Source organism: Castanea sativa, chromosome 10, assembly GCF_040712315.1.
Source record: "Castanea sativa cultivar Marrone di Chiusa Pesio chromosome 10, ASM4071231v1".
Classification (NCBI taxonomy): Eukaryota; Viridiplantae; Streptophyta; class Magnoliopsida; order Fagales; family Fagaceae; genus Castanea; species Castanea sativa.
In genome coordinates, this window is record NC_134022.1 from 32,378,292 (window position 1) to 32,439,957 (window position 61,666).

General features: G+C 33.5%; 4 protein-coding genes across 6 annotated transcripts; 3 read left to right on the plus strand and 1 right to left on the minus strand.

The window, feature by feature from the left end:
- The first annotated feature begins 8,929 nt into the window (after positions 1–8,929).
- On the plus strand, positions 8,930–9,883 carry LOC142612404 (uncharacterized). Its single transcript, XM_075784501.1, has one exon. The coding sequence runs from the start codon at positions 8,930–8,932 to the stop codon at positions 9,881–9,883; it is 954 nt and encodes a 317-aa protein (XP_075640616.1).
- A 2,379-nt stretch (positions 9,884–12,262) lies between these two features.
- Positions 12,263–19,947, minus strand: LOC142613372 (ABC transporter B family member 21-like). Of its 3 annotated transcripts, none has more exons than XM_075785699.1 (13): positions 19,646–19,947; positions 18,412–18,745; positions 18,127–18,181; positions 17,844–18,019; positions 17,526–17,747; positions 17,153–17,397; positions 16,406–16,931; positions 16,043–16,316; positions 14,414–15,312; positions 13,965–14,231; positions 13,570–13,833; positions 13,130–13,432; positions 12,263–13,040 (listed from the first exon to the last, which is right to left on the minus strand). In XM_075785699.1, exons 2-13 carry the CDS (start codon positions 18,670–18,672, stop codon positions 12,684–12,686), a joined length of 3,849 nt encoding a protein of 1,282 aa, XP_075641814.1. In that variant the 5' UTR covers positions 18,673–18,745; positions 19,646–19,947; the 3' UTR covers positions 12,263–12,683. The 3 variants fall into 3 exon arrangements, with proteins under 3 accessions (XP_075641814.1, XP_075641816.1, XP_075641815.1); XM_075785701.1 differs by lacking the exon at positions 19,646–19,947 and adding an exon at positions 18,996–19,285; XM_075785700.1 differs by lacking the exon at positions 19,646–19,947 and adding an exon at positions 18,903–19,036.
- A 25,713-nt stretch (positions 19,948–45,660) lies between these two features.
- Positions 45,661–48,016, plus strand: LOC142612910 (pentatricopeptide repeat-containing protein At4g18520, chloroplastic-like). Its single transcript, XM_075785084.1, has one exon. The coding sequence runs from the start codon at positions 45,763–45,765 to the stop codon at positions 47,647–47,649; it is 1,887 nt and encodes a 628-aa protein (XP_075641199.1). The 5' UTR covers positions 45,661–45,762; the 3' UTR covers positions 47,650–48,016.
- Positions 48,017–51,683: 3,667 nt separating this feature from the next.
- Positions 51,684–59,922, plus strand: LOC142614168 (uncharacterized). The gene is made up of 7 exons (XM_075786712.1): positions 51,684–51,919; positions 53,347–54,777; positions 56,792–56,847; positions 56,993–57,226; positions 57,316–57,607; positions 58,543–58,739; positions 59,484–59,922. Exons 2-7 carry the CDS (start codon positions 53,557–53,559, stop codon positions 59,635–59,637), a joined length of 2,154 nt encoding a protein of 717 aa, XP_075642827.1. The 5' UTR covers positions 51,684–51,919; positions 53,347–53,556; the 3' UTR covers positions 59,638–59,922.
- Positions 59,923–61,666: the final 1,744 nt, after the last annotated feature.

A 61,666-nucleotide genomic window follows, 5' to 3' on the forward strand; every position in this document is an offset into this window, starting at 1 on the left:
TGAGGATGGGGATCTAACCTTCATAACTGATAAGATTATCAAGTTTTTTTCAATTTAGGAAAAAGGATAAAGGTAAACCTCCTAGGAAATCTAAATTTTCTAGAAAGGGTAAGAATGAGAAGCCCCTCATCTAATGCCATAGGTGCAAAGGTTTTGGTCATATGAGGATAGAGTGCCCAAACTACTTTATGAAGGAAAAAACCAAGAAGTCAAAAGATAAAGGGTTGGTTGCTACTTGGAGTGACATTGAGAATGACTCTTCTGATGAGTATGTGGATGAATGTGATCATGTTATGGCCTTTGTTGCCTCAACTGATAAGGTGATTGTGGAGAGTGCTAGTGACAGTGAGGATTCTTCTGATGAGGAAGTACCTAAGAAGTTAACCCTTCAGGAAGCCTATAATAAGTTATGCACTGAATTCATAAAATCTGAAAAGGCTTCTCATCTTTATAGAAAAGAGCTTAATGAGGTAAAAACTGAAAAAAATGATCTATTAGTTAAACTAGATGAGACTACAAGGTTAGTTGAAACTCTTGTTGTGAAGAACACCTCATTAGAAAAGAAGGTCAAGAATCTTGAGGTTAAGCTTAGTCAAACTAGAACTCAGATAGAGAGGATGTCTAGTGCAAAACTTGATGAGGTATTGAGTACTCAAAAGCCTAGTTCTGAAAAGACTAGCTTAGGATATGCTGTTTTCCCCAGCCCCTCATCTTTTACGACTTCTAGATCAAGGACTGTCTTTGTTCCCCAATATGAGAAAGGTGATAAAGGTATGAAATCCAAAACTGATTTGGCTATTCTAAATCCTTTATTAGACCTCATATTTGTCACAATTTTGGTGTTTTTAGACACATTCGTCCTAATTGCTTTAAGTTGTATCTTCAAAATCAAGTGTTCAAACGGTCACAGGTTTTCTTTCAAGGACCTACACATTTGTTTAGAGAGTCATTAAAAACTTTAAGATTTTTAACTCAATTTCAAGAGAATTTTAATTCTTCTATGTCCTTTAGTAGACATACTAAGACACGTACCTTTTCATCTTCACGACTAAAGATTCATGCTGTGTGAGTGAGAAATGAGCCTAAGACTTAATTGTCTTTTCTGTTTGTCCTCTACTTTAATTCTTTATATCTAAAGTATGACTTTTTTACTTGATTTCTTATCTGCTTTTGGAATCATGCACCTGCATTCTTCTTTCATGCTTTCATGTTGTTTGTCTGTTTTTGTTTGGTTGTTTAGTTTTTATTTTATTTTGTTTTCAAAATAAATAAATAAAACCAAAAAAATACAAAAACAGAGTGTTTGTATACATTGGTGCTTGTGTACCTTGAATGGCCAATGAAACAAACTTTTCTAAACATTGTATCTTTTATAACTTAGATGAGCATTTTTATGCACAACTAAGTAAGTGAGTTTTGTGGCTCGTGTTTGTGATGAGTAAGGTTAAGTGATCTCTTGTACTTAACACTCATATCACTCTTTTTGACAGGAAGGACTAAAAAATCCTAAGAGAAAGGCATAAATAACCATCATACCATTGTTGCCTACCAATCATGAAATGACATCAGTATGCTTCAGCATAGCAAAAGTGCAATGTCAAAAAACTTAACATAATTGAGTATTTCTTTTCTCTTTCTTATATTTTCATGTATGATATGCTTAATAAAAGAAAAATACGCAAAGAAAAATAAAATCAAAAAGATTAAAATGTTTCAAAACATGATTGCAAGCTTGTATTCTAGAAGATGTGGGAGTTATAATAAGATGTACCTTGAAGGTGATAGTCTCTATCAAGCAGTTTTAATCGTGTGTGAGTTAAATATATTTACTCATATCTCAAATCGTCATAACATAGAGACACTTATGCCATCTTGTGATGTTTTTACACACAACACTCAATATTCTTTGCTACTTTTGATACATGTGCAGGTACAATATGATTTGGCCATCACAAGGTTTACATGTGTTAATGTATGCTCACTAAACTGTTTTAACTTATTTTTAATATATAAAATTGGTTAGACTGTTTAGTATGTGTGTGTGTGCGTGTGCGTGTGTGTGTGCGTGCGTGTTTTGGATCTAAATGCATGACACTTTTCTTGATTGAGAGATGTTTTTGAGAGATTAAAATGTTGGTTGGATCTTTGGTTGAGTTTCATGTTTGATTGCATTCTTGTTTGTTTTTTTCTCTTCTTGAAAAACTGTTTTCAAAGCAATCTCGACAGCTCCTCTACACCTCTTGACAGCTAGGCTATCTATCGAGCTCTTTAGCTTTTTCTTATCGCAATCTCAATGGCTTCTCGATCCATTAAGAAAGTTTCTGTCTCCTCGATAGCTTCTCGATCCATCGAGGTTGGCTTCTGCTTGACACCTCTAGATCCATCGAGATCCTCTTGCTTGCATTGTTTTTCACATGTTTTGCATCTTTCTATTATCTTGTCATCATAGCATCTTATTTCATTACATTCATGTTTTTTTATGGATTCTTTGTATCCCCTTGATTATCTTTGATCATCTTTATGTTTCTCGGGTGAAGTTTTATAACTTCCTATACCTTTTGTCAATCATGACAAAAAGGGGGAGAAATTGTGGAGAAATTGTGGTTTCCTTAAGATTCTACAAGTTAGGGGGAGAAATACATGCCCTTTTAAGGGGGAGATGCGTTTCATCTTGTTAAGGGGAGTGTTTACTTCCTTGTTATTATAGGAGCTTCTTTTAGCTTCTTCTTCTTATACACCGGTCTTGTGACCATGTTTACATATATATATACCTCTACATGTATTGTTTCTTTTCTATCTTTATACACATGTTTTTTTTTGTATGCAATCTTTTATTTCTGTCTCACACTAAGATGCCTTGATGAGTTTTGTTTAAAGTGTTTCAGAAATACAGGTTGTCAAAGTCTTACTTACCATGAACTCTCTTCTTGCAAAGTTTTTCAAGAGTTTGTGTTAGGATAGATTTTATTGTATTTAAAAAGTGAGTATGAGTTGAGTGATTTATGACTTCTCTCATATGTTCATTTGTTTGTTGTGGTTTTGTCACGGATTGCCAAAATGGGAGATTGTTAAGGACATATTTTATGTAATTGGCTAATCTTTTGATAAAACGCACTTTACTTGTAATTGGGTAAATCTAGTATGTGTTTAATACTTCAAGAAACATGTTGCTCAAGCCAAGTATTAAAGCCATCTTAAAACTGAACAGATAGCTCGATAGCTACCGATAGATAGCTATCTATCGAGGTTTAATGAGTCTCGACAGATAGCTATCTATCGAGAATTACGAAATTAGAATTTTTAAATCTGATTTTAGGCCTATGTTGACATGTATGTGTAGAGTTTCTTTTCTCACAACCCTAGACATATATAAGGCTTATTTTAAAGGCCGTCACATAAAAAAATAAAAAGGAGAACACATGCAAAAGGTGACCGATTCCTTATTCTCTCTAAAAGACGCTACTGCGTCTTTGCGCCTTAGGGGTTTGTAACCAAGTGATTCTTGATCTTTATTGTTGATGAAGTGAAGAATTTTGCAGCCAACATTTTTCTTCCTCAAGTTGGTGAGTGAGTCACGTACTGAAATTCGTGCAAAAAAGTTAGTCACATACTGGGATCCGTGCATCAAAAGGGTGGTATTCATATATTGAAGAGTTTAGAGATTCCGAAGCAGTAGAAGATTCCTACTGTAAGTTCATCTACGGGGATTGTAGAGTTTAGGGACAAAATTTTTGTACTAGATCTGAAACTTCTCTCTACTATAGTGAATTGTTTTACTATGAAACTAGTTTGTTTCATTAGTTTTCTTGGGTCATCATATCTTGTCTTATTTATTTTTTTCTGCTGCATGATATTGACATGATATTGATGTTTGTTTGTTTTAATAAGTTTTATACATAATAAATGTAATTAACAACTTGAGTTTAAAGCTTGTTAATTCTATAACCAGGGTCTAAATTTCCTAACAATTACTGAAGTGGAAAATTCTTCTAAAGATGTGAATGATATAGACCTTTCTGCAGTGATTTCTGAAGTGAACTTGGTAGGAGGAAATACCAATGAATGGTGGATGGACACTGGGTCTACTCGCCATGTATGTTTAGATCAGAATTTGTTTTCTTCATACCATCACGTGGACAATGGAGAAGAAATATTCATGGAGAATTCCTCAACCTCTAAGGTTGTAGAAAAAAGAAAGGTAATATTGAAGATGACTTCAGACAATAAACTTACTTTGAATGATGTACTGCATGTGCCAGATATTCGTAAGAATCTTGTTTCTTGCTCACTGTTGAGTAAGAATGGTTTCAAATTGGTCATTGAATCTCACAAGTTTGTACTCACAAAGAATGACATGTACGTGGAAAAGGGTTATATGAGTAATGGGTTATTCAAAATTAATATAGAGTGAATCTGGAATATTGCAAGTGTGGATTTGGTTTGTAATAATGTAAGTGTGATATTGTAGTGGTGTGAGACTGTAACCGTGTGATATAGAAATGACACACACACACACACACATATATATATAGATAACTTGTAGTTTACGTACTTTTGTACCGTAAAAGTATATATATAATCTTCAAGAGACTTATATGTGTGTTTGATGTTATATATCTAGAATTATTTATTACTTTTCGGCTTCTCTTTAACTGTGTATATGATTCTTTACAATTTTCCTCTTGACTAATTTTTGGAAAAATTTGTTTGGCATATTACCGAAGGAAAAGGAATTCACACGGCCTAGATATATAAAGTGACAGGCTAAACTAGTCAAATCTTTTAATATGATTAAGTTAACCAGTTGAACTTGTAATATAAATCTAAGCTAGTACATTACTTCAACCTTTTATGGACGTGATGAATTGGATTGGCCATCATTTGTATTTACTATTTTGTGAAATCGTTTCTTTACAATAACTATTTGTTGACCCAATGTTATATTATGCGTTTAATGAACATATGTGATTATGATTATTGATAACATTGAATGGAAATGAAATGGTTCTGCAAAACAGTGATGTGTGGATCGAATGGTGCAATCCATTTGAACAAAACATAGGCAGAATGAAAGAAAATTTGTAAGACACTATGAATTATGGAAATGTCACATAACTTTTTTATAATTATTTAAATGTGGGGGTGTCTTCTTAAAAAGAAGGTGGCTTATTTAAAGAGGTTTTGATTGAGATACAAAACAATGACATGAGAAATATGCTACCTATTTCTAAATGTGTAATTACCAATTAAGTGTCTTGGTAGTACAAATAGTTATGGTAGGTCTTGACATATTTGTTAGAGACATATTACCATGAGGCAGTTGCTCTCAAATAGAAGTTGTTTCAAATTATAAAACGGATCCGTAATTAGTTGTTTGAGTGGAGAGCAAGTAAACTGCTCATCGAGGGGAATGAGGTTAAAGCCTATGACATAAAAGACTTCAGGATGGCAACCCGACCTAGCTGACTGGAGATCCCAAGATCTAGGTTCACTATGGAGATAACATCTCCCTCCCATTCCTATGATGAAATAGTGATGCCTGTAAGCGATGTTCATGGTAAACTTTACTTTTAATGATTCTTATATCTTGAAAAACCAAGTGGGGTATAGTAGGATACTCTTAATAAGAGTCTCCTATATGAGTATGAAGTGGGCCGCTTCCATGAGAGTTTTAAGGCTAAATTCTCTAAAACACTTCATGAATTTACCAGGATATGTTCAGGGCCGAAATGAACACAACTATAAGAATGAAATATGTTAGAAAATGAGCTCTGTGAATTCTATTGTCTTGGTGTATACAAACGGCTAAACAGTTCAAGACATCATGTTCACTGGTTAGCTAGTATATCCGATAGTTTTTCACAAAAGAAAGTTCAAAGCCACAAGCTACTTCACCCGATACAGTAACTTTTTTTCTACTCTTTCTGTGTCTACATCATCATTTGCATTGTGTTTATCAATTTCTATTCATGTAGGGGATTGTTGGAAAAATACCATAGAGTGCATAAGAAATTGATGTTTTCTATGTTCACTTGAAGATATTATTAAAAGTGATAAAAATCATGAGTCCCACATAAGAAAGGAAAGTGATAATATATGAGTTTATATGCTCATGAGTTGAACATTGGGTTGGGCTTTTGCCATATGTGGACTGGGCCTACTTGTCCAAATAATAATATTTTATTATTTTTATTTTTGAGTCAATTAGTCTGTGCACAGTAGTTATTACTGAAACAGAGTGTCTATTCAGTAACGTATAATTTTTCACAGTCCCTCATTCATAAAAACTACTTTTGAGAAAACTCTCGCAGTGAAAATATTTTTATGTATTTCATTTTGTGTCAAAAAGAGAGAAAGAGACATTGAGTAGTTCAAAGAGACATTGAGTAGTTCCCCAAAGCAGCTATAACTTACTCGGGGGCCTTTAAATCAGATCATACTCCCATCATCTTGGACAATAATCCGGAAGATAGCTTCACCCATAGACCCTTCAGGTTTGAAGCTGCTTGGGTGCGAGATAACAGATGTAATGATGTTGTGGAAAAGGCTTGGAATGAAGAGGTTGGTGGTTCAGCCCTTGTAAAACTGTGCAAAAAGCAAGCAGCAACCAGATCAGCACTCTGGAAATGGAACAAGGAAGTGTTTGGGCACTGTCAAGATAAGATTAATAAGCTGATGGTTAAAATAACCAATTTTCAGAAAAATCCTCCTTCCGAACATAATGGAAGAGCAAAAAAAGCACTCCATGTAGAATTATCAGAATGGCTTGATAGATGCGAAATCCTTTGGAAGCAAAAGTCGAGGGAATTATGGCTGAAGGAAGGGGATAGAAATACAAAGTTCTTCCATCTTTCTACTATTATCCGAAGAAGGTATAATAACATTGATGCCATTAGGGCTGATGATGGTTCTTGGGTCACCAACTCAAAGGATATTAGAATCCAATTGTTCAATTCCTTTAAGAGACAATACACAGAAGAAGAAGTATATTTCCCGGATAATCTAGACAATGTTATCTCTCCCTGCATCACTGAGGAAGATAATGCTTTACTTAAGAAAATCCCAACCCCTAATGAGATTAAGGCAACTCTGTTCCAAATGCAGGAATTAAAATCCCCCGGACCGGATGGTTTTCCTGCCCTGTTTTACAAAGAATTTGGCACATTGTGGGAGATGCAGTGACACAAGCAATCATTTCCTTCTTCATGGTTGGTAGCATGCCCAAAGAGGTAAATAGTGCTCTTATTGTTCTCATCACCAAGACCTCAAATCCCTTTTCAGTCAATAACTTTTGACCTATAAGTCTGTGCAACGTCGTATATAAGATCATTTCCAAACTCCTGGTTGCAAATATTCGTCCCATCCTCCACAAGCTCATCTCGCCTTGCCAATTTGTGTTCATCCTTGGCAGATGGATTGCTGAAAACCAAGTAGTCGTCCACGAACTTCTTCACAGCTTCAAAGTTAGAAAAGTTAAATCTGGTTTCATGGTAGTAAAGCTGGACCTCCAAAAGGCTTATGACAGAGTTAATTGGAGCTTCATCCAAACTGTTCTAACCAACTTCGGCTTGATAGTGGGTTCATCAGATGGATTTCAGCTTGCTTATCTTTAGTGTCATTTGAAGTTCTTGTGAATGGAGGCAAGTTGGATCAATTTAAACCTAGTAGAGGATTGAGGCAAGGTGACCCCTTTTCGCCATATCTATTCATATTGGGGCAAGAGGTGCTATCAAGATTGCTAGACAAAGAACTCTGTTCAGGCAATCTTAGTGGCGTAAAAGCAAGCGCTAGAGGACCTGCCTTAACACATGTGATGTACGAAGATGATATTGTCCTTTTTTCAAAGGCTATAAGACACGATGCAGAAATCCTAGCAAGATTCCTGGACAAATACTGTGATTGGTCGGGTCAAAGCATAAACAAAAATAAATCTAGTATTTGTTTTTCCAAACACCCAAGTCCTCCCATTAGAATGAGCCATCAAACAGTTGCTCCAAATGAAAAAACTCAAAAAAGAAGCTGTTTATTTAGGAGCACCCCTGTTCCTAACTAGATCCCCTTCTAGGCACTTCAATTTTCTCCAAGAGAAATTAGAAGCCAAGCTGTCAGGATGGAGAAGTAGATGCCTTTCATGGGCCGGAAGGTGCACCCTCATTAACTCTGTCGCCCAAGCCATACCAAATTACACCCTATCCTCTTTTAACATCCCAGCCAAGACTTGTGACAAATTGGACTCCTTAACTAGGAGGTTTTGGTGGAAGCCAAAAGAAAAGGAAGGAAGATTCTTAGCTTGGAAGGCTTGGGATAAACTGTGCTGCCCCAAGAGTTCAGGTGGTCTGAGTTTTAAGAAATCCAAAGAGGTAAACTCAGCTTTGCTAGCAAAACTAGCTTGGATGGTTATTGCGGGGAAAGAGAGTATTTGCATGGATTTGCTTCGGGCGAAGTATAAAGTTAGTAGTGATTGGCTAAGGGCTAAACCACCCAAAATTGCCTCCACCACTTGGAGAGCAATTGAGGGTGCTAAGAAGCTTATAGAAAAAGGAGCTTGCTATCTCCTGGGTGATGGAAGGTCTATAGATATTTGGGCAGACCCTTGGGTCCCATGGCTAGAAGGCTTCAAACCTCAACCTAGAATGAGCACAGACACTCAACAACAACTCAAGGCATTTGAGTTGATTGACCTTTCAACTAAAACTTGGAAATTTGCTATGGTGGCTGAATTATTCTCGGTTGAATCAGCTAAAGCAATCTTAGCTATTCCTATCCCTTACAGTCCCAGGCAAGATAAGCTCATTTGGGTGCCTGGCCCTAAGGGAATCTTGCAGTCAAATCTGTCCACAATGTCTCATTCAGAGCCCCTATCAGTGCTAATCTCCAAAGTAGCCACTGGAAGAAACTTTGGAAGGCAAAGCTATCTGAAAGATTAAGAATGCTGCTGTGGAGAATAGGAGCTAGTGCACTCCCTACAAAGGTGAATCTGAGTAGAAGATTTGACCACATTGACTCTACATGCATTCTCTGTAATAATGCGGAAGAATCTCCTATCCACCTCTTTTTTGGTTGTCCTTTCACCAGGGCTTTTTGGGCTTCTGCTTGCTGGGGTCTACGCATAGAAACCTCCTCCCTTGTTACTGATGAGGACATTATCAAGCTGATCTTAATTCCTCCAAATTCCCCCTTCCCATCACATGATCAGTGGACCATCTCCCTTAATATGGCGCTGATCATTGATGAAATTTGGGGGACAAGAAACCTAATTCAGTTTCAAGAAGGTATAGCTGATATTCATCTTTCTAAGAAGAATGTTCAAACAAGGTTCTTGGAGTATTCCAGAGTTTTCTCTGTCTCAAGTGCACTACCTGCTGTTCAGCCAACACCTGTGTGGACCCCTCCCCCTCATGGTTGGATCAAACTTAATGTGGATGCTGTGCTGAATAGCTCCAAATCTGCCCTGGCAGTGGTCGCTAGAGATCATCAAGGTGAAGTCCTATATATTTGGGGTTGTCAACACCATCTGTGCTCACCATCCCAAGCAGAAGCTTCTTCTATTCTTTGGGCTGTTAAGCTTGCGTTGCAGGAACATTGGAAGTCTATCATTGATGAGGGTAACGCACAGGTCTGCTTCGATGCTTTGTCTTCACAGGACCATATACTAGATTGGAACATTTGCACTATTATTAACAACATACGTAGCTTAAGTTCTAGTTTTGTTTCTTGTAAGTTTCGTTGGATCAAGAGAAACAGCAACTCAGCTGTGCATTCAGCTGCTAGAATTGCGTTGAACTCCTGCCAGCAGTATTGTTTCAATAAGAGTAATATTCCTCCCCCGCTTAAGTCGGTCTGTATGGAAGATTCCTCATTGTGCTCTTTTGTTTGTGTTTAATGAAATTGAAGTTTAGCAACAAAAAAAAAAAAGGTCCTAACCAACCAATCAATCAATATCTATACGCTAAAAATGTGACATTTATTATTCCTATGTTTTTGTTGAACTATATTAGTTGTCATGTCATTATTTTCCTTTGGTTCTTTGTTTTTAAAAAACATGTATATAAATATTAATGTATGAAATAATGCATTTTGCCATTATTTATTTTCGAAAGTAATTATAACTTATCAATTATGATATGACCATCACTTTTTACTAAAATGAATTTACACATTTTTGAACTTTTATTTTTGAGAAGAATTTTTTAGAAAATATAATATTTTGTACTAAATGTAACTTATAATAGAAAATATATGTAATACGAATACTTTGAGTAGAGACACCATTTATTTATTTTTAGTTTATACTCGCTTGAAAAAAAACTTATTCCACCACTGAATTCATATTTGTACACTCATGTAGTATTGAAGGCGAGGTTAAAGGGCTTAATTCTACTCCTACTTAGAGAACTGTATGTCATTTATATAAGCTTCAAGAGACAGAGTTAATAAAGCACTTAAAAAATGGGTTTTTTTTTTCCCCTTTCATTTTCTTTTCATGTAAACTATTACATGCAACTAGTTTTCTTGATTTTTTTTTTTTTTTTTTTTTGTGGTGTACCAACTTTCTTTACATGGTACCAAATTTTTAACTTGAGTAAAATCTTTAACAGACACATAAAATCACATACACATACATAATAATTTAGTTAAAAATATTAACGTGATAATAAATATGATATGTTACTTTAACAACAAACCAATTCCATCACATTGGAACATATTACTTATAGAAGATTATAGTTTTACATCACTTTATTATTATCTATACTACTATTTAAGGGGCTTCTTCTATTTGGATTCCTATTTTTTTAGTTCAAAAATGCCCCTACAGGCCTATATTTAAGTAGAGACAAAACTAAAGGACAATACGGTAAAAACTCATTTTTTTAGTTCAAAGATGCCCCTACAGTCTTATGTTTAAGTAGAGACAAAACTCAAGGACAATCCGGTAAAAATGCAACTCCAACTTCCACTAAAATATTGCCTAAAAAATAGGACCACTCTCCTATTAATTTTTAAATTGATTTATTCACTTATAAATTAGATTTTTAAAATAAAAATCATATATATATATATATATATAATAATTAAATACAGTTTTTTTCTACAAAATAGGACCACTAAAAAATAAAAGTCTCATCGCACGCGCGAAGCGCGTGTAATGAGACTAGTAATTATTATTATTTTTTTGAGATATGTTTACTAATTACGGTTTGGCATTTGGTCCATTTTGGACCACTTTGGTCCAATTTAGTGATTGTTTGGATTGCGCTGGATGCGTTCAGTGTTTTTCTTCTTCTTCTTTTTCCCTGCTGCGCGTTTCAGACAAAGTTACTATACACGTACTGTGTACGTACTGATTACGCACTGTTCACGTACTGTTTATGTACTTTTCAACAACTTTTTCATTAAAAATGAGTCTTACAGTACTATTCACACATTTAAAAATTATTTTGTTACAGTGTTTTCAGTTTTCAGATTTTAGTTTTTAGCTGTATCAAAACTAACCCTTAGTCCCATTCCATCCATTTTGGTCCACTTCGGTCAATTTTAGTCCACTTTGATGTACTTACTTAAGAATATGAAAAGATAACTTTGTGTTAGAACCCTTTTTCCTTTCCCTCTCCCTTGTGTGTGTGTGTGTGTTTGTTTCTCCAAAAAAAAAAAAAAAAACCTTTGTATTTCATTTTTATTAAATTATATAAAGCTATATTATATTATACATGCACACATTCACACACATCACAGTTCGCACAAAAAATATTATAACAAGATATAAAAAAATAACACACACAATCAGTGTCAACCATGCACTCACACATACGTGCGCACAGACACACACATAAATATAGATTATAAAAATTTATAATAAAGAGAAAGACATTCACAACTCACAAACACTTAATATTTACTCTTAGAGTTGGTGATACCAAGATAGTCAAGTTGAGAAAAGAGATGAGATGGGATTATGAGAGGAGAGTGATTTGTGTGGTTTTGGGATAAGACTAATTTGTGATGTTGCTTGGTTTTGGGTTGAACTAATTTGTGATCAAGGTGTGCAAAATATTTTTAAGGGTAAATTAAACTGGTAAAAGGATATATATATATATATATATATATATATATATATATATATATATATATTAAGTCGGGGTTTATTTGAACCCCCCAAGTACTTGTAGTGCCGCCCTGAACATGTGTATCTTTATTAGTCACTGTATCATACAATTTCAAGTTTGTAAATGCATATAATATGAAAAAATCACTACACCACTTTGTCTTTCTATTTTGAATCTTTGATTATAAAATAGAATACTAGAGATTACAATTTTTATAAGGAAAATTCTTGAAATATTTTGTTTGATACATCAATAGTTGGGGTGAGGTGATTTGAACCTGCTGGATGATTTATGCAGATTGCTCACACGGTCACACATAGTGTTGAATTCATCTTTCTAACTATAAGCAATAATTCTATAATGTAGCTTAAGGTAGGTGAGTCTGCGCAACTACGCATATGGGTGAGGGATGGACTAATGCTTGCAAGGATTGTGGGATATAATGAAAACTACAGAGTCAACACAGTGGTTATGTTGTCTCTCACAAGGGAACTTTTTCTTCTTATGCATACACAAGAAAATAGATTACAATAAACCCTTAACTAGATTTTGAACATGGAAAAGGGTTTAAGAAACTCAAACAGTTGATGCACTTGTGTGAAGCGCAACTAAGGAGGCATAAAATCCATCCTGTATATTAATCAAAGTCCCATGCCTTCCTTTCTCCACGATGACTCCATTCTTAACCACTGCAATCAGATCTGCATTTTTTATTGTGGACAATCTATGAGCCACCACAACTGTAGTCCTGCTTACTATGACTCGGTCTAATGCATCTTGCACTACTCTTTCAGACTCAGCATCGAGTGCACTGGTAGCCTCATCTAATAGCAATATTTTTGGATTTTTAATTATAGCACGTGCAATTGCTATGCGCTGCTTCTGTCCGCCAGATAATTGGATTCCTCGTTCCCCAACTACAGTATCATAACCCTGCATTTTGCATCAAAAAGAAAAAAAAAATTAACTAGTTACTTAATTAAGCATTGGCTTATTGTTATCGTTGTTCACATTGTTCTTACCTGGTTTAATCCACTAATGAACCTGTGGGCATTGGCCAATTCTGCTGCAGCTATAATCTCTGCCTCAGTTGCATCTCCTCCATCTCCTCCCTTTCCATATGCAATGTTAGCACGGATTGTGTCATTAAATAGAACTGGTTCTTGGCTCACAAGCCCCATTTGCTGCCTCAGCCACTTCAATTGGAGCTTATTAATTTCAGTTTTATCAAGTGTAATATGACCTGAATCAGGATCATAAAATCTTTCCAATAATGCTATCACTGTGGATTTACCACTCCCACTTTCTCCAACCAGGGCAACAGTCTAAAAGAACAGATTCAAACAAACACAATTTTGAGTTTTAGACTTGGATCTAAATAAAATGCGGTCAATGTTTTGTCTTTGCCCGTTACAGCCAAAATGGAATTTAAAACATGATATATTAGAGAATATTACTTTACCTTGCTTGCAGGAATAACCAAGTTGAGATCTCTGAAAATCTGAATATCTGGCCTAGATGGATATTTAAAGCTCACATGATGAAGCTCAATTTCTCCCTTGACATTATCTAATGTCGTCCCAGACTCATCACTTGGGTCTATCTTTGACTTACTGTCTAATATTGCAAATATGGAAGCAGAAGCAGTTTTGGCCTTTTGAGTATCAGTGGAAAAGGAGCTTGATTGAGTAACCGCAGTAGCTGCCATGGTCAAAGCAAAGAAAACCTGCAAACCATGCATACATGTTAAATAAATTAGAAGATAATTTGGAGAAATGAATCTCATTTATATTTTTTTTCCCTAAAAGTTCAGAAGTAGATTTGGAAAAAGAAAATGGTAATCGAAGGCTTATATACTCGAAAAACAGCTGAGAATGATGTTTGGCCATGTTTAATGAGTTGAGCTCCTGCATAGAAACTGGTTGCATAGACGCTAAACAATAGGAAGGAAGATGTCCCAAATCCTATTCCACTGATCAAGCCCTCCTTTATGCCAGCCTTCCTAGGCCCTTCACATTTCTCTTCATATAGTTGCATTACCTTCTCTTCAGCGCAGAAAGAAGCAACAGTTCTTATACTCCCAACTGCATCGTTAGCTATTTGGCTTGCATCCTCATACATTGCCTGCAAGTAAATTTAGTCTTGATGAATAATTCATAAATTATAATTAACTTAGAAAGTTAATTTGAAATGTTCATTTGATTGAAACTTGAAGAGGATTTCTTTTCTTACTTTTTTTTCCTTGAAATTCATAATATTAGGCATGCTGCAGCCATAAAAACTGTGACATTAGTTATATAGCATACCTTTGCATCTGCACTGAATCCTCTCATAGACTGTCGTTGAACATATCCATTGACTCCAAGCAGAGGAACCAATGCAAGGACAATAAATGCAAGCTGCCAACTTGCATCAAAAGCAATGACTAAACCTGCAACTACTGATGCAATACTTTGGACAATTTGACCTAGTGCATCACCAACTAAGGCGCGCACTGTTGCTGCATCTGCTGAGAGCCTTGCACCAATTGCACCACTTGAGTTCTCAGGCTCATCAAACCAACCAATCTCCTTATGAACCACCTTTTCAAAACACATTAATCTGATACGTTCTATTAACTTACACCCAGCCACAGAAAATAGGTATGATCGTGCTGGAGATGACAAAAGTGATACTGCACCAAGGACTAAAAACATTAGTGACCAAAAATTTGCATCCTTTTTTCGTTCATGAGGCGGTTCAAAGAACGTTTTGATTACACTGGAAACTAGCAAACCGAAAATTGGAAGTATTACTCCACTGATGATTGCAGCTAGTGTTCCACCTAGAAGCACTGGAATCTCTGGCCTATTAAGATAGGCAAGGCGGCGAATGGAGACCTCTGGAGACTTTTTTTTGGCTTCTGGAGGGTTATCTAGATCTTCCAATTCAGTATCAGTCACATTAAGTCCTGCAGGAATACCAAAAGCAACTGAGAATGAGCGGTGACTACTGCTTCCCCTTCCAGATGATCCTTGGCTTATAGATCGAAGGATTGATGATTTTCGACTTGACTGCCTAAGACCTGACTGTCTAAAAGACTCCGTAGTTATTTCAGACTTGTTTTGATCATCTGTAGCTTGCTTCGACTCCTTTTTTATATCTTGCAAGCGTATAAGCTGAGAGTATGCTCCATTAGGATCCATGAGTAATTCTGAGTGCGAGCCTGATCAATAACCAAATACACTATGAAATGAGTATTTCATTGCCTCTCTCACACCACACTAGAGAATTGAATTCTATGATATATTTACAGCCAACCAATGGTCTTAAGCTTTAGTTTCGCTTGGAGGGGGGGAGAGAGGGGAATCCATAACTACAACTGGAAATTCGAAAAACAAGTTGTGTGATGAAATGAAACACAAATAATACCTCAAGGAATTTTTCCTTCTTTCTTTTCACAACTGTCAAGCTACATGGAACAAGTGAACAACTGAGCAATTTTTAAAAAATTGGAATTTGACCTCAATATAAAAGATAGGGGGTGGCAGTGGGGGAGGGGAATCCATAACTACTACTGGAAATTAGAAAAACAAGTTTGTGTGATGAAATGAAACATAAATAATACCACAAGGAAATTCGCTTCTTTCTTTTCACAACTGTCAAACTATATGGAACAAGTGAACAACTGAGCAATTTTTAAAAAATTGGAATTTGACCACAATAGAAAAGCTAAGCATGAAGATTCAGAAAATTACTGAACATTTACAAAATAACTTGGGTTTCTGTACTTGAAAATTTTTAGAATTCAGTAACCTGATGAGTATAACACAGTCTGTTCAACAAGACAATAAACCTAGGCTACAAGAAATCTAACTACCATGTTCTATGTATACATGATATTGGCTCTACATGTGAATGACTAATATAGTAAGACTATACTAATAGGATGGTACCTTTTTCAACCATCTTTCCTCTGTGAATAACTGCAATCATATCAGCATTCCTCACTGTGCTCAAACGATGGGCAACAATGACAGTTGTTCTGTTAACCATAATCCTGTCCAATGCCTCTTGCACTATTTTCTCTGATTCTGCATCAAGTGCACTTGTAGCTTCGTCCAGAAGTAAAATTCGTGGGTCTTTCAGAATTGCTCTTGCTATTGCAATCCTTTGCTTTTGTCCACCAGACATCTGTGTTCCGTGCTCACCAACCATGGTATCTAGTCCCTGGAAGTAAAATTCAAAATCTCAAAGTAAAATATCAATTTTCTAATCTTGAAGGTGAACGAAGGGTCTTAGAGAGTGAAAATTGTAACCTGTGGCAATTTATCTATGAATTTGGCAGCATTTGCAAGTTCGGTTGCTGCTCTTATCTCTTCAATAGTTGCACCATCCTTTCCATACGCAATGTTAGCCTTAATGCTAGAGGCAAACAACACAGGTTCCTGACTGACAAGACCAATCTTTCCCCTTATCCACTTAAGCTGAAACTCTTTAATGTTAATGTTATCTATAAGAACTTCCCCAACTTGTGGATCATAGAATCTCTCTATAAGACTGATTACTGTTGATTTCCCACTCCCACTTTCTCCCACTAATGCTGCAGTTGTGCCACTAGTGATATTAAGTGAAAAACCATTAAATATTTGCTCATCCGGTCTGGTTGGATAGCTGAAATAAACATCTCTCAATTCTATATCTCCACGAATGTCATCAAATACTTTTCCACTTTTGTCAAAAGCATCTATCTTTGGCTTCCTCTCAATAGTCTCAAACATCTTAAAGGCTGCAGCTCGTCCAGCAGCAAATGCACTCAGGCAGGGAGATGCCTGCCCTAGGGACCTGAAGCAGCCATATTATTGTAGAAGGCAAGAAGTAAATAAACATATAAGGCAAAAAAGATATACATACATCCATACACAGATTCAAATATTTTTGTGCATGTGTGCTCGTGTAATTTCAGCAAAAAAATTAGAATAAAATTTTTATTTATTGGGGAAATAGGAATTATAATTACTATCAATAATTTCGGCAACATAATTAAAACAAAAAATGTAGCTCACATGGAAGCAGTTAAGACAGCAATTATCACGTTCATCACTTGACCTCCAGAGTATGTGTTTTTTTCCTTTAGTGTCAACTTTGTACCGTAATACACAGCCAAAGAATAGGTGCAAAACACGACTAACATAACCGTGCCAAAACCTATTCCAGCAGCTAAGCCTTCATGAACACCAGATTTATAAGCATCTACAAGAAACTTTTTGTAATTTGTTATAGCTTGCTTCTCTCCTGTAAAGGATGCAACCTAGATTGGAAGCAATGATAGATGTCATAATTTTGCTATAGAAAAAGGAGCAAAATTGGATTAACTGTATTAATAAATTCATCCAAATTTTTTTGTCAAATGTATTTGGTTTTGAAAAAGTGACTTACTGTTTTGATTGAACCAATTGTTTGTTCAACTACATTTGCTGCTTTTGCATAAGCACTTTGTCCACGGGATGCCATTTTGGATATTATCGAGGCCACAAAAGCACCAGCCATAACAAGAAGTGGAATAGCAGAACACAAGACAATGGTAAGAAGCCAGCCTCTGACAAATGCTATTATAAAGCCCCCGAAGAAGGTTGATATCAGCTGTATAAATTTCCCAACCTGCACAAGCAGACTTTAGTTGACTCTAGGATTACATTTAGGTGCACAAGATGAACAAAACTTCGTTCTGATGTAATTCTTGCAGATATACTATACCTTCTCACCCATGGCATCTTGTATGAGAACAGTGTCACCAGACATTCTCCCAATAACCTCACCAGTGTTAGTTTCCTTATCAAAGAAAGAAACATCTTGTCTCAATATAGTCTTCAAATACAAACCCCTTATTCGTGCAGCCTGTCTTGCTCCCGTGACCATCCAGCATGTCACCTCTGTCAAACAACATACGTGATTTTCTTAATCTTCAATGGGTTGTATATAAATGATTTTCTCTATGCATAAAAAATCTGTAATGATTTTGAGCATGGAATATACTTACGGAGTAATGCTGCACAGCCAATCCCCACTGCCAAGTAGACAAATTTTAGAGAGACCTAAAATTTCACAGGTGGTTAATTACTAGCATCGTCATTTCAACAAATAAAAATATAAAAGAAGGATCAAGGATTCAAATGCATTCCTACACATGCTATAAAATGGGAAAATCGAAGTTTAAACTCTCAGGAAAGTAATGAAAAATAAAATCAGAAGTTTAAGTCACATCTTTCCATTCATAAAGATTGAAGTAAACCTTATTTTCTTAGCCCGTGCATTTTCTATTTACCTTGGAAATTATACTAACAATATCTGTGTTGCTACTCTGGTTGTTGCCAAAGCTATTGATCATTTCGCCAAACAATATTGTCATAAGGGGCATGCCTAACCCATTTGCAATGGCTCCAACGGTGCCAACAATCATCAATGCAACATCAGTGGAATCTGCAAATGAGAAAAGCTTGAGAAGTGGAACTGTCTGGGTCTTCTCCTCCCCTTCAATGCTGGAGCTTTTCTCTGCTTCTGCGTCTCCATTTGATGTGGTGGCCATTTTACCAAGTTCAAGATCCCAATCCAATTTACAGCTACTTCAAACCGAACACATAGAACTTAAATTGCACCAGCTGAACACAATTAATTGCTGAAATTAGCAACTTATAAGTCAAAGCCAGATAAGTTGGACCAGTGGCCAATTGTTAAAATAAATGGTGATTCATGAAGAAGTGTAGCAGGAATGAGGAATTCTAAAGCTACAAGCAGTAAGCAAGTAACAAGAATTACCTCCACCTTGAAATGATTGTATTGGTCAATTAGCTTAGCAATAAGAAAGAAAGAAACAGTAAAACTCATTTAAATCACTTGGAAAGTTAAGACCTTGTTGGGATTATACAGATCAACATTCATCATATCTTAATTTAAAACCTTCAAGCAGATGGCAAACACTAAAGTAAGCAAAACTACTAGGATGTTATATACGATAATTTTCCGAGGAAGGCCTTTACAAGCAGACTCAGATGACAACAGTAAATCAACCGAAGGCTAAGATGTCCATTAAAAAAAAAGAGAAGGTCAAACACGTCATCTAATGAAGTAACTTTACAATTAAAGAATTCAACCAAGAAATTTCAAAGGAATACATCTAAAGGTTCATGTAGTCAGGGAATCTTTTGTGGACTTTTTTTGTGTTTCTGCCGCTGAATGTGAACTGAAATCTGTGTGGCACCATGATCCCTGTGCTGTGTATTTGGATTGAGAGATTTGTAAGAGAGAAGTTGATACAATATATGTTACTGTTTCTATTTACTCAAAACATTATAAATCAGTACTAAACTATCTTGAGCAATCTCCATGGAGGAAGACAAGCCTTGTCAACGAGACGGTAAAGCTTAGACAGCAGTAGTATACGTTTCCTGCTGCACGCTTGTTGTAACGAAGTACAGCAGGTTGTTCATTCCTCATGAAAAAAATTCTGATGAGGCATGAAGTTAACAGTAAAAGACGTACTTTTTCTACATTAGTTTTACCTGTCTACAGAGAACGCGGAAACTGAATGTTTTCCAACTTCTGTTCTGTTCTTTGTCAGAAACAAAATCTCTGAAGCCCTGTGGTTCCCATCACAATTAAGAAACCTGAGATACACCCTTTGCCAACTGAAGTCACAATAACCAATGAAAACAGAACCCTTTACCAAATGATCACAGAGAAAAAGAGAGAACAACGAAAATTTGGTAAGTATACCAAAAGTCAAGGCTTTCTGCAACTATAAATTGAGTGTTATCTTATAGCCCCAGATAAGAGAAGAAAAAAAGTTTAAGCAACGAAGCCTAGGATGACTTAATTAACGGTCTCAGCCGTTTAAAAGAAATATATATATATATATATATATGAAAACTAATTAAACTTGTACGAAAGTATTGGTTTTTTGATAACGAAAGTATTGTTTTAAAACAGTTTGAATGGTGATCACATAAAGATAAGAGCATACTTATTGTTGAAGAAAGAGACAGATAAACAATGATTAAACAAAAGATTTTTTTTTTTTTTTTTTTTTATAGAAGATAGAATTCAATTCTAACTTAGTCTAAGTGTATATACATGTGTGAAACTCTCTCGGGAGACTTGAATCCTGGCTCTTATCCTTCACACCCCACAAGCACTTATACTTGTGGAGTAACTCTCGCACCAAAGATGTGCAGTGGTAAACAAAAAATTAAATATCTCACAAATCTCGGCATCTAGAAAATGTTGACATTCCATATAATAATGATTTTTTTTAGCCTCTTGTATAATCATTAACAAGGTGCAATACAAATATACAATTGACACACACGTACTGTGTATATTGTTATCACTATATGGCTTATTGTGAGTTTAAGGCATTTGTTAATGAGTTATTTTAGGAAATTTTAATAATACATTCATAAGAAATATAAAAAGTTGTAAAAAAATGTTAATTACTTTTTTCTTCTCCATAAAAAGTTTTTAAAAATAGTTCATAAATTAGTACCCTTAAGGTATTCGTTATATTTTAAGAAGGATATGTTTATATTTTTTATGTGGAGGACTATATTTTTGTTAGGCTAAAGAGCAACCCAGTTCAATATATAATTAGTCACGTAATGAAAAAAAAAACCCATTTGTATAAAAACTAAACTTGAATATGAGTTGTTTTGAACTTTGAACCTGTTTTGAATGGCTATTCCTTATCACGTATAGAGCACAGCATACTTGTTGCTCAAGAAATAAAAAACATAAAATATCCCAACAAACTTGGCTTGTAGAACATGCTGACATTCTATATAATGATTTTTTTTTAGCCTCTTGTGGAATGTAATGGCATTAAGATTCTAAGAACTTGCAAGTTGCAAATACAATTGTTGACAGTCAGTATGCGCTGTATGTTGTTATTACTATATATGTAGTTTTGATTAGGAAGAATTAATATGTTTATATTTTTATTTATGGAAGTGGAGGAGGATATTTTGGTTGGGCTCAAGATCAAGAATAAGTGAAATTAAATATGATCTATTTTTTATTAATAAAATTTCTGATAGTTGAATAAGAATAAGTGAAATTAAATATGATATATTTTCAACTTATAAGAAATATGAGCTTCAATATTTATTTATACCGAAAACTGATTAATATTTTAGTCTGATAATATAGATCTATTATCTAAAGCAGACACTATAAATAATTTTATAAAAATAATTTTTGAAAAATAATTCATTTTTAAAAAATATTTTTGTTTAAACAAACAAAGTGTTAGTTGAAACAACGTAATAGAGTGGTTCAATAAAGCATCAAATCGTTTTGGATTTATTTTTCTTTTCTGTCGTTCGTCATGGATTTCGTGCTGTTTGTTGCCTACGTATCATGCAGGCAACACGTCACGCAAAGGCTTAAAATATTTATTAAAGATTTTTAAGTGGGATTGAATCTTTGATTTTTAATAAAACAAAAAAATACATATATGAATAACCCAGCCAAAAAAAAAAAAAAAGGGTCCCCCATGTTTGAGCCGTCGTCTCCTTCTAGATGTCCTGTGCATCACGTGAAAACAATGAAAAAGATCCCAAAAAAAAAAAAGTTAAAAGAAAACTTAGTTATTGTTTTTATGTGGTACAAAAACGTATCAAATTGCCGGCTACCTATTTGAATAGCAATTTCCCGAACTTAATTGTTTGACGCGTGCTTCTAAAATATTCGATAATTTGACATTTTTTTTATGGATTATGCAAAATTGATTGGGTAGTAGTCAAGTCTTATACGCATGCCTATTGACTGGTCAAAAATGAAAAGTCAGTCATAATTTTAGGCAGCGTTTTCATCTAGAAACGGATATCATGTATGTTACAGCGGCCACCTTCTAGTTCTAAATTCAATTCAATTTTTTTGTTTGACAAGAAAATTGAATTCTAATAAAAATAAAAAATTAGTCCAAACAAATTTGAATATACTAATTTATTACTAGTCTTAGGTTGGGGGTGTCCAACTATTTGTTCTCTCTTTATTTATTACTATTGTTACAGAATCGACAACAGGCAACAGCAGAGATTGCTTGCCAAAGTAACTGGCAAGTCGGGACTATTATTTTATATTAGGGGAAATTAATGTTAGGATAATTTGTTGTGGGATTCTCTCACCGTGGAAGATTTAAGGGGGTGTGGGTGACTAGAATTGGGATTTAATATCATTTGAGTTGCCAAGCACCATAAAGAATAAAATCAAAGCTGTTCCTATTCAGGATTTTGGTCATAGAGAGGACTTCCTTATGTGGAGATTCACTAGATATGGGGATTTCTCCACCAAATCAGCCTACCTACAAAGTATTGTGGATGATTCCCCTGGAACTACTTTCAAGGGGTATTGGATATGGAAACTTGACATAGTCCCTAAAATCATTATGTTTCTTTGGTTATGTGCACATAATAGTGTCCCTGTTAGGAGTGTCTTGGCTGCTAGGGGCATAAATTGTGAGGGTAAGTGTCCGGTCTGCAGAAGGCATGATGAGACCATTGCTCACCTTCTCCGGGATTGTGAATTAACCTGCAATTATTGGAGATGTATTGAGGTCCCTCCTGCCCTTGTGCACACCTTCTCAGGAAGTTTGGATGACTGGCTGCAACATAATAGTGTGAACCTCATTAAACACAAATCTGGTATTCCTTGGAACTTAGTTTTCTTATTCACCATTTGGGCTATTTGGAAGAACAAAAACAAAATTACCTTTGAGAATTCTATTCCTAACCCGAGGTTGCCCAGTGAGTGTTGTTAAGGACATTTTATGTAGTTGACTAATCCTTTGACAAAACGCACTTTACTTGTATTTGGATTGATCTATGATGTATTTAATACTTCAAAGAACATGTTGTTCAAGTTAAGTATTAAAGCCATGAAGATTGGACCAAGAAACAAGTGAAGAAAAGGTGTTTACTAAAGTTGGACACCTGCTGGACACTTGCGGATAGTTGCTGAACACCTACTGGACACCTGCTGGACAGCTGCTCGACAGATAGCTATCTATCGAGGTTTAATGAGGCTCGACAGATGCTATCTATCGAGGCTATCTATCGAGGTTACGGAAATCAGAATTTTCAGATCTGATTTTTGGGCCAGGCTTTTGTATTTGTGTAAGGTTTCTTTTCTCACAACCCTAGACATATATAAGGCATGTTTTAGAGGCCGTCACATAAGAGAATAAAAGGAGAACATATGCAAAAGGTGACCGAAGCCTTATTTTCTCTGAAAGAAGCTACTGCGTCTTTGCGCCTTAGGGTTTTGTAACCAAGTGCTTCTTGATCTTCATTGTTGATGAAGTGAAGAACTTTGTAGCCAACATTCTTTTTTCTCTAGTTGGTGAGTGAGTCACGTACTGGGATCCGTGCATCAAAGGGTGTCATTCATATATTGAAGAGTTTAGAGGTTCTGAAGCAATATAAGGTTTTTGCTGTGAGTTCATCTACAGGGATTGTAGAGTCTAGGGACAAAGGTCTTGTACTAGATCTGAAACTTCTCTTTACTATAGTGAATTGTTTTTCGGGAAGGTTTCCCCCCAGGTTTTTTACTGTGAAACTGATTGGTTTTCCTGGGTCATCATATCTTGTCTTATTTACTTTTCCACTGCATATGATTTTGACATGATATTGATGTTTATTTGTTTTAATAAGTTTTATGCATAATAAATCTAATTAACAACTTGGGTTTAAAAATTTGTTAATTCTATCAACCGAGGTCTAAATTTCCCAACAAGTGTATTAATCAAGCTAGACAATACCACTTTTGTGTAAGCAAAGCAAAAAATGCTGTTGCAAGATATGCTATACCAGTGGCATGGATCAAACCAAGGGAGGGGTGGTTTAAACTTAACTCTGATGGAGCTTCTTTGGGTAACCCAGGTAAGGCAGGGGGAGGAAAAGTCATTAGAGATAGCCAAGGCGCTTGGGTCAAGGGCTATGGAAGATCAATTGGGTTTACCTCTAGCATCATTGCTGAGCTGTGGGCTCTGAAAGATGGTTTGAAACTTGCGGATCAATTAGGAATAAGGCAACTAGAAATAGAGTTAGATGCTAAGGTGATTGTGGGGCTGCTAAACTCAAAAAAGAATTCTAACCCTGCGTATGGCCCTCTGCTTGCTGATTGCACGTTTCTCATGGCCAAATTTCCTCAGGCAAAGGTCTCCCACGTGTTTAGAGAAGGCAACAAATGTGCAGATTGGCTAGCGAAATGGCGTAGTGCAATGAAGGAAGACTTTGTTGTTTTTGAATTTCCTTTTGCTATTGAACTTGAAACCTTAGTTATTAAGGATATTAATGGCTTGTATTATGCTAGGCTTGTTACTGCCAATATGGCATCTGTATCTGTTTAGCCCTTTTGTTGAATGAATGAAGGCCTTTTAACCAAAAAAAAAGGAGTAAGCTAATAAAAAATATTCAGCAAAAAAAAAAAGCTAATAAAAAATTAGTATAAATTGATGAAAAGACTGAGAATATTATTGAAGTGACAAGTGAAAGTGTAGAATTCAAAAAATTAGCTTTATTACAGTGGTGGCTTTAGGAATTTGGTTCATGGTGTTTCTTAGGAAGCATAAATTACACAATTTTATTTATTTTTAGCCTTTAGGTAATTAGGTTTAATTCAATATTATTAATTTCATTCCTTTTTGGCCATAACAACCAGAAAATACTGTGCCGATAAACAAACTGGAACGGTAACCCACCCTATTCCACTTCAGAAAAAATTTCAGGTCATTCCGGTCTATTTCGGTTGTTTCGGGGTGTTTCAGTAAATATCGGCCAAAATTTAAGATTCGGCCGGCATGAAGTTTGTGCTTAAAAAAAAAAAAAATTGTTCTTAAAACCAAAACAAATTTACATTCTGTAAACCAAAAAACCTCAAAAAGAAAAAAAAAAAGAAAAGCAAAGAAATGAATAAAGGTACCTGTACAACTAAAAAAAATCGTATTGAGAAATTTGAGACTCAAAACTTGAGAAGAGGCACTGCTGCACTGGTACTGGTAGAAGACACAGAAGTTACAAACAAGGAGGAAGGCAAAACGTAGATGTAAAAGTGTAGATGAAGATATGATAAAATTTAATGAAGTGTAAAAATCGATGAGACAGAAGACATGTGTAGTTAAGAATAAACAAGAAAAAATATTTAAAAATGAGAAATAAGTAATATATGTCTGGTGAGGAAAAATAATACGGTAATAAAAAATAATAAAATCTTGAAAATTGTGTTGTATTGGGTAGTGTGCTAAGTTGAAGGAATCAAGCCACTGCCCAGTCTATAGTAATTTTATTATAAACTAGTTCAAGGCCTATGTGTTGCACGTTTTTATGATAAAATTTATAGAATAGATGTAAAAATGATAATTATTATTATAACAAAATAAATAATTCTTATTAGTTGTGTTATAATATTATTTTTAGTTACATGTATCAAACTATTTGCATATGAATTTTGCATTTAATGAATCTACATATGATTACAAACCTTTCTAAGGATATGCTTGAAATCATTTATGACAAACTTGAAAAAAAAAAATCAAGAAGAAAATTAAATTGAATTAAATAAAAAAATAGAACCATATAGATTGTAAAGTTGCATATGAGTCTATGACCGCTTTAAAATAAAATTAAAAAAATAGCTATCATTTCAATTTTGATTTTACTATTTTAGTCAAATAAGTTCAATAATTGCATAGGAAAAAGACCCTATTTTATAGTGATGGCTCAAGAGTAAAAATAATCAATGCAAAAAAAATTGATATTGGAAGAATGATAACTTTTTAAAGATTATGAAAATTCAGGAATTAAAGTTCCAAAATTTTGCAATTAAAAACCAAAAAAAAAATTATTAATGAAAATTTGTTGGGAATAAACAATTATACTAATAATTAGCAAAAAATATTAATTAATGTTGCAAACCAATACATAATACCATGCATACTTTACATAAATAAGTATTAAGTGATAATATTCAAAATATAAATATAAATATAAAAAAAAAGGGAACAGCATGAATAAATCCAATTTGAAAAAATAAATTTCATTTTGTTTAAAAAAATTATATAAAAAATCCTATTAACTAAATAGTGGTGTATTTAAATGATCCAAAAAAATAATAAAGCATATACTTTTATGCCTAATCACATCTAGCAAATAATAAAGTATTCAAAATATTGAAAGGCAATTTAAATTCATGTATGCTTGCATGAGATACGTACTTGTCCACCATTGCTGGAAAAAAAACACAAAAACAAAGAAGATAAATACATACCGGTAATACTTTGGATGGTAGGTTTGATAAAAGCTTCTACTATGGATTTCACAGACATCAAATTGCCTAAGTAATAAGAAAAATAAAACAAGGGAGAGTTAGATTTCTAAACAACATAGAAATTATAAAAGAATGAGAATTATTAATAATAATGGGGGAGAGAAAAGAAGAATAAGTTAGATTTCTAATCACTCTAGGAATTATAAGAGAAGAAGAGTTAATTTAGGATATATGTTTTATCCACAAGATAAAAATGTCATATAGATTGAATGAAAAAAAAAATATTGACAACAATGACATGAACATAAGTAATAATAAAAAAATAAAAAAAGAAGAAGAAGTAAGTAAACCTGAATGATGCTAATAAGGAAATAGAATAGGATTTTTTTTTTTTTTTTACAAAAGTTATAATCAGTTTAGAATTTTAAAGTTATCTAAAGAAGAAGAAGAAGTAAAGCTCAATGAAACTTATTTTTTAAAGGTATCTAAAGATGATTTATTTACAATTTAAAAAAAAAATATTTCTAGCACTTAATCTGAAATTTTTTAGATAAAAAGGTGTCATCTATATCAATTAACATATGTCTGGGCCTCATGTGTATCAATTAGTTAGAACTCTGCATTAACATTAATCATAATTTTATATTAAATTTTAGTGTTTATCCAAAGAATAAAAAAGTGAAGGAAGAGATTGGATGAAGAATTTGGATTGTAATCAAATTAGAAATTATAGGAGAAGAAGATAACAACAAAAAGAATTTATATTTTTTAGCTAGATTGATATTAGATTTTATTTTTGTTTACGTTAAAATTTATACCAAAAAAAAAAATTCTTATGCAATATTTTTTTTTGCAATATTTTTTTAAGAGATAAAAATGAATTAGAGTCCTAATTTTTTGAATTAGAGATAAGAATGAATTAGAGTCCTGATTAATCTAATATTAATCTGCATTTTTTTCAGACATGAATTAGAGTCATGGTAGTATACTATTCCTCTAATATTAATTTGCAGTTTTTTTTTAGACATAAATTAGAGTCCTGATAGTATACCATTTGTAGGAGTAAAAGGACCCAAGCGGGTATTTGGGCCTTTGGGCTCTAGCAAGGAGGGCCGATCTGCTCTTGAGTTAAGAATTGGTTAGTGCTACGAATCGGCCCATACGCCGAGGGTCCGAGGATACAGCCGAGGGTGAGTTTCTCCTCGGACAGATCCAAGAGAACTTGGAGATTCACTACGAAGGGCAAGGCAGAATTCTGGAAGGACTGTTGATTAAAAGGGGGAAACCCTGAGCCTTCGAGGTACACCGGTGTGGGAAAAATACCAAAAGCAAAGGCTGCCACCTCCACATTAAAGACTCTGCACCTACCTCCCTGGCCGCATTAATGGGGAAGTGACCTCTGAACAGTAGAACTGAAACTTCTGGTCACTATTCAAAGGCACTAAGAAAAGAAATATCTAGGGGGGAGGGGGTTGGAGCAACACGTGGATAAAGCATCAGGAAAAGAAGTATTTAAGGGGGATGAACGTCAAAGAAAAGGGGGGGGGTCTGAAACGAAGAAAGAAATTAAGAATTGTAACTTTTAAGAAAGAGAGAGAAATAATACAGAAGTGGTCCTCGGCTTATATCCGAGGAGGCCTATTTGCAATTATCATTTGTTATTTACAAGTGTTTGTAACTCTTTGCCTGTTATCAAGTTCTCAGCACCTCTAACCTAGATTTCAAGCCCACACTCTACAAATTTCATTGTTTAAAGCTCATTGAGCCTGGGCCCGTAGTTGTCTTTGGGTCCAGGTGCAATTGTGCACTTACACCATTCATTTTCAGTTCTTTAAAAATCTAAAATTTTAATAAAATTTCTAGATATAGAGGCTAAGCCTACGTGACAATTGAAACAAATAATTATGAATACTAATTAGATATAGAGGCTAAGCCTACGTAACGCTATGGGAACAACTTTTTTTGTCTGCTTTTAGCTATGCAAATTGAACCAAGATTAACAATAACAAATTGCATCAAATTAAAATATATGATTGAAATCACAAGTACGTATACAAGGAGACATAAATTTATAAGCATAAGACAATGAAGATCTTTGTACACGGCCAAAGAACTACTTGGTCCCAAGCTACAGACTACTTCTTAAGAATCTAACTAAGTTCTTTGGTTCGTGGTGGTCTGTGGTCTTCTTATGTTGATTAAGACCTCTGTTTGTACTTGAAGTATTGACGATTATTATGCCACGTCTTTCTTGGGTGTGTTTACCATGCCACGTGTCCCATGTTTGTGAGGATTTGGTAACCTCTTGTTATTGCTCGAGGTATTCACATTCTACTCCCCACATTTTTCTTCAGTGATGACTTGAATTGTATCCATTACAACAACTGCTATCCCCCTCATGCTATTCATGTGCCCTTATTTTAATGGGATAGCTTAAGGTAACTGTCTAACTTAATATTCCCATGATCTATGTCACCTGTTTTCACACTGACTAATTTGGGTGTTAATTCGGGGTTGATATTGGAGTCTAGTTTAATATTTAACAAATTTATGACTTTTTAGTATTATAACTTTCTCTAAATTTTTGTTTGGTTTAATTCATTTCGCAAATCACCTGTGAGTCTTTTACATGTTTGATAAAATGTTTATCTCGTGGTTTGATTGAAATTGCTTTCCTTTCTTTAATAAAATCAAAAGAGCTTGACCATATTTGGGTGGCTTTACAATACTAAGCCTATGTGGAAGTCTCACGTTGTCTAGTTACTTAAATCTAAAATTTGTATTTAATGTTTCTTGTTTCTTATTTGTTTATTTTTTTTATTGACATTGATGTTGGCAGAAAATTGCCAGTGTGGGCTTTTCATAAACGCTCAACTTCATGGCAATTATATTTATTTATTTCTCAAGGTCAAACAACATTTAAATTGGGGCCTGTATATATTAAAATTTAATTAAATTATATTTTTCAACTTAAAATTTATCCTTCTAATTTGTTTAGATGCCTTTTTTTTAATGAATTTATTGTTCATTTGTGAGCTGTTTATCTTCTTTTTTTTTATAACTATTTGTGAAAATTTTATTATTCATTTGTGAGATTTTTGCATAATGTTTTTTATTATTATTATATTATGTTAGTTCCTAATTTATTATATTTAAAAAATAGAATCTCACTTTCTTGACACAAGAGTGTCAAACAAATCACTCATAAAACTTTAATAATCTACACTAATGCTTCCAACTTACCATATGTTTAGAACATTTTAGCGAACATATGTAACATAATGAACAAAAGCATTATGTTTATTTATGTATACCAATTAATACAAGATTGTTGGTTTCCGAATAGCAAGACACATTCACCAATACAAAAAGGATATTATGATTAGGTGTCTTCTACCTAACCTATTGACCGGGAAAAGATTTACCAAGGAGTTGATTGCAAATAATCTAAAATGATTACAATTGATTTTAAGTGTCAATGCAAGAGCTCTAATATTTTATAATTGATTTTGAGTTTCTTAACTATGAAACAATAGTTTTGAAAATAATAAAGTGCAATTATATTTTTAAATCAATAACAATCACAACATAACAAGTTTAATATTGATCTTCTAAACATTTCAATAAACATATGTTTATACATGTATTTCTAAAGGCGTTTTAAAGTTGGCTCTCCATTGTTTGAGGAAAACACTTAAAATATCATATAATCATTTTTAGTTTTTTTTTTTTTAAGCTGAGTTAGAAATCCTAATCTACGACATCTACCCTATAATGCTCCCCATGGAAACCCATTGTTCTTGACATCAATTTGTTGTTTGTCTGTGTTCTTGGAACTTGAAAATGAAGAAAAAAAATTGCTTTTATATTACGATTATCAATTAGCTATTATCCTTTAAAAAAAATAGTGTAACAAACCTTTCCAATTCTTGTGACTCTAAAACTTGTTTCCCTAATTTCCAAAGCTCCTTTTTGTAAGCTGGACAATAAATCCCCAACTAGGTGAATGAATTCGCAATTTTCAAACCTAACCCATACGCGGCATGACCTTTTTATATTAATTTTGATAGAAACAATAGATAGGGATGTTGTTTAAAGATAACATTAAAAAGAAATATATCTTGTTATCAATGGCCTTCATGTTCGATATTGATTGATCATCCTTCCACTTCTCACAATGAGCAGTATAAATAGCATGTGTTCCATTATTCAGTATAGTGGAATTGATCCTCACGTTTGAGTTGTGCATCCTTCTTGTTACTAATTAATTTTGCACATAAATAATATCAAGAAATGAAATATTAAAAGAAAGACACCATAACCATTAAAATTTCTAAAGTATTAGAATAAACCAATATCTAAGACATTTCTTACAAATTGTTAATTAGTACCTATGACAAAGGGAACAAAACATCTTTATACATAATATTTCTTGTGTGAACACCTTCCTCTTGAGGCATTCTTCCTATTTGCACCAATATTTTTGTGGTAGATTGGGCAACTCCCCTTGACAAAGCCACATATAATTGGTCATGACTAAAAACATGATTAGGAAGATAAATTACCTTAAAAATGGAATATGATATTCGTCAACACAAGGATTAGTGTTATTGCTACACTAGATGTAGTTGTGGCAATTGCAATATGACCTAATTTTCTTAAGGTTGCCAATATTATGTAATAATACTTTTCCAGTTCCTCCTAGCACATTGACAAAGAATATCCCGCTTTCCTTTCAATCAATAACTCCTATGATTGTCTCATATGCAACTCTCTAGTCGTTATTCAACTTTTCAAATAAAGTAAGTTCTTCATCCATGGACCCAAAGTCATGCACCACATAAGTGGAAATACGTTTTTACTTTGAGTCTTAAAGTTTCTTTGGGTTGGGTGATATAAGGTCAGCATTGGTGCTGTGATGTTGGTTTCAATAATCAATGATAGCAATAAAATTGAATAGTCCTCCTTACTCAACATTTGTCCAAGAAGACTTTCATAATATTATTAATTCACAAACTAAATTTATTATACGTGCTATATAATTACTATTAACATACCTAATTATATATTGAAATTCAAATAAAAAATGTGTTAAATAGGCACCTTTGCTTCCCAACCTGTGTTTAGGACATCAATTGCTAGTATGCCTTTGCAACTTAGAAGAAGCCCAAGAGACTGGCCTTCTTGAATTTCTTTGCTAATCACAACCAAAATAAGTAATCTCACTAAGGATTGGGCTAAAGTTTTGTAGCTCATGCTAACCACACATATTCAAGTCTTTGGGAAATGTGAATACCAACCTAAGCTTATTCATCATTTGCACTAAACTCGGTAGTAGCTACAAAATGGATTTCACAACATGACAAGAATAATATTTATTTTCTTAACATATGAAAAAACATATGTTTATGCATTTAAGTCTAACAAATTAAAATACTGCTTAAGGCTAGTTATCCTAGTTCTTCGTTACAAATTAATAAACATATGTTTATACATTTATCAATCATACATTCAAACATTATTTGAGGCTATTTTTTTCTTTTTTTCTTGTTTCTCAATATTATTAATTTTTTTAAATAGTAGGGGTACTATAAAACAATTACTTTATACATTTATAATCATAAATTAAAAATTGTGGATGGATTTCCACGTTGATTATCCACGACACCATCTCTATGCTAGGGCTTAAACAAATAGATCAATATAATACCATAATGCATTTAACAAGGTCATGAATAGTAATATGTGTGTATTGTATAAAATTGATGATAATGTAGCTGTAATATTTTTGCATATTAGAGCCACCAAATTGCTGAATTTCAAAGAGTAATACTTATTACTAGCAAGGAAAACGATGTTAGAATTTTGCGCTTTATGTCTAACCTGTTGATCAAGAAAAGCCTTATAAAGAAATAGATATCAAAAGTGATAATATAATTGCAATTGATTTTGACTATCATTGCAATAGTACTAATATATTAGAATTGATATTGATGGAAAAAAAAATACAAAAACACTCACATTTGCATTCATCCATATGGTCATCAAACCTATGAGAATTCCCCAGATATTAGCTAGAGATTCTTCTAAAATGCAAGCTGGGTAAGGGAAGGTAGACATACATGGCTACCCCATTGTTACTACATGCTAGAATTGGACTTCGATGTATTAAAATCCCAATAACAGAAAAATTTCTTAATGCTATTTTTTTCTCCCAAATTTATCACTCATCCTTGCTCAATGGTAGTGCCAAGTATTGTAGATGTGGACAAATTTACATAGTTTTTTTCATTTTCATAATAAAACTACATAAAGCATTTATAAATATATATATATATATATATATATATATATATATATATATATATATATATATATATCATAATTGATTTTGAGTTTCTTAACCATCAAACTAATTTTGTAAATAATCGGTTGCAATTATATTTGTATACCAATAATGATCAACAAGATTAATATTAGTCATCTTAATACATAAATAAACATATCTTTATACATTTATTTCTTCTACATTAAAACATTACTTTAGGCTAGTTCCCAGGAGCCTTATTTTTAAGAAGGAAGTTCACAAGAGCCTAGTAGCTCAGTGCCATAACTTTTTGTACGTTTTTAGACCCCTTAAACACAATCAGATTAACCTAGTTATTTAGCCAAGTAATTAACTTAAGTAAATTATGCAGATCTAGGTTACACATATAAATTATATCATACAAAGCAGCGGAAATATAAAGAGCACAAATATATGATGACCTAGGAAAACCAAACCGGTAAAAAATCTAGGGAGGATTTAACCTAGCTATCTTCAAGGTAAAACGGAATCCACTATGAAAGAATTGAAATTTACACAATAGCAACTTAGACCACTAACATTCTATTGCTACCTCGAGTAGGAAACTTACTATCACGACCACATGACAGCTCCGAGTCCACGGACTACTTCTTTCTTGGATTCCCAGCAAGCATAAGCACTCCTGCTTGTATATCTTTAAGCTCTTGAATCTGCAACTGAATTGATCACGAAGCTCTTGATATCAATCTTGATCTTGATAACCCTAAGTGTATGTGACGACAAATACCTCTAGATCTCACAAAAGATTCACACACACAGCATAAAGAGCATCCATAAAACGTGGCAAGGGTTTTCCCTTTTATACCTAGGGCAAAACATAAAACCCTACACGTAAAACGGGCTTGGGCTAAGTTGAAAAATTCAGTAAAAAAAAAATCTACACATGCTTCAAGTGATCGAGTCTAATTTTCGATCGATCGAGCCAGACAGATCTACACAGTAAATCCTGCAGAACACTCGATTCCAACTTTACAACTTAAACATATTTTGAGCAAGTTTAAAACAAGATTAAATGTTTTGATCATGGTTTGCTAACAATACAAATTGAAGTTCTAATACATTTAAACCTAAGGTCTTAGAACCCAACAAACTCCCCTTTTAGCAATCCGTGACAAAACACAAACTTAAACAAAATGCTCAAAGTTACAAAAAAAAAACAGCCCAATACAAAAACATAGCCCAACACAACAAATTCAACCTAACTACTATCCATTAGTTGCAAGTGTAGACAGCAACACGACTGAATCAACCTGTATATTCCTGTAACACTTAACGAACACATAAACGCATGTATGGAAAATATAAGTAAGACAAATATAACTTCTTGATTTCACATAACACACAATAAAGACATATATCATGAATAATCTCATAAATATAAATCAATAAACAATGTGAAACAAGAAACATATATAAACATAGTATCTCCCCCTATCATGGATAATCCATACACAAAACATCATAAGCCAAAAATGTAAATACATAGTGAGACACCTAGATACGATCTACATCTCCACAGCTCCAGAACCTTAAAATATCCAAAATCTCCCCCTAACATCAAAAACCTATATCTACAACATATGTACTCCCCCTTTTTTTGACGAATTGCCAAAGGGCACTCACTCATCATTAAAAGGAGGTGGCGGTCTAATACTCTCCAAATCCGTTCACAAAGCACGAAGCTCATCAAGAATGTCTACCAAAAGTTGACCATAAGCCGCTTGAACGGTCATGATAGTCTCCAACATACAACGAATGTCTGAATTATCCGAAGTAGAAGGAGGAGGAACAGCAGCAGCAACATAATCGACAGACACCTCAGCTAGAAGTATCACCTGTAAAGGAGGGAGGAGGAGGTGCAACACCAGAAGACTCAACTCTAGGACGTTTAGAGCTTGCTCTCATCTGAGAAGCATTTTGCCTAAGAAATGTGACACCTATAGAAGCAACTATATGAACAGGCTTAGACACAGGAAAGTTTTCTAAACTCAAATGCAAAATAATCCAATGAATAAAAACAGGAAAGAAAAGAACATAAGAAACAGAGCTACTCCGATGAACCTCAATCAAAGAACGAATGAAAAGATGAGGAAAACTCATAGGAGCATCGGTAACAAGGGCATACAAAAATGCACATCTCTCGATAGGAATGGTGTGCAAATGAGAGATAGGCCACAAGGAATGACAAGCAATCTGAAAGAAAAGATAATGAATCTTAGTCAACTCAGCAGACGTGATCTGAGGATCAGAATCCCACTGGATAGAAGTACCAGTGATGTATGACATAATGTCATCAAGGGGTAGAGACTCATCATAAGGATAAATAGGATGCTGGACTAGTGGTACCCCAAGAGCAGCAGCCACTACTGAAGGAGTAATGGTGTACTCGTCACCTCGTATCCAACTTCTCACAAGAGTGTTGGAATCATAGGAGTGAACCGAGAGGTTCAAGTAGAACTCTCTGATCAAGGTAGCTGGAGGGGGATGAGAAATATCCAACAAAGGTAACCAACCCCTACGCTCAAATTTTCTCCTAATCTTAAGATCAAGCTCATCTAACACAACCTTTCTCTTTGCCCAAACATTTCTAAAAAGGTTCAAAGTCTCATACGTTTCCTGGTTCTTTTCACTAAGAAACCTATCATTCTCAAAGGAAGCAGCAGAAGAAGAAGAGGCTTTCCTATTTGCTCTAGTCTTCTTAGGCATGGTGCTAAGGATAGGACAAGACACACAGAAGAAACCAAAGGCAAAGAAAACAAAAACCAAGGGCAGACTGCAACTTAGCACAAAACAATATAGAAAAACAACAATCTATATAATGCATGAACAGTACAATTGAATGATGCATGATCTAATGCAATAAGAATAAGTTCAATTTAACTTTAAAATCACAAAATTGGCCTAAGCATAGAGTTTAAATCAAAAATTCCAAAAATTTGAAAAACCACTTGTACAATTTTCAAGAGATTGACCAATTGATCATTAAACAAGATAGATAATACATAATAATAGTCAAATTAATTAATCCAACAAGCCAATTTCATCAATTTAAACCAAATGGAACAAAATCCCCAAATCGGATAACTTCAAGCCCTAGAAAAATCAATTCTTCCCAATTCAACAAATTGATCAAATTAAATCACAAAAATCAATTTAACAACATATCATAACAAAAACCCAATGATCAATTTTGAAAGAAATGATGGAAAACACCAAAACCCCCAAATTTTCATAGGTTCGAAATTCTCCCCAAAATGCATGAAAAAAAATGCATGAAAGATGAAAATAAAAGAAACGGGAGGGGTAGAAAGGTCTTACCGGCCTTAGATGACAAAAACCCTTGAGAAAATTTGAAGGAAAATAACAAAAAATCTTGCTTGAACCCTTAGACCGATCGAAGAGAGTGAGAAAGAGTTTTGAAATTTTGAAAAAGTGAATGAACATGTGAGAAAACTTAGATTTTAAAAAACCTCTCTATGCAACTTTCGATTGATCAAAAATTAGATTTGATCGATCGAAAATGCATTCAATTGATCGAACATCAATCGAGCACCGATCGAAACACACAGAACCAAACCAAAATTTTAACCGCAATTTCAATCGGTCGAGAAATAGGTTTGATAGATTGAAATTCTTGAAAAAACAATTTTTTTGAAAAACAAAGCAATTTTATGTAGAAACTCCTTAAAGCATATTGATTTATGAATAAAATGCATGAGTATGAGATGAAATGCTTTTCAAAAACACATGTTTCGAACCCAATTTTCTCAAAAATTAAGATATACAATCAATTCATCTTAAATTCTCAAACTTCAAATATGTTTTTCATAAAACTCAAGGAATTCTCAAACTTGGATGGCTAAAACAAAATCACACACAACAACATGTACAAAATTTAGCAAGGAGTAACTTATGTAGTGTGTGCAACTAGCAAAAACTTGAGATATATATGAGGTGACATGTGAATAGAAATCAAGTACAATTTCTACAAAATCCATCACATACATTTAAAAGAGACTATCCCTTAAAGAGTTACATCATATTACTCTCACATCTCTTAGAATAAACGCTTGCAATTATGTAAGCTTCTTGATTTGCCTCATTATATACACACCAATTTTATTTAATTAGAAACTTATTAAATATTAGCCGAGATAATGTACACACCAATTTTATTTGATTGATTTAATTATAATCCAATAATGTACATACCAATTTTATCATTTATATCAAGGCTACACCTTATGTTCTTTTTGTGCATGTGCTACACTTTCTCGAGCACAAAATCTTATGATATGCACTAAAGTGTTCATGATTGGCTAGTAAACAGTGGTGAAATGGTTATTTATGCCTTTCTCATTAAGATCAAGTCCGACAATCAAAGACATGTGACTTCAAGATCAAGACAAAGTGATCAAAAACTATAAACATCTTCTCACACAACATGCACTACAAAGCTCAAATTAGTAAAATGCAATAAAATAAGCTAATTCAAGCTAAACAAGGTACATAAACATGTTATGTAAAGATAATTTGGCTAACCTTGATTTCAAATCCAAGAAAAAAAATGCAAAACACATTTTGCTTCCCCTTTTTCTTCCTTTTTTTTTTTTGAATATTTTTGAAAAGAAATAACGAAACAACCTAGAATGAAATGCATGAATGTTATGCAATGCAAATCCTAGAAAGACAAAGAAAAGAAAAAAAAAATTGTCACAAAGAGAAGAGTAATAAAGCATAAGGACCATGTCAAAAAGATTCAATTAAATCGAGCCTTTTGCATCCAAAGCCTTTTAGATGCAACTCTAGCATTGGAGTTATTATTCACATTAGAATTCTGAGCAACTCTAGGATTGAAATAAAGGTTTAAAGCCTTTACCAACTTACCAATAAGTACCATAAGATCTTGTGCTTGAGGCACAGGTACTTTTGGTTTATTTGCTCACTTAGCAGCTTGCAACTTGAAACAGTTTGGCTGTATGTCCCCAGACCTTCCACAAAAATGACAAACTCAAGCAGGTCTATCATGCAACTTGCCCTTAGAAGGATTAGAAGTCTTAGGTTTAGACTCTTGAAGATCAACCCTAATCTTCCTAGGAGGTGTAACTTGCCCTTAGAAGGATTAGAAGTCTTAGGTTTTTGACAACCTCACTCACAGAGGGCTCAAAAGAAGAAACAAAATTATGGAACGTGTTTCAGAAACAGAGATGTTTTCTACAAAACCTAAGCCAGTTTTGCCTAAATGAGACTTTTGAACTCTCAACATATGATCAAGTTTGGAACTAGCAGACCTATTTGTTTGTTCTCTAGCAACAGATAATTCATGTTCCAAATTTTTAATTTTATTAAGCAAAAGCATGTTCTCAGTCTTCACATTGTTCAACAATTCATTAGCATCAAACAGTTTTATAAGCAAATTTTTCTTACCAAGTTCGAGAGATGCAATTTTCTTCAAGCCTAGATCAACACTCATAGCATTCTTTGCAGCAACTTTACAATACTTATTGTAGGTTTCTTGTAAATCTGCATCCTCAGAGAGTTCCCCATCAGAAGGGTTCTCCTCAACAACAACACTTTCATTAACTACAGTAGTAGCAATGAAAGCAATGAAGTTTCCATCCTCATCACTACCAGATTCATTGTCTGAACCTTCATCATCACTATGAGTTACAGCCATAGCCTTACCCTTATACCTCAAGAATGTTGGACATTCACGCTCTGTTTGTTTCAGCATAAATGTTTTCTGAAAAATTGTTCATTTTCCAAAGAGCATTTTCTAGAAAACTGTATCATTTTTCAGTATTTGGTAACGACCTTGAAAATGAGCTTGAGAATGTTTTCTGGCATTTGGTATGCAAATTTTTATTTTTTATATTTCTTGTGTAATTTAAAATATGTGTATTATGTAAACCAACTAATGTAATCAATATTAAAAAAAACCAAAAATGAATTTGGTTTTCATACTAAAATTTTGACAATAGATACAATCAAAATTATTTGTCTAATTTTCATGATTTCTACCACTCATATTGCTCATATATATGGACAGTAACATACATACATATATACATACATACATACATACATACATACATACATACATACATACATACATATATATATATATATCAACCATTTGTCTATATACATAAAATTGACATAGGAATATATCTTTAATAAGTACAAATAACAATAATTTTTAATTGTTTATTCTTTTTGCTTGTACACTAATTGTCTACTATGGTCAACCACAAGTCTTTAATATTACTCGAAATTATGTATTTATATAATGTATCTACATAGTATTTTATCATTGCATATTATCTGCATAATGCATCTACCAACAAATATATTTCCCCTAACAATTATCATTCATTATATAACAATATTATTAATTTACCATAAAGATTATCCTATGTAAAAGCAATTTAGAGCCGACACTATGTTTAAAATTTTTGTCTTTTACTTCATTCATTCTTTCTTCTTCTTTTTTATTTTTTATATTTTTTTAGCACTTTTATGTGCAAAAAAGAACTACCTGGAATCCATCAAACCAAAAATTTCTTAGAGAAAAAAATAAAATCAAGTTTGAAATTCAAAGTAAAGAATTGAGATTTTGGGAGAGGGGAATGAAATAATTACTACTACAAATATGTTCTCCTTTGCAAGTTTGTAAAGAGGAATGAAATAATTACTGAGCAATGAGGAGAAAAAAAATCTAATTAGAGAACTGTGTTATAAAGGAAGATAAACATGGAGAGAGAGAGAGAGATCTATAGAAGAGGGAAGACCAAAGTTAGTGAGAGTGAGGGTGTGAGGAAAGAAAAATAAAAGGGAAGAGAGAAAGAGTAAGAGTAAAAGGGCGTACCATGAGAGATATTGTTTTCCAATTTTTTTTTTTTTTTTAAAAACAACCTATAGAAAATGGGCCTTATTTTTATTAGGATTTTCCATTGACTGAAGATAGTTTTCTATTGACCAGTTTTTTTTTATGCTACCAAACACTAGAAAATAGGGAAAACTATCTTTACAAAAGGTTTTCTAGTGAAACAAACAAAGCGTCAGATTTCACATAACCATACCCTTGATAGCCAAAACATTGTTGACCCATAGAATTATTAGAATATTGACCTACTTTTTTTTTAGGTTTCTCATTATTGTTCACCTTAGTAGGTTTATTCCTCCTAAAATTTCCAGGTTCAACATTGTTTTTACCTCTTGCCCTTCTGTTGTTGTTCCTAAGAAAGTTTCTAAAGTTTTTGGCAAGATAAGCAATTTCTGTAGCAAAGAGCTCATCATCAAATTCACTCACATCAACATCATCAACGGACTTAAGAGCCATTGATTTGGATTTGCTAGTCTTAAGTAGGTCCAACTCATAGGACTGAAGAGATCCTACAAGTTTATCAACAAGGATGGAGTCCAAATCTTTACTTTCAGTGATGACAATTACTTTGGGTCTAAAATTTTCAATTAAAGATCTAAGTATTTTCCTAACAATTTTAGGTTGATCATAGATCTCACCCAAATTATAAGCAGATTTAACAATATATAAGCTTAGCATAGAATTCATCAAACGTTTTATCATCAGACATCTTAATGCTTTCAAATCTAGTTGTTAAATGCTGCAGCTTATTGATCTTAACTGCCTTTGTGCCTTCATGCATAGTTTGAAGTATATTCCATGCAGTGTAAGCAACCTCAACATTAGAGATTCTCTTGAATTTCTCCATAGAAACAGCATTAAAAATATCATTCATAACTTTACTATTAAAAGCGGCTGCTTCTTTCTGAGAAATTTGCCACTCACTCACTGGAGTAGTGGGCTTCTCCCATCCGCTTTCAACGAAGTTCCAGACTCTCTCATCAATAGATTTCAGGAATGTTTTCATCCTTACTTTCCAATAAGCATAATTATTCCCATCAAAATGAGGTGGGATCACAAAAGAGTGACCGTGTTCCATGACAACAGGGGTCAAGGATCAACTCTTAGATCAAATGATCTAAACACAAGAGCTAACCCTCTCTGATACCACTTGTATGTTTTCAGACCCCTTAAACATAACCAGATTAACCTAGTTATTTAGCCAAGTGATTAACTTAGGTAAATTATGTAGATCTAGGTTAACACATATAAATTATATCATACAAAGCAGCGGAAATATAAAGAACACAAAGATATGATGACCTAGGAAAACCAAACCGGTAAAAAACTTAGGGAGGGTTTAACTTAGCTATCCTCAAGGTAAAACTGAATCCACTATGAAAGAATTGAAATTTACACAGTAGCGACTTAGACCACTAACATCCTATTGCTACCTCGAGTAGGAAACTTACTACCACGACCACGTGACAGTTCCGAGTCCACAAACTACTTCTTTCTTGGATTCCCAGCAAGCACAAGCACTCCCGCTTGTATCTTTAAGCTCTTGAATCTGCAACTGAATTGATCACCAAGCTCTTGACATCAATCTAGATCTTGATAACCCTAAGTGTATGTGAGGGCAAACACCTCTAAATCTCACAAAAGATTCACACACACAGCATAAAGAGCATCCATAAAACGTGGCTAGGGTTTTCCCTTTTATACCTAGAGTAAAACATAAAACCCTACACGTAAAACAGGCTTGAGCTGAGTTGAAGAATTTTGCAGAAAAATAATCTACACGAGCTTCGATCGATCGAGTCTAATTTTCGATCGATCGAGCCAGACAAATTTACACAGTAAATCCTGCAGAACACTCGATTCCAACTTTACAACTTAAACATACTTTGAGCAAGTTTAAAACAAAACTAAATGTTTTGATTATGGTTTGCCTACATTACAAATTGAAGTTCTAATACATTTAAACCTAAGGTCTTAGAACCCAACACTTTCTCATTATTAATAAATGAAAACGATATGAATTTTTTGAATAATTACAGGGCTTTGGTCTTGACTACTATTTATAATAAGAAAAGTATAATACTTTATTTCTTAGTTACATTCCAATAATTGATAAAAAAAATTGCATGAAAAACCTAATTTAAATCCTAAAACTAGGTTCAAGGGCTAAGTAATCGGGTGAAAATGTATCAGGCACCCACCTCACCAAACCTATCAATATCATTGAATGTCATTTTTGGGTTAAGTATTTTTAATTATGCTATGTTTATTGTTGGGGAGAAAAACATCTTGGGGAGAGTCTTGAAGTGTTAATCTAACAAATAATGACACCACTTAATCCCAAAAGGCTTAAACCCAATGGGTATGAGCTCAAGTATGTTATATTAACTATTATTTCTTCTCATTAGTATCTAATGTGAGACTTCACTATATAACGAACCACACTAACACAACTCGCATGTGAATATTCTAACAAATCTCCCCTTCATGTATAAGCCTCCTACCAAGTCACTTGTAGCACTTCAGTTAGTCTCCTCCTTGAACAAAAGCCTTTTTCTTGACAACCTAAATGTCATGCATCATTAGCACTAATAGTGTGCCCTTTACTCAACTATGCTTGAGGTGGAAATGAGAGTCTTCTTTGCACAACTATGAGATTCAACAACACACAATCAGCTTGATTCACCACCAATAAAACCCTTACTCAACCATAGGTGAATGAACATGGGGTCTTCCTCGTTCTACCCAGTAGGACCCATTAACAAACAATTGCCCTCAAATTATTGGCCCTGATACCACTTGTTAGGAGAGATAAACACCTTGGAGAGACTCTTTAAGTAATTAATATAACATATAGAGACACCACATAACCAAAAGACTTAAGTCCAATAGATATGAGCTCAACTATTTTCTCATAATAACTGGCCTTTGATTTTTCGTTGGCACGTTTCTCCTTGCCTATAATACGCACATTATTACTCTTTTATGTAACCACTATTTTCCCTGAACTCGTTTATGCATTTTGCTAGCCATTTTTCCATCAATGCCCTGTTATGTAACGTTCTATGAGAGATACCCACACTTGCAGCACCGCTCCTTTCTAGTTGTTTTGGCATGGTGCTACTTTTATTTTTTACCAGTAAAATAGCTCAAAGTCATTCTCCATATTGATATCTTCCACTTTCACGCATGCAATGCTTCTGCTCCGTATCACATCATTCTTTCTTATTGTGTCCTAATCAAATGTATGATTTATCATAAACTAAAATATACATAGAGTTAATTGTTTCAAATAGTCAATTGGGGACACTCCTTGAGTAATCTATATATATAAACTGAAGGGTAGAGTTTAATGTTGTTGCACTCCTATTGAGCCACATCATCAACCTATTTTCAATATTTTCCTTTTTTTTTTTAAAATATTTTTCTCCTTATTAATTTGTCACTTTACAATTACACCTTTTCTAACAATTACTTGCTTTACCACCGCGCATCCTTAGTGCATTGGTCATTCCATAAGTATAAGTGTTTGTGGGGTGTGGAGGATAAGGGCCAAGGTTCAAATCTCGAAGAGGGAGCTTCACACACATATACACTTAGGTTAGGCTAGAGTAGAAATTTTATCTTGTATATAAAAAAAAAACATTTATTTTCTTTTACCTTTTTATTTTCCCACTACTCTATACCTTAACCTTACAATTTCTCCATCCCTTCATCTTCCTTTTATTTTGACTATTCTTCTCCCAAATTTTTTTACTATATAAAATTGTTATTTTCTATTCTATTCAATCCATATCTTGCTCACACAAAAAGATGAATACTCTCTCTCTCTCTCTCTCTCTCTCTCTCTCTCTCTCTATATATATATATATATATATATATATATTATTTTCTTTCTTTTGATGGATGTGTAATTCTTTAGATTAATGAATTTTTATGTTTAACTCTACTTTAGGTTGATATAATTTGTATATATTTTAATTTTTTATCTTTTTAATTTAATTTTATTTGTTTGTTATTTTTTATCCTATGAAATTACAGAATGATTTAATGTTGTTCTATTATATAGCATAACTTGGATAATTTGGTGTTTACAACTATACATTTTCTTTTGAATATTCTTCTACTCATCTTCTTTTATCTAAATTTTGTTATTTGTCTCACATTCTCTTCCAAAAAAAGGTGATTGCTCTCTCTCTCTCTCTCTCTCTCTCTCTCTCTCTCTCTCTCTCTCATTATATCTTTCTTGCAACTCTATTTTAGATTGATGATTTTTTTTTTTTTTGGGTTTCTACTTTTGGATGATACACTTTGGTGATGTGTTTTTTGAGTTATTTATCACATATACTCTCTATCACTCTTATAGAGACACCACTTAACCAAAAAACTCAAGCCTAATGGGTATGAGCTCAACTATTTTCCCATAATAACTGGCCTTTAATTTTTTGTTGGCATGTTTCTCCTTGCCTATAATACCCACATTATTACTCTTATATGTAACCACTATTTTTTATAGGTCTGTGTTCTAAAATAATAAATATTTTCTATAAAAAATAATAAAAAATATTTAATTATGAGCTATAATGTATCCTAATAATTCATTGAGTTTGAGGCATAGATTCATTGTGCTTTTGTTGATAAGTGTGCATAGTTTGATTTTATTTGACGAAGTATTGAATGCACCTTAACTTGTGCCTTTGGGACACTTGTTAACAAGAAGTTGAGAAAAAAGAAAGAGTAGAATTATCTACCTTGGATATTAGGATTCTCTTTATTTGAAATGGATCCATTTTAATATTTAGAATATTAAATATTACAAATTTAGTGGGTTCTAGTTAGCTCAACTGGTAAGGTCTTAGATGGTTGTATAAGAGATTTGCGGTTTAATCCCCACCTACATCAAAAACTGATTGGTGCTTGGTCTGATAATAAAGAGCTATCATCAAGAACAGACGCCATAGGTTGAAACTCTCTAAAAATATTACAAATTTAAAGATATACTAAGTATCATATCATTTAAATTTTAAATAATGTGGTACATTAAACCCAAAAAATTCTCTAAATAAAAAAGAGCTTAAATATAATACATATGATGTTGGTTCCTAATGTTTAGTAACTTTTTTTTTTTTGAGAAACACACACACATATATATAGGAGAAGGGAATGATGTTTAGTAACTTTAGTCCATGATCAATTCTAGTTCTTTAGTTGATACGATTAAACTAAGATCTGACAGACTAAAAGCAACTATTCTTAGTTGTTAAGGACTAGAATTGACCACTTAAGTTGTTTAAGGATTCAAATTGATCATTTAGGGGAAAATTTTATCTCTAAATATTTTCTATATCTTTTTATTAGAAATAAATTTTGAAAATCTAATAATTGGATTATATGATTTTATTATATTATGCCTGTAAAATGTCAAGTATATATATAAAAAAAATTAATAACTATGTCATTAATCAAATATTTATATTTCAAGTTTTTGTGATATAAAATTATGCATAAAAAAGAAGTTAATTGATCGAATACTAAGAGTGGGTTTGGATCTAGCGTTTGCATCCACATCCACGTTTCATTTTTTTTTTTTGCGCAGCTTTTAAGGGAGACAAAGGCTACTGTTTATGTACTGTGCATGAACAGTAGCCGCAAAAGTAAACTTTTTAACTCTTTTTTGTGTATAAGTGGGTCTGTATATTGTTCACGGGACCCACAAACTTCACTTTTCAGCTTTTTTTTTTATTAAAAATAGGTCCCACAGTACTATTTACACATTTAAAAATTATTTTACTACAGTATTTTTAATTTTCAATAATAAGTTCTATCTAAACGGACCATAAATAACATCTAATTTGAAAAAAAAAAAAATTTAACATGCATATTAAAATAATAATAATAATTCATATTAAATTAAAATAAATAAAATATATCCCGGATATGGCTAAAAGTCCAGGTGGCTCTCTTGTGAGCTCTTCTCGAGCGATTAATAAGACCAACAACAACGGCTATTTGGTACTATACATTTACTACTGTGCCAGCTGCCGAACTCAAACTGAATTTTATATTTCATTTCTTCGCGGCAAATCAAAACCAAAATTAGACAAATGCTCTCAGCAACTTTGCTCTTACCACCATTCTTCCTTTCACAACCACCTCCATTTCTCTCTACTCAACAATCCAATTCTAAACCCAAACCCAAATCCAAATCCAAATCCTCAGCACAAACCAAGAACTCAAAGTCAAGGAATATTAATAACTACAACAATATAAATCATGACCATTGTTACAGGACCACCTCCAATTTCCATTGCTGCTTTTGTAGCGAGGACCCAGTTGATATCTCCATCGCCCAACAAAACCCAGATGTCGGAATTTCCGATAATAATCAGTGGCCAAGTCCTGACTTGCTCGCGGTCTGGCTTCGGTCGAGTCGTAGTTTGAAAGAGGCCAGAAGAATTCACGCGTTTGTTTTGAAATGTTTGCGGGATTCGGCTACGTATGTTGGCAATAATTTGATTAGCACTTACTTGGGTTTTGGGAAATTAGCTGAGGCTCGTAAAGTGTTCGATAAAATGCCGAAGAAGAATGTGGTTACTTGGACTGCTATTATTGATGGGTACTTGGAATTTGGTTTGGATGATGAGGCTTTAAGGTTATTTCAGGACTCTATTAAAAATAGGGTTCGGGCAAATGGTAGCATGTTTGTGTGTGTTTTGAATTTGTGTCGTAGGAGATCGGATTTTGAACTTGGGAGTCAGATTCATGCTTGTATTGTGAAAGGTGGTTGGAGGAACTTGATTGTAGATAGCGCTGTTGTTTACTTCTATGCTCAATGTGGGGAGTTACAAAGTGCATTTTGTGTATTTGATCGGATGCCAGAGTGGGATGTGGTTTGTTGGACAACGATGGTCACCGCCTGTTCACAACAAGGGTGTGGACAGGAGGCATTTTCACTGTTCTCACGAATGTTAAGTAAAGGGTTTTCACCTAACGAGTTTACAATATGTAGTGTTCTGAAGGCTTGTGGAGAGGAGAAGGTATTAAAATTTGGGAGACAGTTACACGGTGCCGTAGTGAAGAAAGTATATAGGAAAGATATTTTTGTGGGGACCTCCCTTGTGGATATGTATGTAAAATGTGGGGAGATGACAGATTCTAGAAAAGTCTTTGATCGAATGAGGAAGAGAAACACGGTTACATGGACATCACTTATAGCTGGATATGCTCGGAAAGGGCTTGGTGAGGAGGCCATTAGACTGTTTCAAGTAATGAAGAGACGACATATACATGCTAACAACTTGACAATTGTAAGCATCCTCAGGGCTTGTGGCTTAATTGAGGCTTCACTATTGGGTAGGGAGCTTCATGCACAAATAATCAAGAATTCTATGGAACCCAGTATATACATGGGAAGCACTCTAATATGGTTCTACTGTAAATGTGGAGAGTACCATCATGCCTTCAAGGTCCTCCAACAGATGCCTCTTAGAGATGTTGTATCATGGACTGCAATTATTTCCGGTTGTGCACGTCTTGGGCAGGAGTCTGAAGCTCTTGAGTTATTGAAAGAGATGATGGAGGAAGGTGTAGATCCTAACTCATTTACTTTTTCATCAGCTTTGAAAGCGTGTGCCAATATGGAATCTATCCTTCAGGGGAAGTTGATTCATTCCTATGCAAACAAGACCCCTGCCATGTCTAATGTATTTGTGGGTAGTGCGTTAATATATATGTATTCAAAATGTGGGTATGTATCAGAGGCGTTACAAGTTTTTGACAGCATGCCAGAAAGGAATTTGGTTTCGTGGAAGGCTATGATTGTGGGTTATGCAAAGAATGGGCTCTGCCAAGAGGCTTTGAAGCTCATGTATCGGATGAAAGCAGAAGGTATTGAGGTGGATGATTACATCTCTTCGACAGTTCTCACTGCATGTGGAGATGTTGAGTTTTATATGGAGCCTTCTTCTAAGTATAGCTTGTTGTCTAGTTAATCTTTTTGAACTGTGTACTGTTCATTTCATGTATATATCCAGTAACATAGAGCAGATATTAGCCGACGAGGGGAAACATAAACATTGGATCATTGTATGGCAAACTGTCTTGGAAAGGAGTGATTCCCCCGCTTCCAGTTTGAACTCTGCCCATGTCTCTTATAGGTATGAAGTAGGAGAGGAAGAAAGAAAAATGGTTCAGTATTTCTTTTCCAATTATCTTCATTAATCCAGGTGACCTCCCCTGTGGCGTTCCTCTGGAACAAAGTGTTGTAGACATGTACTGTATACTAGTCTTGTAAATGTACACTTATCTTGATGAGTAAATTTTAAAGGGGTGCAGTATCTAGGAAGGACTTCCAAACTTTACATGCCTTTGCTGAAAATTCTTGGTTTAGAGTTTAGACACAGTGATGAACATGTACGAAAATAAACACTACCAACTGTGCATGTATTAAATTATATAGATCTAACATAACCATAGGAGCATTACAAAAGAGCACAAAAAGGTTACAAGAGTTCTTTATAGTGCTTTGCCATATAATCCACGCAACAATTAGCTTCCCTGAAGCAATGCTCGTTTTCAACCACGTTAAAGCCTTGCAATCATCAACAACACTGCTTAGTGTAATGTTGTTGCCAGAACCATCCTTACGCAAAACCATTACACTTGAATCCAATTCTACAACCTGATCCTTGATCCCCTTATCCTGAATTAGTTTCAACCCATCTTTGACGGCATAACTTTGCTGCCATACTCTGCAGTTTTATTACACACACACACACACACACACACACACACACACACAACAACAAAAAAATAAATAAAAAAAAAAAGAAAAAAAAAAAGAGCACTTCGCTGCCGTCCTGTTAATGAAACCAACAATATTTAAGAACTATTTCACAACTTATTGAAGTGCTAAATTTTGACTTCTGAGCGGTAGGCAATTACTTTCAGTTTCATATGTATCTATTATCACCAATATATTCATTTTTCTTACTTTAACAAAACATTCAAAAAAAGTTAGGACATGCTACAATTTCTAATAAAATATTATGATACTCAGCCAAATAAACAAATAAAATAAAATATTTTCTCCCCTTCTTTCTAAGATATCACTCACTTTGAGAAGCCATGCGAAGCACGTGAGGAAGACTATGCATTTGTTGAAAACGATTTAATAGCAATCTTGAAAATTTTCAATCAACACTATTTCGAAGATAATTTACAATTAACCATCCAAATGGAGGTTCAAAATAACGCTGCATATTGTAAGTGCTTTCATAATTAAGGGTATACGCTACCGTTCTTAAAATCTCGTCGTTGAGTAAAATATTTGAGTTGAAATCTTACTTGTATTAAAAATTAATTAGTATTTTAGTCTGATGATAAAAAACAATTATCATTAAACAAATGTCACATATTAAAATTGCCATAGCCTAAGACCCCCAAATATAAAATAATAATTTATGCTGCACAATACAAGTATTTAAATGCTCTCATAGTTTAAGGTGGATAGTTATCCACTAAATTATTATTTTTATTATTAATTGACGTTAAGATAGGCCTGTAGACATTGCAAGTTAACATTTTTATTTATTTATTTTCAGAATGCTTTGCAATTTGAGTGAAGTTTGTGGTGTGCTTTTATTTTTTGACATTAGGGTAGACATTGCAAGTTAAAATGGTTAACATTATAATTTGAGTGTAGTTTGTAGTGAGATTTTGTGGTAGAATTTAGAACGTAAAATTTTATTCTCTCATCCTTGTGTGTGTGTTTATTTCTTAAAAATAAATAAATAAAGAGTGGTTGCAAAATTTTGTAGTCTATATTATACATTTTTAATATCCCTATAATTTATGGCAAAGGATTATAGTAAAATATTTTACTCTTTCCGTAATACCTTAATAATTAATTACTTTTGCCCCGAAAAAGAAAAGAAAACAGAAAACAGAAAAAAGATAAAATGGTAAAACTGAGGTGTAGTATATATATTATATTTCCCAAAAGTTCTGTATTGAATTTAATCTTCCTTAAAAATGGTAATATTGTTTGTATTTTATTTATCATGGTAAATATGTGTTTGAATTTAATTGAGAAACCTAATATATTACACTTTAGATACTATACTTGCAATTTCTCAAAACTATTACAATATCCCCTTGCACTTTATAGCAGCCCAAAAGACTATTCATTGCCATTACCAAGTGCTCTCTCTTCAATTTCTCTTCATTAATTCTTCCTTACAATGCTCAATTGGTTGATTAGCTTGTTAGTATTTTGAGTGCTAATATGAATTACACTAATAAAAAAATTCTAGCAGTAATCTTATGATATACATACATACATACATATATAGATACACACACACACACACACACACACACATATATATATATATATGATACATGATACATGATACATATATAGTTAAGACTTACTTTGGATTTAATGTTTGTTTTTTTTCTAAACTAGTGCGCCAAGACATGTATATATATGTATGAATGTCATATTTTGATTTTTTTTTTTTTGAATTGCAAATCAATATAATTGTTTTATTTTGGTCCCCCAAGCAAAAATTTCTAGCTACGCTCCTGGGTGGAGATGTGGAGTGAACATGGACAATGTATTTATTATGTTAGAGTAGAAAATGGAACTATGGAAGGAAGTAAAAAGAGAGGAATTATTTATTTCTTTGTGCCGGTCCATCAATTTTAAGCTTCTAAAATGAAAAAGAAATGGCCAAGAGTAACCTAATTAGTTGGTACCTCTAGCTATTTTTAATGCAGATATTTGAAATTTTTAAATATTTTTTTCTTGCTATCAAATTATAAAATAAAAAAAGTAATAAAAATATTGAATTTGACATAAGTGATTTGACAAGCTCATTTATCTATTTATATGTTTTTTTTTTTATGGATAATACTACCATAAAAATATTATAATAGAATTCAAATATGTTCCTATATAAAGTGAGAGAGACATGGACACATGGTAGAGGAGCATCAAGTCTCTAAAACAACTTCTCATAAAATAAAATAAAAAAGTCTCTCAAACAAAAACATTTACAAGCATGACCTGCTAGGCTGGGCTGCTAAATTAAGTTACAACTAGGGAAAGCTTTAACTTCAAATAGATTTGGAGAAAACTTCCTCCAACGTTCCGTTCCATCTCATTATGTGGTAGTCAAAGAGATAATTCACATGTAGTTAGTTACACGTTAAAATTTAGACAAAATTTAACTATAAAATTGGTTGTAACCTTAGACTACAACTTTACGTAATAATTTTTTATTGGATGTGAATTTGGACAGATCCACCGTTGGATTATATTTTATTCTTATATTCTACATACTTGCAAATTTTATAGAAAAAATTAAAGACCAATAACTATGTCATCAATAAATTTTTTAAATTGCAAGTTTTTATAGTTTAATATTATGCATAAAATATAAGCTTATAAATTATATAGTATATAATATCCAATTGATACAAAATTTGACATGTGTATTATGAGCATAAAGAATATGTAATTCAATGGCTAGATTTTCAAAATATATAGTATTATTTATTTTATTGAGTAAGGTTATAGTCTTACACTACTACTAATTTTGTAACTAAACTTTGTACTTAAAACTTATTTAAATAATATATGTAAATAATCTTATAAATGGTTGTGTACAAGATTGGAGGGAAACTTTCTCCTTATTATTTTCTTTCACTTTTCTATCTCTCCCCCCTCCACACAACCAGCTAAAAAACAAAAAGAAGGAAAATTCATTTAAACAAGAAAGCAAAAAATGTAGTTTCAAATGTAGCAATTAATACTCATAAGTAACAATTTAAACCTTGGTATTAAAAAAAAAAAGATTAATTAAACTCCAAACTAATAGTAATTCTTATTTTGTTAGATTTTGAAACCTCAATCTATTATTACTATTATTATTATTTTTTGAAACCTAATCTATTATTTTTTAAAGTAATAATATTTAATTTGTTATAAAACATATATACTCACATGTTTTTTTCTCATTTTTCTTTCATGCCCACGGATTTCCCGCTTCTGACTCTTCTTCTTCCCTCTGAAAATCTCCACTTTCAACGTTTCAACGTTTCATTTCAGTCTCAACGTCAACCAAAAATGGTAACTTTCTAAATATTTATTCATACCCAGATTTCTTTTGCAACTTCTTTAGATCTTCTTCACCATTTCTTACTGCTCCTCCATTTTCCACCACGACCGTCGACCGATTAGCTTCTCTCAGATCTGTAAGATTTCTATGCTCATTTTCACAAACTCTGTAATGGGTTTTTGTTTTTTCTATTTCATTTGATGTTATTACTGCACCCCAGTTCCTGAAAATCGAAAATTTGTTTCTTTTTTTAGATTTTGTTTGTGTTTGTGGATAATGGGCATTAGTGGTTCGTATTTTCCCTCTGTTTGGTTGCTGAGAAAGATGGAAATGATAATGAGATCGTTGATTGATTCGTTGAAGATGGTGGGAGGTTTTGTTTTCTGGGTTTTTTGAGCTGTAAATGGATGATTTAAATTTAAAGAAAACAGTGTTTTTTTTTTTTCCTTAAATTTTATTTTATAAAACATAAATATCCACCTAATCTTTGAATTTGTCTGGCTTTAGTTTAATATATGTTGTTGCTGTACGCATTTGTCCTGGTCTGTGTTTTGCTTTTTTACTTTCGGGGTGGTTGATTTTTTGACTCATTAGTTAAAAGTTTGAATCTAAAAAATCTCTCATTGTTCAAATTTGAATATAGGATTGAAGTATTCTTAGGTTTATATCCACTATATTGACTAGGATTATATCAGGTATTGATTTGGTCATTTGTTGACAATTGTTTAAGTGGGCCCTGTGTGCAACAAAATGTTTGGGTTTAATTTTTTGAAGAGTGTTCTTGTTTGAGGGTCTTATGCAGAAATTACAGTATCGTGAATGCATTATGAGTCTAGGTGGGGTATGAGTACGAATGTTTCTTACTTCAATTGTGGATGAACATATGTTTATTAAATGTCGTATTTTTACTATGTATCATTTGAATTTTGGCACGGTGTGTTGGTAGTTTCTGGTTTTAGCTTGTGTAATTTTATATTTTCTTTTTGGTAAGTGCTTGTGTAATTTGATAATATTTAGCATCTCCTCTTTGTGTTTGGACTAGGAGTGCCCGCTACTGATGTTTCTGTTATAAAAACATAAACAATTCTCGGGTATCTCAAGAATCCTAGGATTTGTTCTTGAATTTTCTTGGATTTTGATGGCTGATGGCTCCTTTATTAATGGCTGTCAAGCTGTTTAGAAATTCAGGGTCTCTTAGTTTTACGTCCATATTTTCATTTTAGATGCTGCTATAGCATTTGACTTAGATAAGTGTTTGCATTGGTATTGCATGAGGGCAGGCACTAATTAATAAAAAAACTTATGGCAATCTAGAACCCAAAACGGATTAGTCTTTGGTCCTTCTCCCCCCTCCCTGTTTCTGCATTTCAAGTGTCTGGTGTGATATTTAGAGGTCTTCTTTTCATGATTATACTACATCACATGAGGTTGGATGCAAATATAAATTTATGTATTAAGAGTTTGCAATTATGTCTTTTAGTGGTGTAATTTGTTATTTTAAATATTCAGATATGAGTGCTAAGTAATGACATTTTAAAGCTCTTTTTTGAACTTGCTGTGCAGCCTGCATCAACTCCTTGAATTTTCAGAATCTACACATGCAAGAATAATAAAAATTTTAGCGAACATATTGATGAGTTGGATCCCAAACTTTATTTCTTGCTGGCCTGACGGAAAAGGAATACTCAACTGGGAAGAATAGACGAATTCTCTAACTATTAAAAAGTTGGAGGGAGAACTTGTTGTTCAAAAAGAAGATCAAGAGGAACTATCATGGAATCTTTAAACATCAGTGAGGGTACTCCTAAATTAAAAAATGATAATGGGCATGATGGATTGGGTGATAGGATGGATGTGAGTAGGGATTTGCAGTCTGAATCTCAGGAAGAAAAGGTAGATGAGAATATTGGCCTGAATGATTTGGTTGAAAAGAAGGATGGGAGCAGGGATTTGCAGTCTAAAACTGAACAAAATTTGGACAATGACTCTAGTGACAAGATAAATGAGAGTAGGAATTTAGTTGACAAGATGGATGAGAATAGGGATTTGGAGTCTAAATCTCGAGAGGCTATGGACCAAACAACAGAGGGGGTTCTTGGTGAGGAGAATGAACAGGAGCCTGTCTTTGATGGAACAGAGGTTCCTGGGATGGAAGCTAGCCGAAGCGCATCTACCCGTTCATTGGATCTTGATCCAGAGACTCAGGGTGTAGTTGAGAAAGCTGTGGCACTTAAAAATTTTGTAAAGGAGAAGGGTGTAGTTGCAGTGTCCAGTGTTCTGCGTCGCCTTTCTGGAAAAAAAGATGAAAACGGACAGGATGTTTTCGAGGGTGAAAATAGGGATGTACCAGATTTTACCGAGAACAGTGATGCCAAAGAAGTCTCTCAGAAAACAACTGAGAAATCTGCATGGAATCCGTTAAGCTATATAACGATGTCACGCGATGCTGATGCAGATAACAAAGCCGAGTTGAGGGAAGAAGTTGTTGAAGAATCTGCACAACCTATAGCCATGAAAGGAAGAATTTTACTGTACACAAGGTTAGGGTGCCCAGATTGCAAAGAGGCTAGGTTATTTCTGCACTGGAAAAGGCTTAGTTATATTGAAATCAACATTGATATCTACCCCAGTAGAAAGCTAGAGCTAGAAAAAATTTCTGGGTCTTCTGCTGTTCCAAAGGTGTTCTTCAATGAGATCCTTATTGGTGGCTTGAGTGAGCTAAAAGCCTTGAATGAGTCTGGAATGCTTAGTGAAAAGATTGATTATCTGATCAATGAAGAACCATCATTTGAAGCTCCTTTACCGCCCCTTTCTGGTGAAGATGACCTCTCCAGTAGTGGGGCTATTGATGAACTAGCTTTAATTGTCCGAAAGATGAAAGAATCTATTGTTGTGAAGGACCGGTTTTATAAAATGCGAAGGATCACCAACTGTTTCCTAGGTTCAGAAGCTGTCGATTTCTTATCAGAAGATCAGTATTTGGAAAGGGAAGAGGTTAGTTAAATTTTATTATGAGTTTTGGAGAAAGTCAGTCTTTTCTGGTATTGGCTCACAGTCTAAGTTTAGTAATCTGAGTCTTCAACTCTCAAAGCATGCCTAGACTATTGTAAGACTTTAACTTCCCTGTCAATCTCATTATACTGCATTTGTTGTAAAAAAAATGATCACTAATTTATTTATTGTATTAATATAAAAGAATGGATTTCACTTTGCATTTTTTTGAGGCTCAAAGACTGATCCCTTCATATTGTTGAAATTGAGTATAAAAGAAAAAGCATGCATGCAAACACAAAGTCACATAGCATTGATGTTCTACTTATGAAACTTTGTAAACTTTTGATTACTCAAAAGTAAAATAATTACTAAGCCTTAATTTCAAGTTGAACCCTGATATACCAGGAAGTTGTTAGATGTTGTAATTTATGCATTTTTAAGGCCATGGTCACAAAATTTGAGCACAAAAGGTTATGCTCTTGGTTTTGGGTGGGTAACAGCTAGATGTTACTTCCATTGAACTTATGAATGATGTGCATATTGATGATTTACCTGGTAGCTATTGTATTTACTTTAATGCACTGCTATCATTTTCAAATTTTTACTACACATCAGATAAAAATTGCCATCAGATGCTCTTCATGTTAGATTTTTACCCAGATATATCTCTATGGATACTGTGACCGTTTTGGTATCTTTTATTATATCATAAACCAAGCATAAGCAGCCCCCAGATGTTTCTATGTTGGTTACTGGGCTCTTTGGCATTCTTTAGGGAAATTATCATACTTCATATTTCAATTGTGCTACTCTCTCATTGTGCTAATTTTAAATAATTCTGGAGTTGCACCAAAGAATTATTGATCTTTTATAGCTAATGTAATGTTTCAGCATCTCAAGAACTCAAATTATGGTCAAAGCTTACTAGTTAAAGTTGGTGGATCTTTCATTTTACCAAGTTCAATGTTAGATTAATCGACATTTATATGTTTCGATGCAACAACAAGATATTATTTGCAACTAGTTTTGTTGATTGGTTAATTGGTCGCATTTTTTTCATGAAATGGTTGGATTGGTATTAGTTTGGATACAGCAAAATAATATAGTATTATTTTTTATAGTATTGTGACTGTATTTCTTAGTGGTCTTATATAGTAGCCTATTTCCAGCCTTATCATGCAGTTGTATGATGCAGGACAATTTCAACAAGGAAATAAATGAACAAAAAAAAATTTAAAGATAACCCTAAGAATCAGCACTTAGGGGTTGCCTGGAATCAACACCAAAGAAACTTAGGAATTAGGATGTAAGCTGTTGGGAATTAGCACCCAATAGTTTGGAAAATCTCTAATCTGAAATTTTATTCATCAAACATCTCTCCTCAACAATAAAACCACCAGGAGCCTTTTATAGAGCTTCCAGGAACAAAAGATAATCTTATAAAAAATTGAAACTCATCTAAAAACTAACCCCTATCTAAAAGACATGAATTTTAATCCCTATTTGAACTAAAAATAAAAGTCTAAAATAATTGAATCTCCTATGAGATAAAGAAAATCTAAAACAATAAATTCTAAAATAGTTCTGGTTGTTCTCTTGCATCATTGTAGAATGTTCTCTCTTTCTGGACTTATAAAAATCTTAAGTACCCTTTAATCAACCAAATTTACCGTACATTAGGTAAATGAGAAATCCATATGGCATTTAGTGTGGACTATTTATATTGCGGATCCTGAGCCTTTATGTCTGCATTGTTTCACAGGACTAGAAAATATATTTATTAACTATTACATCTTCTCCTCCTCCCTCTCTTTTTTCTCCTGGTTAAAAGGTTGTGGAGGGTTTTCTTTAACCCATTTACCCATTGAAGGGCCTTCTTGAATATATTAGCCAACCAATAACTTATAATAAAAAATGAAACTAAAGGCGCTTTCTCAGTTCATCCATGTTCTAGCTTGATTATATCATTGTTAACATTTTACCTTTTATCTCTTGTTCTTGTGTTTCTGGACAGGCCGTTGAATTTGGACGAAAACTTGCAAGCAAACTCTTTTTTGAACATGTTATTGAGTGAGTCTCTTGAAGTTCCATTGATCTTTATCTGACTCTGGGTCACTCTTTTTTATTTATTTATTATTATTATTATTATTATTATTATTATTATCCATAATTGACCATTCTTTTCTGTTTGTTCTCAATGTTTACATTGCTCTAGAGAGAATCTGTTTGAGGATGGTAACCACTTGTATCGCTTCTTGGACAATGATCCTATAGTGTCATCTCAATGCCACAACATCCCAAGGGGTGTAATTGATGTGAAGCCAAAGCCTATTATAGAAATCGCTTCAAGGCTGAGATTTTTGTCCTATGCAATTCTTGAAGCCTACACATCAGAAGATGGTAAGCATGTGGATTACAGAAGTATTCATGGCAGTGAAGAATATGCAAGGTTTGTTGACGCCTTTAACTTTTGAGAAAAACTCATTGTAGTCGGCATATCAGAGTTTTTATTGCTAAGTCTTCTGTATGTTTCTCTAGGTATCTGAGAATAGTTGAGGAGCTCCAAAGAGTGGAAGTCCAGGATATGCCAAGGGAAGAGAAGCTTGCTTTCTTTATAAATCTCTATAATATGATGGCCATCCATGCGATACTGGTGTTGGGTCATCCAGCTGGGCCACTGGAACGAAGGAAGTTGTTTGGAGACTTCAAGTATGTTGTTGGTGGGTCCACCTATTCACTTTCAGCTATTCAAAATGGCATTTTAAGGGCCAACCAACGGCCACCATACAATCTCATGAAGCCATTTGGTGCAAAAGATAAACGTTCCAAGGTAAGAAAGCCAAAGTATAATTTTCTCTAAGTATCATAGTTGCTCTGCCTTTTTTTTAACTGCCACATGACCATTGTTGTAATTGTTTTAATGAGTTATGTATGTAAGCCAGCTTCTTTTTTGTTTTTGCTTCATTTCTTTCCTTCTTTTTTTTTGGGGGGGGGGGGGGGGGCTGTGGATTTGAGGTATTGTTATAGGCACTTTCTTTTTTATTCTAGCAAACAAATGACCATTGAACCAGGGCCCCCTCCCCCATTGAACTATTGAATTATTAAAAAAAAAATTGAGATCATTCATTGTTAAAAAAAATCATTGTTTTAAATATTACCTTTACTGTATTGTTGTAATATTTCATGAAATCTATTGGTAATGAGAAACAAAAAGGCAATCTTCTTGTTATAGCTACATCCAAAGGAGATCCCTTTGGGGCTGGAAAGATCAAAGGGGCATGCATTAGACATCTCTCTCTCATCTCTCTCAACTTTGATTTCTCATTTTTTTTATCTGATGTAATTACTCTTTCTCCTGCAAATATGACCATTCTCTACATCTATGAAAATGAGCTTCACTTCGCTTTGCATCTAGCAAAATTTTGTGCTAAAGTGTGTGTTTAGCCTTTAATAACATGAGATTTGGAGTAGTAGATGCTTTCTAAATGGTCATTCCCTTTCTCTGTTCTGTATGCTTTTCTCTTGTAATTTGGGTTTAGGGGATGGAGAGAAAGGGGCCCCGGGTGGGGGGGGGGGGGGAATTGCGTCATATGTATCTTCTTTCCAATTTATATTTGATTATTTTGGAAATCCTGGTGGTTTTTGATAGGTTTATAGAGGTACACTTGGAAAGAAGTTTTGGGGACTTTGTGCACAAAGAGTTAAAAGAGTGTCTTGATAGGCAGTTCAATTTTCCTCATGCCTCTTTTTATTCTTTTGTACCAGGTGGCTCTTCCTTACCCAGAACCACTTATACACTTTGCACTGGTTTGTGGTACCCGATCTGGGCCTGCTTTACGATGCTATTCTCCTGGGAACATTGACAAAGAGTTGATGGAGGCAGCCCGTGATTTTTTAAGAAATGGAGGAATTGTTATTGATTTGAATGTCAAGGTTGCATCAGCTAGTAAAATCCTTAAATGGTAAGTTTACACCAACAACGGATGCAGGATGTAATTCTTTTCTTTTGGGGGGGGGGGGTGAGGGTTGGTTCACAGAGCACTTTACTGTGTTATTTAAGGGCAAACCTTGGAATCTCTCTCTCTCTCTCTCACATACACACACGCGCGCATGAGGTAAAAGGAACTTGTAAATAGACATGCTTGGCACACTGGACCAAGAGTTTGATTTTAAACTTTCAGAGTTGCAAAAACTCTTGTTGCTTAATGAAATACGAAAGCTGATTGAATCTTGAAGTTAAAACTCCAAAATGAGAATTTGAGGCATAAATCCTTATGTTTTGACATTCCTGAAGATCTTCATGGATCGATTTGTTGTGGAAGAACATACATGGGTGCACATTTCACATCAGTTATGTGAAGCCATGTTCTATCATTGTATATGAAAAATACGAATATTGATATCTGAATGCATACTATTTTTTGGGGAGAAACCAAGGTTTGAAATTGAGTATCATCGGCATATGCATACGCACTTGCACACACCATGTCTTAGTATAGCACTATAATCACATTGAATGATATATATATATATATATATATATATATATATATATATATATATATATATATATATATATATATATATATATATAAAATGGTGCAAATGTACGACTGACATTATATATCATCCTGAGAGAGGTGATAACTTGATTTATTACATTGCTACTTTTGATATCTAATATTATTACCTGAATTGATGCTCAGGTTTAGTGTAGATTTTGGCAAGAATGAAGTAGAGGTACTGAAGCACATATCAAACTACTTGGAGCCGGCTGACTCTGAAGGGTTACTGGATTTGCTTGCCCACTCTCAGTTGAAGGTGATATATCAGCCTTATGACTGGGGCTTAAACTGCTAGAGTTTGTTTATATTTTCTTATACCATATACAACTTCAGATAATTTTTCATAGTCTTATAAAAATTAGCCCGAGGGAAGTGTTGGACAATATGTTACTATTGTTCCATTAATCTTTATCTCCCATCAAGTCATTTCTGTGTGTTTGGAACAATATGATGACACTTACTGATGAGCCATGGTCAAAGCGCAAGGAAAATTGCTTGCCTTTTCTCCCCATCTGTGACAAATTTATTTATATTTCACTTTTTACCATGAAATGCAAAAACATCTAAAGCTTCCCCTCCATGGCATTTGTTTTGCAATTTTGCTGTAGGGTATAGACTGAAAGAGCTATGGATGCGTTCCTTTAAATCATTGAATTAGTCCACACACGATACATGGATACGATTTTTGTGAATTGTGATATGGTGATCACAGCAACATCATTTCTCTCCATTAGTTCCTTCTAGAGTGCATGTTATATATATATATACACACATATATAGTACTTAATATTTTATGGTATAAAATATATAGTGTACGGAATACATACATACATATATGTCATTTAGTTTAAGGTTTTAGAAAAGTTGTTAAAGTCCAGCACACGAAAAGGAACTAAAAATATATCTAGTTCAGGTTTTAAAAAGGTTTCTTGAAATTCGGCACAAAAAAAAAAAAGAGGAAAAAAAACATAAATAGAAGTATGTACGGATTTGTTATAGATCTAAATGAAAAACGTAACTGTATGGATGAATGGGTGTGTGTGTATGTTATTATTTTGGATAAAATGCAAAACTGATCTTCTAAGTTTTCTCAAATTTCATTTCAGTTCTTTAATTTTACTTTTGTTCATTTCAGTTTTCTAACTTTCAAGTTTATTTAATTAAGGCTTTTCCATCAATTTTTGTTATATGTTGTGGTTAATTTTTCAATTTTATAAATTTTTCTTCAAATTTTTTAAATTAAAAAAAATTCAATTAATGATTAAAAAATATTTTCTAGATTTTTTTTTTTCAAAAAATTTTAACAAAAGTTAACGGAAAGGCCTAATTGAATAAATTTGAAAATTATAGGACTGAAATGAAAGAAAGTAAAGTTAGAGGATTGAAATGAAATTTGAAGAAAGAGGGTCAATTTTGCATTTTAACTTATTATTTTTTTTTGTTTTATTATATTTCAAAATAGCAGCATAGTGAAGTTATCTTAATATTAATATAATTTTGTAAGAAATTATAAAATATCGATCAATTAAGTATTTACTATTCAGAAGTTAGTTTTTTTTTTTTTTTTTAGTTCACTGTGTTTTCAAGCAAGATAACAAACAAATTATCTACCCCAAACCTTTAGGGAAAAAGCACTCCCCTCTTTTGAAGTTTGAAGAAATTGACACTCTCCCTTCTTTTTTTTTCTTTTTTTTTTTTGAATTAATGTTGACAAAAATTGTTAACTAATGTTTAACAATAATTGTTAGATTATATTTAACAAACATTGTCAACTTATGTTGAAACAAACGTTGTCAAATTATATTTAACAAAAGTCGTCAAATTATGTTTAACAAATATTGTCAAATTATATTTAATAAACATTGTCAAATTCGTCAAACATAATCTCACCCATAAGCCTTTTGGCGTATGAGTTTTATTGATGTGAATAGTGTCTATTCAAGATAATGTATCTCTTAATTACAATCCCTTGTTTTAAGGGAAAATCATTTGATTCCAACCACGTCGTCTTTATACATAAGTTCATTTATTTTTATGTTTAAGGGGATATGTGTTTTTATTTATTTGTGGCTACACTTAATAATTTATTTAGGTTGCCTACGTACCCTTAGCAAGGATCAAGCCAATTCGTAGTTCTTAATTTGAGATCTTAGATTTAAAGTCTCAAATATGGTTTTGTCAAATTTTAAATGATGGATCTTTAAGTCAATACTTGGTATTTAATTAAGTATTGACATAATTTTGTATTTGGGTGAGATAATTGACTTTAGTCTCAAGGACTATGCTTTTATGACAATCAAACCAATAATTCTTTTTTATGAAGT

What these genes read in the sequence shown, in the direction of transcription:
- LOC142612910 (XM_075785084.1), top strand. Translation starts at nt 45,763, where the DNA reads ATGCTCTCAGCAACTTTGCTCTTACCACCATTCTTCCTTTCACAACCA.
- LOC142613372 (XM_075785699.1), bottom strand. Translation starts at nt 18,672, where the DNA reads ATGGCCACCACATCAAATGGAGACGCAGAAGCAGAGAAAAGCTCCAGC. An exon ending in CAATTGGTTCAATCAAAACA is followed by an intron (nt 17,398 to 17,525) that starts GTAAGTCACTTT and finishes CTTCCAATCTAG; the next exon opens with GTTGCATCCTTTACAGGAGA. An exon ending in GCTGTCTTAACTGCTTCCAT is followed by an intron (nt 16,932 to 17,152) that starts GTGAGCTACATT and finishes TGGCTGCTTCAG; the next exon opens with GTCCCTAGGGCAGGCATCTC.
- LOC142614168 (XM_075786712.1), top strand. Translation starts at nt 53,557, where the DNA reads ATGGAATCTTTAAACATCAGTGAGGGTACTCCTAAATTAAAAAATGAT. An exon ending in AGTATTTGGAAAGGGAAGAG is followed by an intron (nt 54,778 to 56,791) that starts GTTAGTTAAATT and finishes GTTTCTGGACAG; the next exon opens with GCCGTTGAATTTGGACGAAA. An exon ending in GCTAGTAAAATCCTTAAATG is followed by an intron (nt 58,740 to 59,483) that starts GTAAGTTTACAC and finishes ATTGATGCTCAG; the next exon opens with GTTTAGTGTAGATTTTGGCA.
- LOC142612404 (XM_075784501.1), top strand. Translation starts at nt 8,930, where the DNA reads ATGCTGCTGTGGAGAATAGGAGCTAGTGCACTCCCTACAAAGGTGAAT.